This window comes from Punica granatum, chromosome 2 (assembly GCF_007655135.1).
Source record: "Punica granatum isolate Tunisia-2019 chromosome 2, ASM765513v2, whole genome shotgun sequence".
Taxonomy (NCBI): domain Eukaryota; kingdom Viridiplantae; phylum Streptophyta; class Magnoliopsida; order Myrtales; family Lythraceae; genus Punica; species Punica granatum.
In genome coordinates, this window is record NC_045128.1 from 41,790,287 (window position 1) to 41,861,112 (window position 70,826).

Genomic DNA, 70,826 nt, shown 5'->3' on the forward strand with positions numbered 1-70,826 from the left:
TGCATATTTGACACGCTCAATTAAACACACAATATTGCTCTGTAGCTTTTATCTTTAGCCCCTTGAGATCCTTATCATAAGAGTAGCGACAATGTAGATGACCCTCAGCTTGTAGTGGCTAGGGTCTCGCCCTAAACAATTCCAGCCAACGCTTATTCGTGGCGACAAGTTTTGTTTTCAACAACTCAGGCTATCATACACCAATGGTGGCTAAGCTCTTCTTCAACGACATCGGTCCATTCGAGTTCGAATCATCCAGGAGGTTAGAGTTCGATCCCGCGACCATTCATCTCGACGTCTCAATACGGTACCAATTCATTCCTTTCTTGACGGTTCGAGCACCCCCAAGGCAAAAATCCCCGGGCCTAAACTACATCGGCATAGTCATTTCCGTTTGGCGTAGGCAATCCTCAAAGGCTATTCGGTTTGAATTTCATTTCTATTTACATGTACTTGTGATGTATTCCTCTCTCAATGAATCGAATTCTAATTTCGTTCATTCTTTTAAACTCACAAGCTATTCATATATATATTTTATACATCATTTCTCCGCATGAAGCCCTCCATTTAATGGAATGCTGAAACAACCCACAAAGATTTTATGTGGAGGGAAAAAAATTCTATAATTTTTTGAGAAATCAGGAAATTGGAAATTGCCTTTCTTCGTTGATTGAAATCCTAATCATGGGTTTGTGTATAATTAATAAGTGCATATCTATTGTGGTTGTAGAATAATGATTAGCAAAAGGTTACCGTATGTTCCATTACTTCGTAATATATGAGCGACCAACATAACTCTACTTTTCAATTTGACTTTAAATAAAATAAATGAATGTAGTAAATAATTGTGTAAAATGAGATTGTGTGTTTGAATAAGATATGAGACCCACTAGTTTGACTTTTCAAATGTGTGTTTTGTTGTGTAGTGTAGAGTTAAAGTTAAAGTTAAAATCATGGTGATTTTAACTTCGAATCCAAACAGGGCGGTAATGATCACCCCTTTTCTCATATATTACTTATTAAAAAAAAACTCCACATAATAGGAGAAAAAAAGAACAAAAGAAAGGCGCCAAAAAGAGAGAATATGCATGATCAGTGTATGCAGGAAAAGAAGAGAGTCCATCCCACGCGCCGGCAGGTGAGCGGAAGTTAAATAAAGTAGGAAAAGAAGAGAGTCCTTCTCACGCGCCGGCTGAGAGCAGAGTGGTACGACCCACGCTCTCTTTAGGCGCACGTTTAAAAGATGTTAATAATGTCAATTAGGCTGCCTTTTCTAATCTGGCATGGGAAGCGAGAAAGAAATCCTGGCAATTTATATAATTCCCGGCTTAGCCTAATCCTAATGCTTATGCATGGATAGGTTACTCTGGCAAGACCAACCAACTAGACCGTAATACTCGTAGTAAATTTGAATTTATAAACCACACTCAAACTCTGAAATGCAATAGCCACACACCAATATCATCTGAAAAGAATACTATGATAATCATAACTGTCTGGTAGTTCGTCCATAACAGTTGGTTGTACAATAATACTCTATGCAATAGAAAATCGTTTTGCTTTGCTTGATAGTTATTAAATTTTCATTGGGCTTATACGGGCTCATGCCCATATCCACTTAAAAACTCAAGCTGATAAGTGATGATACCCAAGTCTCATATAAACACATAGATATTCTTTTTCTTTTCCGATGTGGGATTTATCCCATTTTTACTTCTCAACAATAGTCAATGAATCACGCACGAAATACTATTCTCTTGAAACTTAGTTGGATCGCATTGAAGATTCTCCACACCCATGAATTGAAGGAGACTCCCTCGTCTCTTAAAAAAAAAAAAGGGAAATCCTTATATGTGTAGGGAAATATACATAATGAGTGAAGGTAATTAAGTGGCATGGGCCATGGAGGGGTGAATGGACGAGTAACAACTAATGAGAATGTTCAACTTGTGGACTTATTATGAATAAATTTTTTTATTTTCAGATATTCTGATAAGTATTACACGGCTAAATGGCTATCAAAATGTTCGCCAAATATTTATGTCATCTCCATTACTTCTGCATGCCGACCCATAATAATTCCTTTTCTCTTTCCTTTTTATTTATCTACCAATAAAATTGATTTATTTTTTTGTTTTTCATTTCGTACGTTTGGCAAGTATGGGAATGCCAGCTTGCAAGTATAAAGGACGGGGGCCCCCTTTAAAGTTTGCGTGTTCAAATTTTGATGCAAAGAATTGTTTGGTTTAGAGGGGGGGGGGGCCTAGATTCGTGTGCCCTCTATTTTCAAAGAATTTCCATTTCCATACAATCATTATACGATGGACCCGGAGATTCATAACCCATTCGTTCGTCGCACTGCAATTATAGACTACAGTCTCAGCTCAGCCTCAATATTTAAGTAAACTCGCGATCACTCTCCCTTAGATGCGACCTCTCATTGAACTTTCAAGTCTGCCTTATTTATGATCAATCTAATTATGAGATAAACAAGTAACATTTTTTCTTATATAATAACTTTTATATCACATACACGCTATGATAAAGAATATACATATGAAAATTAATTGAACTTAAATATTTAAGAATTTGATTTCGAAATAAACTATTAAATATCATATATTTAAATACCGTCGATGAAGTATATTTTGAAAGTAAGTTTTAAGTCTCTATATTTATATAGAATATCCTTTTTCTCAAAATTAATTTTTTTCCTGCATCGCGTTTATCACTTTTTTCTTAAAGATTGTACTTTGATTATTGTATGCATTTTAAGGAAACGTACTATATTTTATAAATTACCTCTCGAGTTATGGAATTAACAATCTTTAAATGATGATATAACTTACTATAAAAAATTAATTACAAAAAATTTATATGCTAAATATAGCATCATCACCTAACATGAAAATAGAAAGATGTTATATCATAAAATAGTTAATGCATAATTAACACAATATGGTAATGCATAAAAGAATGGTATATCGAATACTCTGTTATATGTATCAAGTACTACATAAAATTGAATACAAAAGAAAAAAGTACTTGCTTCTTAATGGATGTATAACGAAAATTATATTGATCTTAATGAATTAGCATGTGACCCATTGTTCCAACGAAGTCCCTCTCCATTCGCTTCCCCTTTTATAACAAACACATGCTGAAATAGAAGCCCTCGTGTTTGGAGGTTTATATATATGGGACTATAAATTCCTAGAGTAAAGGTGGGAATTAAATAAAATGCTTACGTTACAATTTGCCCAATTTCTTTCTAATCTTATGTTGGCCGGATATTTTCAATTATAGTGTCTTTTTTTTTCACTCGACATTAATTAAGAGAACAAAGACCCGATAAAAAAGGAACTGCGAAATGATTGAAAAGATTGACGTGACAAGCTCTCATTTATCGAGCGAAAATCTCTCATTGTTGGAACATTCAAGTGTCAGCATTAATATAATATAATATAATATATATGTTTCAAATAGTTATGCATATGCCCTATAATCTTTAGCTATTTTGCTTGGCAGTGATCGAAATATGTTGTACAAATTTCTCATGCACAGATCATACGATCGCGAAACTGTGCGTTGGATTCGTATTATATATGCGTCAACTCTCTCACTTTTAAACCCAGAATATGAAAGGTAAAGTCATATATAGAGATATATACGAGAAAATTCATTAACAAAATAAGTCCGGTCGTAATCAGTAACAAAATAACTCAACTATTTTGTGCGGTGCATTTATTAGATATTTATTGCAACCAATAAAATATCCAAAAAATATTCGGTAGAACTCGTTCAAAAAGTATATTTTTAAAGTTAAATTGCATCTAAAGAAAGTGTAGTTAAATAGCCCAATGTGCACGTATTCGATTGATAATCAAGATATTTCATATTTAAATTGGATTAGTTATTGCATGATGAATTTTCGTTATCACTATTTACTTCACCAATGATAATCAATGCGTGATAGGTGATAATTTAGTTCAAATCGACCCATTTATCACAACTTGAACAACGACTATTGCAATTTACATAATTTTAAAATAGCTTATTTGTAAGATGTGATAACTTAGTTTAAATTGGCATAATTATCACATGATTAACTCTCATGATCACTATTTACTTTACCAATGGAACTGGTACATATTATTAGGTGATAATTTTGTTCAAATTGACTCATTTATCACAAGTTAAACAATTATTATCACAATTTACATAATCTTGAAATAACTAATTTGTAATATGTGATAACTTGGTTCAAATCGACCTACTTATTACCTTATAAAATCTCATTATCATTATTACTTATATGATAATCGGTGCATACTAGGTGATAATTTAATTTAAATTGATCCATTTCTCACAAGTCGAATAATTATTATCACTACTTACATAATTTTGAAATAATTAATTTATAACATGTGATAACTTAATTTCACCGGCAGAACCCCACAGGTCTCTCAAAGATCAAATGACGCTGCCGCCCATGCTGTAAAGGGCTTACGTACGGCACCACCTCTGCCCTGCTTAGACGTGACCGGGCCCTCATCTCCATCTCCACCTCATCTCATCATCGTCAGATTGTATCCCCATCCCCAGAAGAGAGAGAGAGAGAGAGAGAGCTCGATGGAGCGAGCTTTTCCCTTACCGTACTTTTCCCCCACTACCTGACAGCCCAATCATGCTTTCCCATGTGTCAGTAGATATTTTTCTGGATTTTTTTTTTACTTTTGCATTTCTTGTTCATATATATACTTGAGTAAAATGCGGTTTGCCCCCCGATCTTTGGACTCAGTTGCATTACGCCTCCCAACCTTTGAAAATTTGCAACTTGCATCCTCACCTATTTAAAAAAAAGTATGGTGCACCCTAAATGTACTTTCCGACCACTTTTCCAGACAAGCCAAGTCACATGCATGTCATGTGAGAACTACATTTATTAATTGAAAACACAAAAGAAAAGGAAAAACCATAGACGTCTGTGAGCTAAAGATTCTCCACCCGACCAGAACTCAGCTAGCTTGGCGGTTCAAATCCACTCGACTTAGCTTGGTAGTGTCTGCTCAAACCTGCGAGATCTTTTCCTTCTCTGATATTGTTTTCTTCAACATCCATTAGGCCGAACATCTAATAAGCAGTTCAAATGTAAATTAGCAGTTTAATTTTCCACACTTAACAACATTCACATTACTTGTGCTCGAATCATAGCCATGCTTCAGCCTCTGTATCTAAGCTACAACATCTTATAGATCAACGCAATATTTTGGGTCTATTGCAAGATTCACTTATGAATGGAACAAATAAACTAGGTTTGGAACAGTGTACCTGCATGCTTCAGGCAATTCTTTTTGGTCAGATGGGTCTGCAGCTGTGACATACAAAGTGTCCCTCCAATTAGCTGCGGTGCACTGAACAAGTCGAAGTTGGACATGTAAAGAACTTTCTTGGTTCGATCCTGAGTGTAAAATGCTTTGTTCAGCTTAGTGTCTTGCTCGTGAAATGGGCGAACCCCTTCAAGCACCTCATCCAATAGACTTTCCGGGATTGCCGAGCGGGGTCCATGTAGACGCCCTGCAAGTTTATGACTGGTATGCTGTGAGGAGATTCATTGGTTGTCGGTTTTTTATCCCGATCCATGAAGCCAATCCAAGTTTGGTTGAAGATGAGCGGGACCCTTTCCACACCGGAGTCTATAAGCCCCTTCAAGCCAGTTTTCGACTCTTCAAAGGCTCTCAGCTCTCTTGCCCTGTCGAAGTCACCTCCATTTTCGAAGGAAAGAACCATTTTCTACTCCAACTCTAAACGCAAATCTCAACAAGAAAATGCTGGAAAATGCAATTCACTCGATTCTCAATCTTAAGGGTCAAACTTGTAGGAATAGTAAGGAAAGCTCTTTTTTTTTTCTTTTTTTCTTTTTTTTTCTCTTTTCCCTTTGGGTGAATTAAGGAAAGCTCTTCAATCCCGAGAGCTTCGAACGGTGACCTAACTTGATTCAGACTAATGCCCGGCAGTGGGAAATGCATCCATCACAACAGTTTCTTGTTCATATAATAATTTTATGGAGAAATTTTATCATTTTATTTTAACTTGTAAGTGGCATGTACTTTTTTTTTTGCTGGAATTTTGATCAGAAATTTGTTGAGGGGGCATGTTGGTTATTTTCCGGTAAGGTTGGGAGGTGGTCTGCAAAAATTTGAAAGTCAGGGGGCAAACCCAAAATCTCATCGTAGGTCGGGGGGCAAAGTGCATTTAACTCTATATACTTCTTTCTTCCAGCTAACACAGCTGGATATTTTTCAAAAAACCCATATTTTGCGGCACATTTAATCTAACCTTGCGGAGCAGTGTACCGTTGGATGGACCAGTTGTGTTGTCTATGGTGAGAAGGCGAAGGCAGCTTTAAATTTCAGCCTCAGAAAAAGGACATAATTGAATTTCTCATTAGTGAATTTTTGGACGAAGATGAGTACTAGTTGGAAAAACAACTTAATGCATGGTGCAATTAAAATAAGCAGCATTACTCAATTATTGCCTCATTTAGAGGTGCTTAATTTACTTTTATTATAGGAATAGGAGAATAAATTATCACCGCTTTTTTTTTTTGGGTATGGTTTTATTTTTTTTTATCTATTTAAAATTTTCCTGATCACTGAATTTTTTTAGTAATAAGAGGGGTAATGATAATAATTAATGTGCTTAAATATCGATGATGCTGATATGATTTCCTCTCAGTGGAGCCCAACTAGCCAGCCAGCTAATGTAATAAATAAAATATATGGGGAGCAGGACAGGGGAATGAGTGGGTTGGATGGAGTGCACGCATTTTAATATCAAACATGTCATTTCGAATATGATGCCATTTGAGTAAAAAAAAAAAAAGTTTTACTATTCTTCTTTATAGTTTTGTAATGTAATCATCAATGTCAAAATTCTCAAAGTCCGTGACCCCTTTTTTATGATTTTTAATTATATATATACATATATTTTACAATAAACTGCACTCGAATGTTCGTTCCAATAGTCAGACACAGTTCTCCTCTTATTAATTTGTTAATTAATTAATTAACTAGCTCATTGGATCTAACTCACTAGCTTTGAGAAAAAAATTGAGTGGACTAATGATCATTAGCTCCACCAATAATAATACAAGATGTGATGGTCGACAGTGTTCGTGTGATTATTGAAAGTCAGCAACATTATCGTTCTCAAAGAAAAGGACGTGCCAGGCTGACGATACAAAGGTTAACCGCAAGTTGAATCGCGCCCTACAATAAGCGTGAGATGGTTATTTATGGTGACTGGAGAGGACATTACATGGATTGAGCGTTACAAAATGACTACGATGCTTATAAAATGGCGAACGATTCTATTCACCGGGACAATTAGCACGAGAGTTTATTTGAACGCATCACATAGATGCTCTTACGATCATATAATTATGTAGACCTACATTGCAAATGAGATAGTGTTGTAATTCTATAAAGTTCTTTCTTTGGTTTCTTAGTGTGATTTTAAAATCACACTTTAATTTAACTCTACCCACAATAAAATAAAATAATTCATATAAAATCAAATGATGATTCCATTTATATCACTTTTATTTTCACAATAAAATAAAATAATTCATACAAAGTCAAAAAACGAATATCATATATGATCATTTATACAATTTTTTTTTCAAAATTAAAATCTAATTTTAAAATGTGATTTACAAAACAAACACAAACATCCGATTACTTCTCTCGAGAAATGATCATATCCCATGTCTCGGATGCCCTTCGGATAAGAGACTTGGCGATTGACTGTCTTGGCCTGGGCCGTGTCGGGAGTGGGTGGGAAAGGTGACAGGGCTGTCTGTCAGACAAAACCCAACATATGAAGCCAAAACTGGCAGTTCACACCCACAACTCAATTACTCAAATACACGGGACCTCTCCCCTCAATTCAGCTCACGTGATACGACATATTGATATATAATAATATTAGACACACACACACGCACACACACACATACATATATGTAAGCATTTGCACACTCTGTCATCCTTCTTCTGTTTTGGATGAAAAAAATAATTGCAGGCGAAACAACTTGGCCCCGCTTTCCGGGTCATTTTAAAAATCGTTTATTTGGCTGTTTTCCCAGTACATTTATCTAAATGGAACTTTATTCTCGCTACGGTCGATTGGTTCCACCACATATCATAGCTGTTTCCCTGCATCCAGATATATATTGTACATGGACGCATGCATGTCTTTCCACGAGTATATCATATATATCCAACCTCTCCGTAGCAGGAATTAAAAGAAATTGGTGCCATTGAATGGAAATGAAACAGTCAGCAGATTCGGTCTATTTCCATAACAGTTCAGCAGGTCCCTCGACAAGAAGCATGGGCAATAAAATCTAGTCATCAGCTATATATATCATAATCCATATAGGTTCATCAGCTCCCCTTTGGATAAGATGAACGGCACCAAGTATACGAGAACTTCAAAACGAGTAAATAATGATGTTCTCACACTGCGATGAAGCTGCCAACCGTAAACATGTCCCTGAATCGCGATTTGTATTAGTGTGAGGGGCAATAGGCGTCCAGAAAAGCCAGCATCTCAGCGGCCGAAGAAAATTCTGTTTACAACATCAACCGGCAAAGCATAAGCTGGATCTATCGCCTTCACACCCGGGAATTCAAGAAGTGAAAGTCCTGAAATGATCAGCAACCAGAAAAACCTCAGAGCTGAACTGGAAAGACAGACAAAGTGAACAAATGTTGAATGATGAAACAAAATGAGGTCAAAGAACTAAAATGTCCCACTTTGTGGGCCATAAGTAACAACTATTTGATTTACTTCGGTTAGCAAAGACTAAATGAAAAGTGAAAGAATATTGCTCTCTGTGCATATAATTATAGAGCAATGGAAGGGGTAATATGCAATAGCTATTTACCGGCTACTCCAAAAAAAGTATGATATACATCAACAGCATCATCTGGTCTATCCGAGATTCCTCCATTTTCTGTATCCTGCAAGCAAGCAGCAACCACCAACCACCACCAAAATTGGCTCAACAATAGTAGCCAGATAACTTCCTCAAAGCACGCGCGCGCGCGCACGCACACACACACAAACAAAAGAGAAAGCAGCTCAAGATTAATACCAAGTGAAGGTGGCAAACTAAATCAAATTTACCTGACAATCTAAAATGAAATTTCCAAGCTTCTGTTTGTCAATCCAGTGAACTCTATCAATCATAATCAAGCTAGAGAGCACCCACCAGGAGTAGCAAACCTGAATCAAGGCATAAAGTTCCCTTACAAAACTAGAAGAAAAGCCTTCATATAGAGAATATCAAGTTTTGAGGGGGAAATAACCCACATCGGGAAGTTTCTCAGGGCGCCCATTCAGACCTCCATTTTTTACTTGCCTTTCACATAACCACCATCCAAGAAGGTCCTTGTCAATGTGATGTAGCGCCCCTGTAATAGCTAGAGCACCCACACAACAGAATACTGCAATAAAGGGAAGGAAAACCTGACTTCATCTGCTTCGAGCAGTGGCTAAATTTCAAATAATAAAACTCTGAAGTTAAATAACTGTCGCATACTCTGCCCTGCATGAGATTCTCCACCAGGTGTGCAACCAAATCCACCATCTACATTTTTGCAGCTCACAATGTAGTTAACGGCCTTCTCCACGTTAATTGAATCCAAGCGGCGTAGTATCGAAAGACAGCATATAGCGATATACGAGAACCTATGACAACAAAGGGTGTTTCCACAACTTAGTACTTATACCTTATTTCAGAAGCACCGAGAGAGACGGTGAAATTACCGTGTATCAACTTCACCCCATATGTCCCCAGAAAAAGAACCGTCCTCATTTTGCAGAGCAGAAATATCTGAGTTGACAATCAAGAAAAAAGGTGCAGTGATCTACTTCTTGTTTTTTTAAATTACCTAAGAAAAATTGTATACAATCTACTACCTTCAGCAGCTGAATTAGCAATTCAACTTTGAATTTAATAATGCCATCCCTTAATTTAAGCATGGAGGTTTCCCCATGAGCAGATTGTACCCATGAGTAAATGGACCTTTGATGAAGATTGTTATTCCGGTGAATAGAAATGAAAAATGATGTTTCCAGTTCATCCAAATCAGAAGGTTTTTCTACATTCATGTCATCAACTAAATCAGACCGGTATCTTCCATATAGTGAAACCAGATCTCAGTCTATGGAGTCCCTTATGTATCCAAAAGTACAACATTTTTCAACTCGACAACCAATGGCAGAAGCAAATACAATGGGTAAACTAACCAGACTACGACATTCGGCAATTGCTACTGGTAAATAGAAGCTTAAATAGGGGTGTGATGGGTATGAATCAACACAGCTCATCAAAGATGAATAAACAATAGATTCCAGATACAAAATCCAACAGATTAAAGGATACAGCTTGCAACTTTTTCGATATCAAGAACGTGCAACTTGTTAAAAAGGGCCAAAACCTGCACCGCGCTGATTGTATACAATATATGTGGGTCATGTCCGATGTTGCCGCCAAAACCACCTGCACAAAGAGCTCAATCAATGCAATTGCTTGTGTATTCCCATATGAACATATCAATCTTCCTAGTGGCATAACAAAGGGAAGATCACAACTTGGACAGGTGAAGGGAGAGCTTAAAATTATGATGACGGATAAACTTTTCTAAATGATAACAAATCAGAGAATGTTAGGAAAAAAACAATGCATTGCTAATAGCATGATCAGCAGATCAAAAGAAGGAGCATTTTACGAACCCGACTCGTGTTGGCATTTCATGATCCACGTAACAACTTCATCAGCATCAACAGTATCGAGTTTTCCTAAGAGGTCCAAGGTGGTCAGTCCCCAGTACACTCCATTCAATCTCAAATGCTCCATCACCACGGACTCGAAATCATCTTTCCTCTAAATATAAGATGAACCAAAACTTACAATGACCGAATAAAAACAACAGAAGTTCTATAAACTATGCAGGGCAAGGTCCATTACATACCTTTTCAACCGATAAAATGTACTTAACATGATTGTCAACAGCAAGATTCCCCATCTGCGAATATTATCACCCGATAAATCAAACTATTCTCTATAAGCCTTATATATCCAACACCTGAACTATTTACATTATACAAGTTTGTAAAAGTATCGAAAGCATAGTATTCAACTCTTAACATGATAAACAGTTAGACTAAAACTTCTATGGCATTTCCTTTCGTATTAAGAGGCCAATCCAGGCCCCGACAGATGCCCATTTTTATGCTAAGCTCAATGTGCCATTTCAGATCATGACTAATCATTGCGAAAATATGAACTTTAAATCGATGCATCAGAGTGAAGAAACAATCGGAAACACCCAAATTAGAAAGCGGAAATGTTGATGGCCAGGCGGCAATTTCTGCCATCAATAAACTGAGAAAACTTGAGCTTAAGAATCACGAGAGAGCTTACTCTGCTCTGGCAGTGGTTCACAGTGCAGAGGCTAAGAGTGTGTTTGTTTGGACTTAAAATTAAGTGCTGAAATTTTAAGCACTTATTAATGTAATAAGTACTTAATTGAATAAGTAAAAGTTGTTTGATAGAATGATAAGTTTTAAGTTCTGAAAATTTTAAGTTGTTTGGGTACCTTAAGCATATAATAATAAAGCTTTTGTCTTTCTCAAATTTTGCCCCACATCTTTTTATTTTTCACAACCTGACCAAAGTAAGGAACTACATGAAAATCTTTTCACTTGGGTCTGAGTATTCCAATTTCTACTGGATCTAAATAATCCATTGGAAACAAACCCAGAAGCAGAGATATCACATCTATGATTCTCATGCATTATGCATAAATTATAGCTCATTTATGTTGAATAAAATACAGAAAAAATTGTCGGGAACAAACAGTTATTACCCTTTGGTTACCAGACATTATAGATTCTTTCTGAAAGTTCAGTTGGCCCTGGCGATTGTCTATCTACTGCTCCTCATTGCCGTGACTGGTTTCCTGTGAACTATCGTCTCCAAAGGCCGACAACTGACCAGATCGATCACGCCAATCTCGATTGTCAACCTCAAAATAATCGAACCCTGAGAAATAGGCTGCTGCTAAAGTAAAAGAATGTTAGCTAAAGTGTAGCTCAGAAAATGTAAAAGATAGAGATCAATGGGAAAGTTTTAAATTGAACAGCTCACAGCAGTTGCAGGACTCTACCGAATTGAACCTCTTTGCGGCATAAACAATTCGAGAGCATAGCGCTGAACTTCACAGAGACTCGGATGGATCCAGACAATACAGAAGGAGCATAATTTTTTTATATGAAGACGACATGTCCCGACAACAGTAAGGTAATAACAGAGATATCAAATGCATACGGTCGCATTCAAAGAACAAGCAACGGCGATACAGTGTAAACTCGCAACTCAGCTCCGAACTCGGCCCTACTCGACTTAGCTCCCTATCCGGTTCACTCATACGATGCAGGTAAAAAGAGTCCAAATTCCAGCTCAATCCTAATCGAGATATCAACAAGTACGTCGGGAAACAGAACTTGGCAGCTCAGCTCAAAACCGAGAGAAATTGATCGACAAAATCTCAAATACAAGCCGGTCTGTAGCTCGGTTTTAACTTACATGCGAGATTCAGGCGCCGTATGTCCGGCGTCGAAGAGTCGAGAGCTGACAGTTCTTCGAAGTCGGCGCAGGTCGAAGAGAAGCTGAACTAGAGTGGTCACCAGCGGGGAGATTAACCAGTGAATCGTCGTCGTAGGAGGAGGAAGAACGAGGAATCATTTCCTTTCTGGCGAAGGGAGGAGGATTGCTCATCGGTGGGGAGGGGCGAAGAAGCGGTCTATTGAGGGCCCAGGCCCATTAACAGCCCAGTAATTGAGCCCATACTCTCTCCTTTTTCTCCTTCTTCTTATCGGGCCAATTTTGGGTTTTCTCTTTATTTTCCACAAGTTACTAGAAAGGCTACTCGCATTTCCGCACAGACAATTTTAAATAATAAAAATCTTATAATTGATATATATATATATATATATATATATTACGCTATTCTTATATATAATCAATTTGGAAATATAACTTCTTTTTTTTGCGGTTATTGAATTCAATCATTTATGTCAGAACATTTTCATTACATAATTGCGTTCATGTGACCTTGAAAACGACGGCCATGTCATAACATTTTAAGGAAGGAAATAAATTAGTCATTGGCTATTGGAAAATCTGGCTGGCAACTGCGGAAGAACATCGTTCCTACAGTTCAGATAGAAAATGTTGTGGCAAACAATTTCCTGAGCTATATGTCAGATTTTTGACAAGGCAGATCAACCTGAGCATCTCATCTCAAACAAATCAATGGACATGACTTAGAAGATGTACGGCGTTGGCCGCTCTCGTAATTCAAATCACAAAATTCTGAGCTATAAAAGATTGGAAATTATAATTTATTAATTCAAATTTTTATATCGAAAATGAACCTAATCACTTTGAAACTTTTATCCTTTTTATTGTGGGCAGTCGAAGTGTCTTTCATTAGCACTTTTGTCTTTCAAGTCCTACACATATCAAGTGTCAAACTCACACTAGAAATTTTAAGGCGTGCATTCATGACACATGGAACTTGGAGGGCAAACATCGTACATTTCATTAGGACCACCAAAAGCTTTGTCTTAATCAATGAGGACTTCGAGACAATGCATGGCATGATCCACGCAACCCACCCAATAAATATTGACTGATATGATATTTTCTCTTTCGTCACGTTAGCGGAACGGAAAAAAAACAGGTTTAATAAAACTGCGTCATGTATGTCGACCCATGATTAATAAAGTGATGTCATATGTCAGTCCACAGTTCTCTATTTATCATAATTTCACTAATCTTTTCTACCATCTTTAATGCACTAATGATTAATGCATAAGTGAATAAATTGATTTATATGGATAATATATTTATATCAATTCAATTTACTAAAATTATTTTCATTTTGCAATTCTCGATTTAACAAGTAAAATTATGTTTACTAGAATATCTATGAACTTTTAAAAATTTTCTACATCAATATTAAATACACTTTAAAAAATAAAATAATAATACAAGCGAATTGATCTAAGAATTCATTTAATTTAGTAATAAATATATCTTTTGAAATTCGATTAATTAAAATTAAATTTTTTCACACTAACTTTCAATTCTACAAATGCTTAACTATGTTCTTGAAACTGTAATAAGGTTTTCCAGTTTAAAAAGGATAGAGAAATATTTATCTAAATTTTTCACACAAGTAACCACTTACATAATTGAAATTGTAAGGAGGTTTGGAATATTAAAAAACGATTACAAGTTCTATTTTAAGATTAAATATACTTAGAAATTGAAAATGATGCTAAAAGAATTTATTTATTTAAAAGCTCATTCGATGAATGAAATAAATTTAATTTCTATTTTTTATTAAATTTACTTAAAGTTGAGACATTAAAATTCTATGGGTAACTTATTATTGTATAAAGGACATAAATACAAGTATCTTCCACAATTTGATCTTGAAAATTAAGATTCTTTTTAAAAACTAAAAGGTATTAATTAATTACTTCAATTAAAGTAATTTTATTCAGGTGATTTTAATAATCTTATTTATAAAATATGTAAATTAATGCTTGTTAAGTTTATAATATTTTTTTTATGTAAATAAAGTATTTAATAGAACAAATTTAATACGATGAATTTAATATTCTTCATTCACCATTATTTTGACGATTATCAAAGAGTTAATTCTACAATTATAAAATAATTAATGTTTTTTAAAGACTCTATATAATAAATTATAAAAATTCATGCCACGAATAATATTTTGGTGTAACGCGCGAGTGAAATTGCTAGTTTTATATAAAGATACGGAGACAACAAATGTGAGTGGGAATCTCTTTGTGCAAGTGAAATAGAAACAGAGCTTTCTTATGAGACCCACACAAACATCTCAGTTACGAGACCTGCTGAGATGACTGTTAGAAGAAGAACAGCCAATTATCAGCCGACAGCTTGGAGTCACAGTTTTGTGCAGTCCATTAAGACCGACACTGCGGTGAGCACATACTTTCATCCGTAGCTTATGTTTGCAATTTAGTACAATCTCTGTAGGCTTTTCGATCACAGGTTTCACGAAATACAATTATAGGTACCGCTACAAGAAGAAGGATTTCCAATTCCAAATCCCCAAGATGTTGATCTTCATGACAAAAGTTGAGAAGCTAAAGTTATCTATATAGAAATGTAAATGAAAATATGAGCCATTCTCTGAACTAATTCAGACGGTGAAAGTTACGCGAAATTTTCATGTAAAAACAGCTAGTCATCTACAAACTCCACATTTGTTAGCTGCTTCTTGCAGAAGAACTCGAGATCAACTTGTTGTTCCAAAATTAATAAGCCTGTGGGACATTGAACATATTAGGATGCATTCCAAGCCAAGAGGATAGATGCGCTTGAAGAAGAGATCAGAGCTGCCATGAACGATGATAAAGCGGAGCCTTTTGCGATCTTGTTGCTGATTGATGATGTACAACGCATGGGTTTGGGGTACCGATTCGAGGAAGACATCGAGAGAGCTCTCTATAGATATGTTTGTCGAGGAGAGTGCATCGGAAGTAAAGACCGGACATTATTCACCACCAGTCTCGCCTTCAGGCTTCTCAGACAACATGGCTTCGAGGTCTCCCAAGGTAATTAATCTACTCATCAAACTTGATGTTTTACTAATCATACAAAGGAAGTCTTATTCATGATCAATATCGCGCAGATGTTTTCAAGAGTTTCACGGATGAGAGTGGGAAATTCTTGAACAACCTTGAAGACGACATCAAGGGAATACTGGGCCTGTACGAGGCATCGTATATGGCCTTTGAAGGGGAACTAATCTTGGAAGAGGCCAAGACATTCAGTACCAAACATCTTCGACACTTCATCAATCTTGGCAATATCAAAACAGGTCTCGATGACCAAGTGAAGCACTCACTCGAACTACCTCTGCACTGGAGGATGCAGTGGCAGGAGGGGCGATGGTACATTGACACTTACTCTAAGAGGAAGAACATAATTCATGGGCTCCTCGAGCTTGCTGTTTTAAACTTCAACACGGTGCAACAGATACTCCAGGAAGATCTCCAATATACGTCGAGGTTTAATCGGTAAAAAAATTGGCATTCCTTCCTTATATATGGATAACCTAACAAGTGATTGCTTGTTTTCTGCACACAAACTTCAGGTGGTGGAACGAAATCAGTCTAGCGAACAAGTTGCCATTTGCACGGGACAGATTAATGGAATGCTTCGTCTGGACAGTTGGAATGGCTTATGAGCCCCGTTTCAGTAACTGTCGGAAAGGCCTAACAAAAGTCACCTCTCTGATCACGATCATTGACGATGTGTATGATGTCTATGGAACTCTTGATGAACTCGAGCTCTTCACTGATGCTGTTGAGAGGTAACAAAATTTTCCAATTACTTGCTCAACTTGATCAGCAGTACACGATTTAAGATTATGTTTTCGGTTGTCAAATAAGAAAAACAAGAGAAGAAAATTCTCTTCCTTTTTCCAGGTGGGATGTGAAAGTTGTGGATAACCTTCCACAATATATGAAGGTATGCTACCTGGCTCTGTACAACACAGTACGTGAGATGGCTTATTACGCTCTCAAGGAGCATGGACAAAACATCATCCCTTACCTAACGAAACCGGTAATTCTCTTTGCAATTTTTTGTTATAAGGGAAGGTCCAGGCTAATTAAATCGATTGAGAATGTTCCAGCAGTAAATTGATGTGACAGCCCGTTTGGTTTTACAATTCGTTTTTAACTCTACTTCACTTAACTTTATTAATTTTCAATTCAACAACACAATTATTATTTTTTCATTTTTCTTTAATTTTTTTAACCATTCAATTTAATTTTTAATACTAAATTCTCTCAACTATTCATTACTCTTTTCATAATTTAACAATACAGTCATTACTTTCTCTCAATTATTTATTACATTTTCATTTTTTTTTCATAATTCAACAACACAATCAATACAAACAAATTAAAATCAAAACTCAATTTTACTGAACTCTAAAACCAAATACAACAGAAGAAACCTTCAGCTGTCTGTAAATTAAACATTACCAACACTATCCCAAAAAAAAAGAAAAAAAAAAGAAGAACCCAACAAGAGAAGTTCATGTCGAATGTTGAATTACAGAAATGCTGAAAATAGGAGGGAAAGAAAGAGAAACAAAAGCATTTCCATTTTCCTCAACTTGGAAGGAAAAAGACTTACCTTATATGATTGACCCATCTCCATAAGGGCCCAAAATTTGTCCGGAAATAAGATAGAAGCTTAAATGAAAGCACGCAGTACATCATTCACATATAGCCTACGGACACTGAGTTTGTCATCACATGGACGGTTCAATGCGAGAGACGAAATTCACATGATTTTGGTGCGTCTGGAGCTCACTCTCACCCGGATGTGGTCTTTTACAGTCCATATAATCAAAAGGACTGATATATATTAATATGGGCTATTTCAAATGATTCGAAGCTTATTTCGCTTAAAGAAAGTCTCGAGCTCGAGTCTAGTAAATGTATAAAATCTATAATGGGGAGAGATTTACTTCTTAATAGATCGACCTGGCTCGAATTAGATTGGTGGAGCTTCCAAATATTAGGGTGCAAGCCAAAATAAAAGGACTGATCTCCTCCGTTGGCCTTCAACGGTTTTCCGACTATGCAACGATCTCGCTACATCCTCGGTAGGCATCATAATCTAAAATGCATCCTTAGAATATCTGGGTCCATTTACTTGTCGGCTTATGTGTCAGGCGGAGCTGGAAATGGGAGAGACCGCAAGCTCAATCACTTGCTACATGCTGGAAAAAGGGGCTTCCGAGGAAGTTGCTCGCGAGCACATTAACAAGTTTATAGTCTTGGCCTGGAATAAGATGAACAAGCAACATCAGGTCTGCAACTCGATGTTCGGGAAATCATTCATCCAAATGGCTTTCAACCTTGCCAGGATTTCCCACTGCACATGCCATGATGGAGATTCCCATGGAGCACCGGATATTAGATCGAAGAAACGGGTCCATTCGCTACTAATTGAGCCCATCACTATTACTGGTAAAAGGAATAGTAACAAGGGATCCCACGAGCGGAAAGTCCAGGTCTTTTCAGAAGATCATCGGGTCAAGTGTTTTTCAGAAGCAGGGATATCACATCTATGATTCTCATGCATTATGCATAAATTACAGCTCATTTATGTGAATAAAATACAGAAAAAATTGTCGGGAACAAACAGTTATTACCCTTTGGTTACCAAACATTATGGTGCATTTGAATTCACAGTTAAAGTAACTTTGATTTTGATTTTGATTTTCATTGTGGAAAAGGACAAATGAAATGGGAGTATAAATTTGACTTGAAAAATGTGTATTTTTGTTGTGTAATGTGTTGAGTTAAAGTTAAAGTTTTTTAACTTACAATCCAAACAACGTCTATAGATTCTTTCCGAAAGTTTTGGCCCCGGCGATTATCTATCTACTGCTCCTCATTGCCATGACTAGTTTCCCGTGAACTATCGTCCCCAAAGGCTGACAACTGACCAAATCAACCACGCCAATCTCGATTGTCAACCTCAAAATAATCGAACCCTGAGAAATAGGCTGCTGCCAAAGTAAAAGAATGTTAGCTACAGTGTAGCTCAGAAAATATAAAAAATAGAGATCAACGGGAAAATTTTAAATTGAACAGCTCACAGCAGTTGCAGGACTCTACCGAATTGAACCTCTCTGCGGGCTAAACAATTCGAGAGTATAGCTCTGAACATCACAAAGACTCGGGTGGATCCAGACAATACCGGAGGGGCATAATTTTTTATATGACGACGATATGTCCAGACAACCATAAGGTGATAACAGAGATATCAAATGCATGTGGCATTCAAAGAACAAGCAACGGCGATACACTATAAACTCGCAGCTCAGCTCCGAACTCAGCCGTACTCGACTGAGCTCCCTATCTGGTTCACTCATACAATACATACTGTCGAACCTCATGTATCAGCTTAATCCTAATCGAGATATCAACAAGTATGTCGGGAAACAGAACGAGGCAGCTCAGCTCAACTTCTCTCGATGCCTCGAACACTGCTTTTGTTCTTCCTTCTCGCCTTTCTCTCTCTTCTGCAAGATCCGGCGAGTTCCCGTCCAACGGCCCCCGAGATTCACCCCTTCGATCTGACGGCCTTGTAAAACCTACCCTCTGTCGAGTTCCCGTCCAACGACCTCCGAGATCCGCCCCTTTGATCCGACGGCCTGGCAAACCCTCCCCTCTGTCTTTGATTCTCTGCTGTCTCATAGGGAGGGACGATAGGGGCAATCAAGCCGGCGGTCGCGGATGGGATAATGACCTTCGAGTGGGTGTTCTGCACCTCGACGCTCGGGGCGGCGACGACGGTCATCGCCTCCCTGCTCAGGCTCAACCAGGACGTCCTGCTGTGAGCCTCCCTGGCCATCACCATCGCCCTCGTCTTTGTCATCGTCATCGTCTTCGAGGTCATCGGTGGAGTGGTCGGCGGGGCGAGCTTAACCCCACCGCCACAGCGTCGTTCTACGCTCTCTAGGGGCCATTAGAAGGGAACTTGCCGAGTCAAACAGAGGGGAGCGGGAGGAGGAACAGTGGAGGGAGAGGAGGGCGACGATGAATAGTGGAGGAGAGAGCGGAGTTGGGGCATAATTGAAAAAGTTCAAAAGTTTGGATCGTTTTGCAATTTTAAAAAGTTTGGAGTATAACGGCGACAAGCGTAAGATGACAGAATGTATCATATTGAAACGATTTTGAAACTTAATGTACCATCAAGCTACCAAAAAAATATTTTGAAACAACTTGAAACATTTATGAAACATTTTGGACCACCGGTACAATTAACCCTTAATATGCCATCATAGTTTTCCATTTATACTTGTTGTATATTAGGCATGTAATTATTATACATTTATGCACTTTCTTAAATAAGCACTGTACATGACTTATATAGGAAAGTGCATAAATGTATGTTGATTACATGCCTAATATACAACAAGTATAAATGGAAAACTATGATTGCATATTATCCTCTATTAGTATGTACGTACATATATTTATTCGTAGATCCAATAATCAAGAATCCCGTGTACTGTGAAGAATCAACTAATCTAATTAAGATTGACTATTCAATCAGCAACAGTCAAATGACTCCTCAGCGTAATCACGTGAAAATTAAGATAAAATTGTCGGTGGGGATCAGGAGACGAAGGGGTCTGGTTTGCCCATAGCAGCTCCTATAAATACAGATGGGACACTGTGATACTCTTGCAGTACTTGTAACCAAGATCTAGCGACCACGATACAGTCGATATTATCTTGGGAGCCATGGAACTAGTCCAACTTCTCTCGATGCCTCGAACATGCTTCTTGCCCACCAACAATAATCTAGTTTCCCCGAAAAGAAAAGCACGGTGCAACATCTATCGACCCACTTTATGTTCAGCTAGCTCCCAAGTCCCAATACCGACCGAAGCAGATGGAAGAAGATCAGCGCATTATCAACCAACAGTTTGGAGTTACAGCTTCCTGCAGTCCCTTAAGCCAAACTATACGGTCAACACGCATATCTTCAGTCTACCAGCTCAATTTCTATTTTACCCGATCTCTATGTTGCAAACTTTTCCTCGCATCTTGGAGAAATAACTATATATTATATAGTGGAGATGCTATGGTACAATCACTAAAAATAAGCGTGCCGTACAATAAAATATAAATGGCGTTATATTCTTTCGACTCGTATTGATTCCGTCTTTGATAATTGGATAGGACGAAACACAAGCTCAGAGGGCAATTGCGCTTGAGCGAGAGGTCAGATATGCAATGCATTATGCAGATGCAGAGCCTAGCACCCTGCTGTTGCTGATCGATGATGTCCAACGTCTGGGTTTGCGACACCGATTCGAGGAGGACATCGGGAGAGCTCTGGATAGATATATTTCTCAAGGAGGATGTAAAGCAAATAAAGACAGGACGTTATACACCACAAGTCTCGGCTTCAGGCTCCTCAGACAACATGGCTATGAAGTCTCCCAAGGTAAATAGATTTTCACTCTTTAGGAAAAAGAAGATTACGTTACGTACTCTCCGTGGCTCACATTTGATACTAAGCTCTCTTCTATCACTTATGTGCAGATATTTTCGAGAGTTTTATGGATCGCAGCCAAGGGAAATTCTTCGATAACCTAGGCAATGACATCAAAGGGCTGCTAAGCTTATACGAGGCTTCGCAATTGGCCTTTGAAGGAGAAGAAATCCTGGAAGAGGCAATGGAATTTGCTATTGAACATCTCCGAGGCTTCAAATCCGTTAATATCGGGAAGAACCTCCAAGACCAAGTGGTTCACTCGCTGGACCTACCTCTGCATCGCAGGATGCAGTGGCAGGATGCTTGTTGGCACATCGAATCATACCGTACGAGGAAAGATATGAATTATGGGTTGCTGGAACTTGCTGTCCTAAATTTCAACACAGTGCAGTCGATACTCCAAGAAGATCTCCAACACATGTCCAGGTTTGATCAGTTTCCCACTTTATCCCGATAACCTCCAACATGGTAGCGCTTCATCGTCATAGGGTCTTCTTATCAAAAAATTCATCGGACAGCTTTCTTATAAGTTTAGAAAGATCACTTTAACCAAATCAATCACAACTATTCGAGTGTTAAAGACCCCATGCTTGAAAATCGATACAAAACACATAGCAATCAACAGTTGCTATTGATGGAGCTTCAAAATGGACATCTTTTACACTGGGGCTATGTCAGGAAGATTCGATCCCAAGTAATCTGATGACGTGGAAATGGTTTATATTATGAAGCGTGTGATTCGATATTAGGTGGTGGAACAATAATATCGGTCTCGGGAACAAGCTGGTCTTTGCAAGGGACAGGCTGATGGAATGTTTTTTCTGGACGGTGGGGATGGCTTTCGACCCTCAGTTCAGCAGCTGCCGGAGAGGTTTAACAAGAGTGACCTCTCTGATAACGACTATCGATGATGTCTACGATGTTTATGGCACTCTTGACGAACTTGAGCTTTTTACTGATGCTGTTGAAAGGTAATAATTTTCCCAGATCCAATTTCAAAAGGTGCATGTAATTACTCCAGAATATACAGTGGGTCAATTTAATCATTTTTGTTTTACAGGTGGAATGTTAATGCTATGAGCAACCTTCCGGACTACATGAAGCTATGCTTCTTGGCTCTGTACAACACAGTGCATGAAATGGCTTATGAATTTCTGAAGAAGCAAGGAGAAAACATAATTCCCTACCTGACAAAAGCGGTAACTTACGTGCCGTGAAAACACCTCGTAGTCTTCCTTAACGATCAATGGCATTACTGTCAAATGGCATGGAGCTGCAACTAGTTATATGAACTGCTGGACCCAGAAGTAGTCTTTAACTGCTGAAACCGGTTAATTATATCAAATGGCGATGCTGGAACCAAGAAAAGGTTGGCTTAGGTGATGAGAAAAGTGGACCCTCCCCACTTTCTCGAGATGGAATCTTGTTTAGAAACTGCATGAATTGATTTGGTGCTAGTAGTACTATTTCATTGAAACATTTAATCACACACCATCATGCTACAACGCTAATTCTCTGCTGATCTGGTAATAATTCCAGTGGGCTGATCTGTGCAAGACCTTCCTCCAAGAGGCAAAGTGGAGTCACAACAAGATCACCCCAACGTTCGATGAATACCTCAATAATGGCTGGGTCTCAGTCTCGGGAGTTCTCATCCTAGTTCACGCCTACTTCTTGTGCGGTCCAAGTATCACAAAAGAGGCGCTTTGTTCTTTAGAGAAATTCCATGATCTCGTGCGCTGGCCTTCTACCATTTTCCGACTCTGCAACGATCTCGCCACTTCCTCGGTATGCATTATTTGAGAAAAACTCTGGCCTTCTGTTCTCAAACAGTACTCTTGATGTGTTATATCTGATTTCTACTTTTTAACATATTCTCAGTGTATATTTCATACCACTGATGAAAATAAGTAACCAGAAATTTTCCGAGATATCCTTAAGCATCCATTCACTTCATCAGCATTTTCGCGTGATTCAGGCTGAGTTAGAAAGGGGAGAGACGGCGAACTCTATCCTCTGTTACATGCTTGAAACTGGGGCTTCCGAGGAACTTGCCCGCTGTCACATCAATAAACTGATCGACTTGGCTTGGAAGAAGATGAACAGCTCCCTAGTTGGTGGCTCTGTCTTTGGGAAATCGTTCGTAGACATGGCTTATAACCTTGCTCGAATTTCTCACTACACGTACCAGAATGGAGATTCGCATGGAGCCCCTGACAACAGATCAAAGGAGCAACTCCACTCGTTACTAATCGACCCAATTTCTATCACTTAGATAGATAGAATGATTGATCAACGATTCCCGGCAAGAAAGTTTATGAACATGGATCTGATGTGTACGAGAGAAAATCATCTGGTTAAGTTTCCTGAAGTTGTCGGGCAGATTATTAGTTGTTTTCCCAAAATTGATGGATGAGAGCGGACCTATATAATCCACAATCAGTTCGCGCCAAATGTGGGTCTTTGGTAGTTCCTTCATGAAAAATGTGGACTAATGTCCCAACAGCGTCAACATTATAACATTGTTGTATTATAACGGGACAATTAGTGGACTCTATAATAACTAGGGAATTCATTCATTCCGTCGTCCATTACATTTGATTATTCCTTATGTAATTCTCTTGTCCACCCCGTCAAATATATATCGCAGTAGGCTGATTTATTCAGAGCATTTTTCCAAATAAGCAAACAGAACCCGCACCAAGATAACCCCAACGTTTGATGAGTACCTCGAAAAACGGGTGGGTATTCGTTTCAGGAGCTGTCATCCTCATCCACGCCTACTTCCTGCGTACCCCAAACATTACAAAGCAAGCCCTCGATTTGTTAGAGAAATACCATGATCTCCCGCATATTTCCACTATTAATTTCCCAACTCTGCAACGATCTTTCTACTTCCTCGGCTTTCGACCTTGCTAGGATTTCTTCAATCCTACTGCATGCACCAGGATGGAGATTAATTCCCACGGAGCAACGGACAGCAGATCGAACAAGTGGGTCCACCTTTTACTAGAAAGTGCATGTGAAGTTTGTATGAAAATCATCGAAACTTCATGGCCGGCCATTTAAGTTGTCGTCGTTCCAATCTCGGATTTTATGTTGCTTCTGCGAATGTATGGGCATCCTCCTGGACTTGGTCAATGTCTAGAAACATCCTAGGACTGTAAAAATTTATACATATTAATTTGGGCTCTTAGGAAGAGATTGCCCGATTCGCTCAACGAGAGGAATCAACATAGACTTCTTAGGCAATTTCTCAGTTCGTGGTTTCTGTTCATTCGAGTCCCCTACATTAATAAATTTTCTTTTTTCTAAGCATTTTTTACATTCTAATTTTATTCACACATTAATGTCTGCATAGATTATTGCAAAGGCCTTCTTGCTTAAATTTACATGGTATAAATTATTAACGCGTTATCAAAATCTATTTAATTTAATGACTTGCACATCGGCTAGTTTAAAATTATTTAAAAAAGTTCAGTGGACGCATATAATCCAATAATTGATCATTGATCATCCATGAGAAACATCTACGAGGCTTTGAGAATAAAGAATATAGGCAGAGATCGATCCAAGTGTAACAAGACTAATAAAAATAGTTCTTGCGCATGTTTATATAGACCAACTGATCAATAAAAATGTTCTTGCACATGTTATTGCAGACCAATTTCACTTATTATTTTCAGAAATTGTTTTATTATTGTTAGGATGTTTTAGGAAATGCCTGGTCGGTCACCCCACTGGACAACCTTCATGCGTGCTGACAACAATCGTATGTACATATATTCCTTCATCTATCGATCAAGAATCTTGTGCATCTTGTGGACGAATTAAACAATCTAATTAAGACATACTTTTTCTTATCATCCACAGCCAAATGATTCCTGAGCAGGTTATTAATTATTAATTAACAGGGGAAACAAAAAACTCGTGCGTATGGTGCGCTAATGGCAGCTCTTTGATGTACGGATGGGATAGTATGATATTCTTGCTGCACTTTGACCAAGATCTACAGTACAATCATATATCTTGGGAGCGCCATGGAAATTGTTCGACTCCTCTCGGTGCCTAAGACGTGCTTCTCGTCCGCCATCAATCTAGTTTTCCCAAGAAGAAAAAAGCGGTGCAACATTTATCGACCTACTTCATATTCCATAAGCACCCGGACTTCCATATGGGCTGAAGCACAAGGAAGAAGATCAGTGCGTTATCAGCCACCAGTTTGGGATTACAATCTCCTGCAGTCTCTTAAGCCTAACCATGTGGTGACGACATGATCTCTCCAATCTAATTCAATTTCAGTTTCACCCGAACCCCAACTCTAGTTTCTAAGAACTTTCATAGCAATAATTTGGAGCAGAACGACATATATTAGGAGATGCTATGGTACAATCACTAAAAATGAGGGTGCCATATGCTCACTTTTAACACAATTTATTTGGGATAAGTACTAAGGCGTTATTTTACTGTTTTCCAGACGTCATCTTACTTTCAAGACGTACTATGAAGTTCCCAGTGACCCTGCTAAACAACCTTTGTGCATGATGATAAAAGTCGTATATATGTATGTACATACAGATATTTATTCGTCCATCCAATAATCAAGAATCCCGTGTACTATGAAGAATCAACTAATCTAATTAAGATTGACTATTCAATCAGCAACAGTCAAATGACTCCTCAGCGTAATCACGTGAAAATTAAGATAAAATTGTCAGTGGGAATCAAGAGACTAAGGTGTCTGGTTTGCCCATAGCAGCTCCTATAAATACAGATAGGACACTGTGATACTCTTGCAGTACTTGTAACCAAGATCTAGCGACCACGATACAGTCGATATTATCTTGGGAGCCATGGAACTTGTCTGACTTCTCTCGGTGCCTCGAACATGCTTCTTGCCCACCAACAATAATCTAGTTTCCCCTAAAAGAAAAAGCACGGTGCAACAACTATCGACCCACTTTATGTTCAGCTAGCTCCCAAGTCCCAAGACCGACTGAAGCAGATGGAAGAAGATCAGCGCATTATCAGCCAACAGTTTGGAGTTACAGCTTCCTGCAGTCCCTTAAGCCTAACCATATGGTGAACACGCATATCTTCAGTCACCAGCTCAATTTCTATTTTACCCGATCTCTATGTTGCAAACTTTTCCTCGCATCTTGGAGAAATAACTATATATTATATAGTGGAGATGCTATGGTACAATCACTAATATAAGCGTGCCCTACAATAAAATATAACTGACTTTATGTTCTTTCGACTCGTATTGATTCCGTCTCTGATAATTGGATAGGATGAAACACAAGCTGAGAGGGCAATTGCGCTTGAACGAGAGGTCAGATATGCAATGCATTATACAGATGCAGAGCCTCGCACCCTGCTGTTGCTGATCGATGATGTCCAACGTCTAGGTTTGCGACACCGATTCGAGGAGGACATCGGGAGAGCTCTGGATAGATATATTTCTCAAGGAGGATGTAAAGCAAATAAAGACAGGACGTTATACACCACAAGTCTCGGCTTCAGGCTCCTCAGACAACATGGCTATGATGTCTCCCAAGGTAAATAGATTTTCACTTTTCAGGAAAAAGAAAATTAAGCTACGTATTCTCCGTGGCTCCCATTTGATACTAAGTTCTCTTCTATCACTTATGTACAGATATTTTCAAGAGTTTTATGGATCACAGCAGAGGGAAATTCTTCGATAACCTAGGCAATGACATCAAAGGGCTGCTAAGCTTATACGAGGCTACTCATTTGGCCTTTGAAGGAGAAGTAATCCTGGAAGAGGCAAAGGAATTTGCTATTGAACATCTCCAAGGCTTCAATTCCGTTAATATTGGGAAGAACCTCCAAGACCAAGTGGTTCACTCACTGGACCTACCTCTGCATCGCAGGATGCAGTGGCAGGATGCCTGTTGGCACATCAAATCATACCGTATGAGGAAAGATATGAATTATGGGTTGCTGGAACTTGCTGTACTAAATTTCAACATGGTGCAGTCAATACTCCAAGAAGATCTCCAACACATGTCCAGGTTTGATCAGTTTCCCACTTTATCCCAATAACCCCCAACATGGTAGCATTTCATCGTCACAGGGTCTTCTTATCAGAAAATTCGTAGGATAGCTTTCTTATAAGTTTAGAAAGATCACTTTAACCAAATCAATCACAACTATTCAAGTGTTATAGACCCCATGCATGAAAACCGATCTCAAACACATAGCAATCAACAGTTGCTATTGACAGAGCTTCAAAATGGACATCTTTGACAATAGGGCTAGGTCAGCAAGATTCGATCCCAAGTAATCTGATGACGTGAAAATGGTTTATATTATGAAGCGTGTGGTTAATCAAATATGCACTACTGATGCATAGGTGGTGGAACAATAGTATCAATCTTGGGAACAAGTTGGTCTTTGCAAGGGACTGGCTGATGGAATGTTTTTTCTGGACGGTGGGGATGGCTTGTGACCCTCAGTTCAGCAGCTGCCGGAGAGGTTTAACAAGAGTGACCTCTCTGATAACGACTATCGATGATGTCTATGATATTTATGGCACTCTTGACGAACTTGAGCTTTTTACTGATGCTGTTGAAAGGTAATAATTTTCCCAGATCCAATTTCAAAAGGTGCATGTAATTACTCCAGAATATACAGTGGGTCAATTTAATCATTTTTGTTTTACAGGTGGAATGTTAATGCTATGAGCCACCTTCCGGACTACATGAAGCTATGCTTCTTGGCTCTGTACAACACAGTGCATGAAATGGCTTATGAAGTTCTGAAGGAGCAAGGAGAAAACATAATTCCCTACCTGACAAAAGCGGTAACTTACGTGCCGTGAAAACACCTCATAGTCTTCCTTAACGATCAATGGCATTACTGTCAAACGGCATGGAACTGCAACTAGTTATATGAACTGCTGGACCCAGAAGTAGTCTTTAACTGCTGAAACCTGTTAATTATTATCAAATGGCGATGCTGGAACCAAGAAAAGGTTGGCTTAGGTGATGAGAAAAGTGGACCCTCCCCACTTTCTCGAGATTGAATCTTGTTTAGAAACTGCATGAATTGATTTGGTGCTAGTAGTACTATTTCATTGAAACATTTAATCACACACCATCATGCTACAACGCTAATTCTCTGCTGATCTGGTAATAATTCCAGTGGGCTGATCTGTGCAAGACCTTCCTCCAAGAGGCAAAGTGGAGTCTCAACAAGATCACCCCAACGTTCGATGAATACCTCGATAATGGCTGGGTCTCAGTCTCAGGAGTTCCCATTCTAGTTCACGCCTACTTCTTGTGCAGTCCAAGTATCACAAAAGAGGCGCTCTGTTCTTTAGAGAAATTCCATGATCTCGTGCGCTGGCCTTCTACCATTTTCCGACTCTGCAGCGATCTCGCCACTTCCTCGGTATGCATTATTTGAGAAAAGCTCTGGCCTTCTGCTCTCAAACAGCACTCTTGAGGTGTTATATCCGATTTCTGCTTTTTAACATATTCTCAGCGTATATTTCATACCACTGATGAAAATAAGTAGCCAGAAATTTTCCGAGATATCCTTAAGCATCCATTCACTTCATCAGCATTTTCGCGTGATTCAGGCTGAGTTAGAAAGGGGAGAGACGGCGAACTCTATCCTTTGTTACATGCTTGAAACTGGGGCTTCCGAGGAACTTGCCGCTGTCACATCAATAAACTGATCGACTTGGCTTGGAAGAAGATGAACAGCTCCCTAGTTGGTGGCTCTGTATTTGGGAAACCATTCGTAGAAACGGCTTATAACCTTGTTCGAATTTCTCACTACACGTACCAGAATGGAGATTTGCATGGAGCCCCTGACAGCAGATCAAAGGACCAAGTCCACTCGTTGCTAATCGACCCAATTTCTATCACTTAGATAAATAGAATGATTGATCACCGATTCCCGGCATGGAATCTTATGAACATGGATCTGATGTGTACGAGAGAAAATCATCTGGTTAAGTTTCCTGAAGTTGTAGGACAGATTATTACTTGTTTTCCCAAAATTGATGGATGAGAGCGGACCTATATAATCCCCATTCAGTTCGCGCCGAATTTGGGTCTTTGGTAGTTCCATCATGAAAAATGTGGACTAATGTCCCAACAGCGTCAACATTATAACATTGGTGTATTATAACGAGGGAATTAGTGGACTCTCGATTCCCAAACAATAATAACGAGGGAATTGATTCATTCCGTCGTCCATTAAATTTGATTATTCCTTATGGAATTCTCTTGTCCACCCCGTCAAATATATATTGCAGTAGGCTGATTTATTCAGAGCATTTTTCCAAATAAGCATACAGAATCCGCACCAAGATCGCCCCAGCATTTGATGAGTAACTCGAAATACCATGATCTCCCGCATATTTCCACTATTAATTTCCCAACTCTGCAACGATCTTACTACTTCCTCGGCGTTCGACCTTGCTAGGATTTCTTCAATCCTACTGCATGCACCAGGATGGAGATTAATTCCCACGGAGCAACGGACAGTAGATCGAAGAAGTGGGTCCACCCTTTACTAGAGAGTGCATGTGAAGTTTGCATGAAAATCATCGAAACTTCAGGGCCGACCATTTAAGTTATCATTGTTCCAATCTCGGATTTTAGGTTGCTTCTAGGAATGTGTGGACATCCTCCTGGACTTGGTCAATGTCTAGAAACATCCTAGGACTGTAAAAATTTATATATATTAATTTGGGCTCTTAGGAAGAGATTGCCTCCCTTGTAATGGGAAGAAAAAAGTTTGTATAGTTTAGTAGGGGAGCTTATGCAGTCATGGGAGGGACCAGTCCAAGGTTTTCAAATGCACGTAGTCGACAGCAAAATTCAACGCAATAGGTTGTACTTTGGCTCCAGTCGACTATATTCATTTTGCAGTCTACTATGTTCATTTTGGACCATATTGGATCGGACAGGATAAATTTCCATTTAGTAGATGTATAGACTTATTCTTTTTTTGATGGATTTGAACTTTTTTGGTGGATAGATGTATAAACATACTTTACTCCAACCGTATTTGACTTGCTCAAAATTTTCATAGTTTAGTTGTTGTGTGACTAATTATTTACTAGCCCATCAACAAAGGAGCTTGTCAAGCCTAAATGATATTCTAGGATCTTCCCCCTAACATAACAAAGACATTCTCGGCACTCGTTTCAGTTCTGGGTTCCTCATTATTGCTATCAATGTCGGATAGGATGACAAACAAGCCGTGAGGGCAAATGTGCTTGAACGTGAGGTCAGAGATGCTGTTGCTGATCGATGATGTCCAACGTTTAGGTTTGCAACACCGATTCGAGAAGGACATCAGGACAGCTCTCGATAGATATGTTTCTCTAGGAGGATGTATAGCAAATAAAGACGGGATTTTATTCACCACCAGCCTCGGCTTCAGGCTTATCAGGCAACATGGATTTGATGTCTCCCAAGGTAATTGAATTCATTTCCCCCAAGGTAAAAGATATTGGCGGACTCTTCCTGGTTTATTTAATACGAACCTTTATTTTGTCATGAATGTACAGATGTTTTCAACAATTTTATGGATCGCAGTAGAGGAAAATTCTTGGATAACCTGTTCAACTACATCAAAGGGATGCTAAGCTTGTACGAGGCTTCACATTTGGCATTTGAAGGAGAATAAGTCTTGGAAGAAGCAGGGGCATTTGCTACTGAACATCTGCAAGGCTCCAAATCCAATGATATCGGGAACAGCCTCTGAGACCAAGTGATTCGTTTGGTGGAAATACCTCTGCATCGCAGGATCCTCTGGCAGGAGGCTCGGTGGTGCATTGAAGCCTACAGTACGAGGAAAGATAAGAATCATGGGTTGCCGGAACTCGCTGTCCTAAATTTCAATGAAGTGCAATCGATACTCCAAAAGGATCTTCAACTCATGTCCAGGTTTAACCTGTTTCTCAGTCGTTTCTCCCAATCTACAAATCTCTCCGACCTCCAAAATTTTGAAATTTGAATCTTATCTCCTCTCAGTCTTATATTCCATCCTACTCGGTTTACCAACATGGCATAACCTAGTACAGCCCCCTTGACAGGACTGCCTTGAGGAGATTCCAGCTGGTACCAGGTTTAATAAAGACCAGTAGAACCAAATCCATCATATGTATTCAGTGTTATAGAATCCCTAAATGAAAACCTCAAACACGTACCAATCGGCAATTGCTTTTGATGGAGATTCATATGATGAAGCGTGTGACTAAATAAATTTTCACATGCATTACTGTGTATAGGTGGTGGAATGATAGTATCAGTCTAGCGAACAAGTAGGACTTTGCCAGGGACAGGCTAACGGAACGCTTCTTCTGGACGGTGGGGATGGCTTGCGACCCTCAGTACAGCGGCTGCCGGAGAGGTTTGACAAGGGTGACCTCTAATAACAACCATCAATGACGTCTACGATGTTTTTTAAAGTACTCTTGAAGAACTCGAGTTTTTTACTGATGCTGTTGAGAGGTAACAATTTTCCGATGATTCTAAGTTTAAAATGGAGGAAGCAATACAGGATATACAGTGTGTCGACGTATTAATCTTCATTGTTTCTTACAGGTGGGATGTTAATGCTGTGAGTAACCTTCCGCATTACATGAAGCTGTGCTTCCTCGCTCTGATCAACACAGTGCATGAGATGGCTTATGAAGCTCTGAAGGAGCATGGAGAAAACATAATCCCCTACCTAAAAAAAGCGGTAACTTAATGTGTCACAGAAACTCCCTAATAGTTTTCCTTAATGACCGAGAGTGTTACTGTCAAGTTAGTATCCAACATTTGGCAATGGCTCGTTAACATGTGCATTTTCCAACCTCAAATACAACTGCTTATATGAACTGTTTGTGTTATCAAAAAATGTCACTGCTGGAACCAAGAAAAGGTCGGCTGACATAATGAGAGAGGCTTATCATCCCAAATGTCGCAAGATCAAATCTTGTTTAGAGGCCTGGAATTGATTTGGCACAAGTAACATTGTTTCACTGGAACATTTAATCATGCGATCACCATGCTATAATGCAGTAAGCTCTGTGCTGACCTGATAATATTATGTACAGTGGGCTGATCTGTGCAAGACCTTCCTCCAAGAAGCAAAGTGGACTCACAACAAGATCACCCCAATGTTCGCTGAATACCTTGATAACGGATGGGTATCAGAGTCGGGAGTTCTCATCCTCATTCACGCCTACTTCTTGTGCAGCCCGAATATCACATACGAGGCGCTTGGTTCTTTAGAGAAATTCCATGATCTCTTGGTATGCATATTCGAGCAGAATCTGGCATTCTGTTTCAAAACAGTACCACTCCATGGGTTATATATCTGATTTCTGCTTTTCATTAGGTATTATATTAACAAGTATATTTATGAAAGTCGGAAGCTAGAAAAATCTTCCGAGATATCCTTAAACACAAATTCACTGCATCAGCAATTCTTGTGATTCAGGCTGAGTTAGAAAGGCGAGAGACAGCTAACTCTATCCTTTGTTATATGTCAGAAACAGGGGCTTCCAGGAACTTGCTCGCAATCACATTAATGAACTGATTGACTCGGCTTGGAAGAAGATGAACAGCTCCCTAGTTCATGGCTCAATATTTGGGAAACCCTTTGTAGAAACAGCTCCTAACTGCTCGAATTCCCCACTACACGTACCAGAATGGAGATTAGATTGATCACCCATTACCGACAAGGAAGTTTTTGAACACAGACAGATATTAACTCACATGAGCCTATATGCAAGAATTATAAGGAAGTCTTCTGGCCTAATAAACGTTGCGGCGTGGCACTTACTTCATCCAATCTACCAAACTTCTACAGTATATTTATATCCAAAACTAGGCTGTGCATCGTCGATTTGTGTAATAATATGAGTCAAATCTGTATATTCAATAATTTATAATGGCAATCGAGATTTTATCATGAATAAAATTTCTGCACGCTGCCGAAAATGTTCAGCTGAAATATCAGAAAGCATTTTCCCCCATAGTTTAGTTTCCAGGAAGCAAATGAAGCCTAATTAATAGCATAGGCACTTTGTACATAATTATGTTTACGGGCCAAACTCTCCAATTTTCCTAATACACGTACTGAATTATTCTCTATGCCAAAATTTAACATATACTAATTGTGAAGTAAAGCATATTATCTCGACAAAACCATGAAACGTAGCATCCAGGAATAAACGACGACTTTTCTTCCTCGAACATCTCAGGCTGGGATCCGATTTCTCACTGCATTCACTATATATCTTGATGAACTTTTCCTGGAAAACTCATCTCCTGCAAAGTGGTCAAAGTTTTTTCGCTTCAGCTTAAAGCTTCCCATACAAAAGGGCAGTTTGACACTAGCACAACGTAAACAACTTCGGAAATGTTGCCCCTCTATCATCGTACATATATGTGATATATAAATAATCTCGAGATGTTTCCTGTCAAAGTAGTATATAAATATTAATCGTGTTTCCTGATAATGTATACATGTCTGTAGACGAATCGTGCAAGTGAAGGGATGAGTGGCGTTTAAGGGAAGATTCTTTGTAGCGTACGTTTTTCTCTCCTCATAAAATAAATCTCAGTTCTCTCTTGGTTTCAGCAAAATCAGTCGTCGCTTCTTTAACCTTTCCTTCACTCTCAAACTTCCTCCATGCATTAATTATTGTTTACCGTTTTGTTTTGCTGCACACAGCTGAAGAATTCTCGATGGCGTGCCCAAGAAACGAAAACTCGATCGGGGTTGTACAAAAGACTCCCAGAGAAGCACAATGCTATTATTTGTTAAGTCTCCATCGACCATGATCCTCTTGAAACTGTATATTCAGCGGGAGCCGGTCTGTATGGATAATCAAATGGAGACTAATCTCCGTGCATTGAGGCAGATCTAATAGTTTGTAAGCTCGAATAATTGGGAGGCTCAGTTTCTAATTAAGCATGAAGTCGTGTGTAGTTGAGAGCAGTTCCACTTTGAAGCAGGGAAGGGGACGGACACGGAGCAGTTGGCACGGATATTCGTTATTAGTGATCAGTCATGTGATTGTGATGTGAGGCCATTTAATTAATTATTTCATTAAAAAAATGATAGTTAAGGCGGGAATGAATAGTTAGCTATAATTCCCACGAGGAATCCGAGGTTTCATTTGGCATTTGGAACACTAATTAGCAGATACAAGAACAAATTTCCCATGTTGAGATAATTAATTATTTTCATAGGTATAAATTACATCAACTTGCTGCATCTATTCGTGATTATAATTAACCGACCACTTCACCCGGCGTTGCACGGGATTATTATCCGACTATATATTTTATATTTAGATCATTAGATAATAATTTCTATTATTTTGTACATGAAATAAATTAATATTATGAATTAATTAATTTGGTGATTTAATTAATGTGATATGTTAGTAAATGTCAACCATGTAATAAATGAAAATGCTTTAATCAATGTCATGGGTATGTGAAAAGTCGGGCCATAAAGAGCTGAGGGTTCGAAGATTGAAGCAACGACGTTAATTCTCTTTCTCCGTTTTGCACTTATACATTACATAGATAGATTAGATTGAAATTTATGTAAATTCTAAGACTGGATCTTTTTTTCTCTTTTTGCCGGAATATTTGATATAGATAATTTGTAAATCGCAGAGTACATAATCAGTGTAAAGTTCATTATCTTTTGTAGATATTTTTTTCTTTTCGGTTGAATATCCACATAATTATATATATACAAGTTCGATTTAATTAAGCTGTCATTTATTCAAGACAAATAATCTTGTCTAGAAGAGCGAGCCAAGACGCAGACTATGCCTCCAGTTTCTACCCACTACATGATATATATATATATATATATTATTTTTTTGGTTATCATTTTCTCAACGGGCAGTTGGTTTATAAAATTTAGCGCATATCTATATATATATATATATATGAAAACGAAACACAAGTTGAATTCTCACGCCGTTATATCATCAAAAATAAGAAATAAAACTCTCTCTCTTTGTTACTCCATCACTTATGTATTAAGGAAAATTTTGTATTCTTCTATCAACGAAATACTCTCATATAAATTATCCTGAATGACTATATTCATGATATTTTCTTATTTAATTATATAGTAGATTATATGAGGCATATCCACGTATAGTTCAACGGAATATATATATATATATATATGCAGTAAAACATAAAGATTATATCCATACATAACCTAACATAAAATATACATGGCCAAATATATACTATATATAATGGAATATACCTAATAAATGGTTATAATATAGAAAAATATACATGTCGTTTATAATATAGATGTAGATAATGTTTACATGTATATAGATTATAATAAATATATTGTAATTTGCAGATACCATTTACAATATATATATATATACACACACATATATAGTGAGTGGATCTTTTAAAGAAGAATGACAATTTGGAGCGTGATCAAGTAAAGGTAACTCTGATCTCTTCTATTGAGTAAGGAGGTTTATACGCCGTCAACAAAGCCTTGGAGTATCACCCGATAAATGAAGAGGTAAATTAACACTTCTGCGGGTATTTTTACTGTTTGAATTCGCTTTGTTTTTATCATATCTTATATATGTAATTTTCCTACATATATGATTAGAAATTTTCCGCTACGATAAAAAAGTTAAAACTGCAACTGGCCTTACCCATAAAATACATATTGAGCTAGTACTCTTTGAGTATTATTTTTACTTAATTTTTTAAAATTAATTAGTGATTTATATTGATGATACAATTTTTAAAAGTTCATGTTAAAAATTGATATTTCGGGGATGTAAAGATATGTTCAGCCTTGAAGTATCATCCAATAAATGCTGAGGTAAATCAACACTTTAGCGGGTATTTTTACAGTTTGAATTTGCTTTATTTTCATTATATCTTATATAAATATTTTTCCTACATATATGATTAATAAACTTTGCACTAATGGAGACGATGAAAAAGTTAAAACTGCAGTTGGTCTTACCCACAAAATAGATATTGAGCTATTACTCTTTGAGTATTATTTTTACTTAATTTTTTAAAATTAATCAGTGATTTATATTCATGTTAAATTTTTTAAATTTCATGTTAAAAATTTATTTCAGGGATGTAAAAATATGTCCAACAAACTAATTTAGATAAATTATTATGTCCTTCGTAATTTTTATTTGAAGTTACCTCTTCATTAAAAAGCTATAAGTCAATACACTCTTTCAACTTCCACGGGCACCAAAGTGTACACCAATCTACAAATTCCGAAAACTGAACAACTATTGGAATGGTAATGTATTATATAGGAAACAAATAATTTTTATCATTGAGGATTTGTTCTCCAATTATTCTTTGATTTATTTTCGTTAATTATTTCCTTTCAATTGGATGGTGTAATTAGTAATATTATCAAAATATTAGTGTGCCCTATATATGATACCTCTCCCGTAATACGTCCATTAGACACACACACACACACACACACATATATATATATATATTGGCTAAATAACGAATTAGGGGGATGGATTTATAATAGGACTATATCATATTGCATCTTATAATATCACTTCCTGTATATTCAATTATTTCTTTTCCTTAATTATGTAATTTCATATAATATATTCATAATATATATTAGAAGATTTTCTAATATATAATATTCTAAATAAGTTGCCTAATAATATAACCATATCTATATATAACAACTATATATTTATTAAAAGGGATATATCTTTTACTTAATACATATTCCTTATTAGTTTCTCACACATTCCATATTATGACATTTTGTTTGGATATATAAATTCTTATATGTCTTTGATTTCTTAAACTCTTAAATATTGTTCTTAAGTTTTGTTTGCATGCTATCATTTATATTATTAGAATTTTTATTTATAGCCAATTTTTAATTTTTCTTCTTCAATATCAGTTATTACTCATATTATTCATTAGAAAAACATTAACAGAGTCTAAAGAAATTAGATAGGTAAGAAAGTAACTAATCTCATATATGATATGTGACATTTATAAATCTTTAAATTTAACAAAATCACTTTTTTTAGGAGAAAAGACTGAGAACCAAAGCAACGATAATTGATATTGAAGAAGAACAAATAATAAAAATCCATATATAAACTTAATTAGTTCAATATTCACGAAATAATATTTCAAAATAAAAATAATATATAATATATAATTAATCAACAAGAGCACTCTCGCAATGCACATGTTTTTATCTAGATTCTTTTAAATAAGGATTCTAGTATGAGTTTTGTGATACCTATTTGATATCCATGGTGCATATCGAAAAATTAAATTTCATTTTGACAAATAATAAAAAAGATAAAAACGATGAAGATATTTCCCGCGAGTGTGAACTTGCGAGATCTTCATTGCAAGTTTTGCTGGGTCAAAGTCAAAAAAGGGAAGTCCCCCTTCTTGTACTCAAATATTTACGGTGATTATAAGACTTTTTTTTTTTGGGTAAGGGATTATAAGGCATTATTAATCAGGCATGTCAACCACTAACTTGGCGTTAGTCCCTAATATTTTGCTAAACTATTTTAGATAAGATGCTGCTTTGTGCTCTCTGTAAGTACACCTTCTTCCTGTTTGACACTCGATATGATCCTCTGTCTAACCATTACTATAAACACCTTAATCACAAAAGCTAACGGTGCTTAATACATGTAACCCTCGTTCGTACTAACCAAATTCGGTTTCATTTGGGTGATAATAAAAGCGGGTCGTAATTGAACAAAGCAATCATAAGAAGAGAAGTCCGACAGCGAACATGTCAAATTGTAGGAGTTGCCTTGCTCCAACGTGAGAGTGAGAGTGACATGGAAAAGGACTAAACCTTAGAAAGCATTAACATTAACAAATGAAATGAATCCCTCAACACTTACTAATATATATATATATATATATATTACTTTTCCATAAGGAAAAAAAAAAAGTAAAGGTAAAACAACAAAAACAGACAATTCTCTCTTCCTCCCTGTGACTGTACAACCAAAGATCCCAAAGCTCAGCTAACCAAACAACTGAGCCCTCACCTCTACATGACTAATCCATGGAAAACAGATTAAATGAAAAAAAAAATGACACATTAATTCCTGTTTTACTTACAATATACCTCATTCATGAAGAAAGCATCCATAGAGATCGAAGCTCCCGAGAATTGCACAATCATTTCCGGTCATGAGCAGAGCTTTGGCAAGGATCTGGCACTACTGTGGCTCGGGGTTTTCGCCTTGAGAATCTTTGTCATCTGAGTCTGCATTTTCCAGCAGACTTTCTCCAACTCCATAACTCTCCACTGCATCCCCTGCAAGTGTGCTCTCAGCCGCTCGTTGTCAGCCATCGGATCCAGCTCCCCTGCATAGATCACAATCTGATCACCCTCCTCGTCTTTTACCTTGCCCTTGCTTAACGCACAAGGGGATTCACCGTTCGGGAGTTTAGGGTCCTTGGAGGCTTGTAGCAAGCTCTTGAGCTTGCATTGCTTCGTTCTCAAAGCCTGGATGGCAGTTTTAGATGGGAACTTCGTGTTCTGAGACAGGTGCTTGTGGGATTCGGGTGAGAGTTTGTCATAGTTCAAGGCGCTGCATAACCTCATCTTCTCCTCTTCTGACAATCCCGAATGCACCTGAGAAGTGACAAGTGTCAGCCGAATTAGTTAACCTAATATATAGAACTCCAAATGGTTGTTCCTTAGGCCAAGTGCCAACCATGAAAAAGTTCCATGTGTTATGGATATTTTGAAGATGTTAGATGGATTGTATTACCTCAAGATACATGTCCATGGCGCGGTAGATTTCGTCATACGAGTCCCTGGCAGAATCTGGAAGGGCTGAGACAAGAGCAATAAATTTCGACAGCTTCAAGCAAGGATCAGGTGCTACTTCCGCTATATACAGATCCAACAAGCCACCGACCTTCTTGAGTTGCTTAGACACCCGAAAACAAAGAAACGCCTTAATGAATCTCAAAACGAGATTGACATCATATAAGTAGTTTGTCCCGTAGGGAGATGGGACCAGCAAATTGTCCAAAGTTGCTTGATCCATCTGAGAACCTATCATGCTCTCCAACTTATTCCTGCTGCCCCTGCTCATGTTCAAACCCAATGCAACCCTCAGAATCCCAAACAAGCTCTTGCACGAAACAGAGCTTCGCTCAAGCATACAAAGCGCGTCAATCACAGCCTCGATGATTTTGCCTTTCTCCAGGGATGAAGACGCTACAGGGAGCTTAGACTTTTGGTAATAGAATAGGAATTTGCTAATGATCACATGATCGAGCTTATGCGAGATCATTGATCTGATCATCATTTCAAGCAAGCTCGGACTCACAAAGAGTAGATCCTCAAACCACCAGGTTGACCGGGAGAATAATCCATTCCTTAGGCTCTCAGTGCTTTTCGTATCGCACGAGAGGCGACATGCTGAACTGTTAGATGAAGAAATTGATGGGCTGGGGCTGGTCTCAGAGGCCAAGACAAGCCGTCTGATGAGCGAGTCCAAGCATTTCTCAATAACAGTTGAGACATTCGATTCTGGAAGCAGCTCTTGGCACTGCTTCAGGGCCACCAGAAGCTCGGGCCACATCCAGTACCTGATCTCATCCAGCAATTTCTGGGTTAGCTCCATTAAGTTCGTATCTGTTCCTGAGACAGAACTGGTCATCTCCATAAAATGTGCTGCAGCATGTAGGAGGGAAATGTTGTATGGAGTTATCTCCATCTGACGACTGCTGTAGCAGAACCTCGAAACAAGCTCGAAGCTCTCCGAACCCCCTGGAAAGTCGTGGAATATCACTTTGAGGTTATCAACAGCGCCAGCCGATTTCCCGAACAATTTTCTGAGTCTTCCGGAATACAAAGAAATGATTTTCTGCATCAACGAACAAAGAAACCAAGTCTGATCATTGAAAAATAAATTGTATAGAGATCAATGCACGCGATACACATTGCACGTAGGAGTATATTGGAACAAGAGGAGATACATTCCACTGCTTAAGCACTAACTAACAGAACACCGAGTGAAAAGATTTGAGATGAAAGAATTTTATCGAACTTTGTGAAGGAGAGGCCACAAAAGATGAAATTAAAGCGAGGATTCTTCACCGGTACCCTGCAAAAGGGTGGTGAGAGGTCGTTATTGACAATGAATGCCGTTGTCTGAGACACTCAAGAACCTTGTCAACAGCACCTCCCATTAAACAAGGGTGATAACAGTGGCAAAAACTCTTAGGCACGCATTTTCTCCCCACAGAGCACCCCAGTAGGCGTAAAACACCGATCACTCATTATTAACAAGCAGATAAGGATGTAACTGGAGCTTTCTCTCGGTAAGTGCGGTTAACCATCCTCATTACGTTGGAATGGGAACGAAATACAGTTCCATGACATTATAGCCTATTAAGTCCTATTCCCTTGTTATTCCCTAATAAATTTCCCCGTGAAAGCAATACAGGCTACACATTGCAGTACCCATCTGATGAAGGACTGAATGAAGCAAACAGAGGCTATGAAGCATTAAATACACATAACTACGGCAATGAATGAGATAGGGGAAAGAGACATAAAGGCCAGAGGGTGAGCTCCACAGAACGTGCATCTCGTGATGGAGAGCGACCAAATTAGAGAAAGGAGTAAGGAAGGTTAATGGGGCCTCTGCCCACAGGCCCTCCAAATATAGGTGCAAGCTTTAATGGCGGGCGGTTGTGGCCCATCCCGGAAATTTTCTCACCAAAAAACAAGATTTAGCCCAGAAAAAATTATAAGAAAAATGAAGCGATAAACGATGTGACGCTCGAAAGTTTTCACCTTTGGGAGGAGAAAAAAGCACAAAAATTGAAACTTTGAACGGGGAATGCAAGAGCAAAGCACCTTGTCGACCAAGAAAGTCTCTTCGCCGTTGACGTCCACTTGAAGGTCACAGCAAGCTTCCATTTTCTTTTTTTTGCAGAAGGGCCACAAATTTAAGGTGGAGTGGAGGGGGTGAGACTAGAAATTTGTGAAATTAGAAGACCAACTTGAGACAGAGACGTGAGGAGGAGACCAAATGGGAGGAAGTGGGGAGCAGCATGGATGGAAAGACAGAAGAGCTAGCAGAGCCCAGCCCCGAGCCGTGTTCTGAGAAGGAGGAAGAAGACAAATGCAAAAGTCGTGACTTTGGGTTTCTGCAGCAAAAAGGGGTGGTTGTATTATTGTAATTTGTAATTACATGCCACAGCCGCTGCAACAACAAAGAAGGCCCTCAGCTCAGCTCCACTGAGTTTGCAGAGAAAGAGAGGCAGGGACAGACGCAGAGAGAGAGAGAGAGAGAGAGAGAGAGAGAGGGAGGGAGGGATCGAGTGAGAGAGACAAGTCTCAAAAAGAGGCAGGGAGAAGAAGCAACAAGATGAGTAAAGACAGAATTGGAATATAATAAGCAGGGACTATACACTGTATTATCGCAGTACACAGCAGCACCAGAGAAGAACAGAGGGTGGGAAGGAGGGAGAGGAAGGAAGGTCGTGAGCGACCTGCCTAGTTTCCTGTGTCTGACATGCCCTGCAATTTGGAGAAAAAAAACTATATATATGTATATATTTTATACGTATATCAGCATCTTTGTTTTTCTTTTTCTTTTTCTTTTTTTTAAATATCTCAGCTTTTAAGGAGGGGAAAATGGTGTTGAAAGGAAGAGAGGTGTAATAGAAAAAGAACGGGGGATCGGGATTGGTATATATCTTGCTGGGAAGGGAAAAATCTCCATATCTTTTCTAACAAGCATGGCTCTCAAAACATAAAACACGTATTTTTCCATAATTCATTGAATGTCCCTCCGAAGTTGAACTATATGTTACAATAGGGAAGACAGGTCAAATCGCTATTTTCAGCTATCGTGACCTTGCTAATTAATCCTTTTGTTAGAATAAATTTAATCTGACAAATTTATAACAGCAAAGTTTATTTTTTCCCTAAACAAGGATTATATTTTTCCTTTTTCTGATTTAAAAAAAAAAATCTCTCCTTCGGGAGTCATTATGTAGATAAGTTTTCAGGGAAACAAATTTATCTTTCTAAGGCTCTTCCGGCTCAAGACCCGCAAGGCGTGAAATGACAAGTCTACCCCTGACGGATTGTCTTATTTACGAGGTGGTTAATCCTGAGACAATGAGTACTCTGCTTTCTTCTGGGGATCCCCGAGAGAGAGGAGGGGAAAGTACGAAACGGAGTGTCCAATCAAAGCTTTTAAGGCGAGAGGGGCAAGTTGGTAATACTGCCCAATGATTGTGGGCCTTTTGAGCTTTCGACTGGACCCTTCCATCATTATGCTTTCTTTTTCCAAGCCCATGATGATTCCCCTAATTGAAACCTAAACGCTTTGACAAATCATTAGCCAATCATCTCTTTCCTTCCCTTAAACTGCGTCGTTTCTCCGTCCATTTATCAACGGCGATAGGTTAAATGATATTGTGTGTGTGTATATATATATATATATATATAATCATCCAATTGGTTGCCCATCTGTTTATTGCACTCCCTATGTAATCGAACAATACCGAAAATGCAGAATTAATTCGGACGAGTTAGGTGTTATGGGCATCTATACATAACACTGTCGTGGGTGGGCCACGGCAGGTTGATCATCCTGGATTCATGATGATTAATCGGCACGATATATCATTTCTGGTAATAAATTAATTGATATAATATATATTGATGAGTACAAGTCGTCGAATAATTGGGGTCCAACGTCCAATCTAAGAGTTTTCTTAACTTTTGTTCTATATACATGAGATCTTGGGAGCAGATACTATCGGCCACGTACCAAACAGGTTCTTACTTAAATAATCCAAAAAATTTCAAATTTAATTATAAGATTTGTACGTGGGGATCAATGTGTCACCCTTTTGCTGATGCAAATCCAACAATAAACAAATCCTCAATGAATGCTATTACAGACAGAAGAGGCTCCGCACGTAAGGTTGAGGAAGTAATTTTTGGCCCCCTTTCACATTCAAATTGATGCTCCCTTTTTCCAAAAAAAATAATTTTTTTTTGGTAATACAATAAGTGAAAGATTTCAACGTCATTTTCTATGGTCACATGGATGTAATAATAGGGAGATATTCCATATACTTATCAAAAAAAAAAAGGGAGATATTCCATATGAACTAAACGTCGAAGTTAATGACTCAATGGAGACCGTAATGTAAAATGGATGTGAATTGATCGAGAAATTTCATGAGTGATATCACGGTAGCCTATTCAATCTACATAAATAGAATTAATTGATTCGCCATGCTATTGAGATGCTCCACTTTGTCTATTAAGAGATGCTGAAATCAATTAGAGAGAAGTAAGTTCTTTACGTAATGGGAAATTAAGATTCCTAGGAAAAGCAAGAGACGGGTCTTCTTGGGAAGCACCATAATAAATAATGGAATCAAAGATAGTGAATTAAAGCAGAGATCAAGCAAGTTGATTAGGATTGGGTTCACACTTAGGTAAGACCCATGAAATTTTTCCCCCCGTAAGATTAATATCGGCAGCTATAGAAGTGCATTAACACGCGAGGCACGTAATTATGGAAGAACCTACAACATGTATAACTTGACAAAAGAAAATTGAGAGAGTTTTCACCGGAAATTTTTTTTCAAACGGATAAGGTTTATATATGTCGTGAGCCTACGAGGCTCCATGGTCGAGGATTCTGGTTATGCATGCATGAAATGCCACAATCAGGTGGCAGGGAAATCATGTGGTGGCCATGATAGAGAAGGATATATTGCAGTTATTCCATCACCCAAAGGAGAAAGAGTCGATTAATTTAAAATTAAAATGGAGTATGATTCAGAATATTCACGTGAAAAAGGGATTTCAAATTTATATTGGCTTTAAAATATACTGTCAACAGCCATATTTAATAGGGCATTGCAACATTTGTGAACCTTTGGTAGAGAAAAGCTTTCTCAGAAAGGTAGAAAAAGACATCTTGGATGAGTAAACAAACTTCATAGATTAATTGTTTCTTCTTTCCCTCCAACTCGTCCAAAATTTTGAAGTAAATGTTTCGTATAAATGTCCTCGTCTGCAATAACTTTGTTCATTTTGTCCATTTAGTGAAATTACGAGATATTCTCAATTTATTGACCGATATTAATTATTATTCACTGTCCAAACATAAAACTCTCGGCACTAGTTTTTTTTTTGGGTAATTTTTGCTTTATATTTATATAAACTAGATGAAAGGCCCGCACATTTGTGCAGGGTAAAGTTTCTTATAGAATAAAATAATCGGAAATCTATATTTGAAACGATAATTAGTATCATAATATTTTTTTAACTCCAAATCACAAAGTAGGAGTCCAACTAATTTTTTCTATTGATTAGAGAGTTTTTTCTCGTAAGGTTTGAGGACATATATTTTTGTTAGTGTATATATTTCACTCTTGATACTGTAGAGCAGGAAAAATGATTGAACTGGTTTTTTTTTTCCTTTTGAGATTCCAAATTAAACTTTTCGAATTTTACAATTGAGCGTGGAAGAGTATTTTATAAAACAGTTGATCCAAGTCATCCGACAAATATAAAGTTTCTAATATCTTTTATAATATGAAGTGCTAACATCGCCCCAATTTAAGGTATGAGATTCTTTTCATAATCATGAAGAACATCTTACTATATCAAAGTAGAATTCTAGTACTATTGTTTTGCTTCCGATGTAAAGTAAACTCTGGAAACTAGTATGAGAGTGGTCTCTTCCTCAAAATCTCATTTTGAAAAATTATCGGGCTTGTTTGGTTTGTGGATGAAATTTTAGAATCACAATTCTAACTTAATTCTACCCACAACAAAACAAAATAACTTATACAAATTCAAAGAGTGGGCCCCATTTATACTACTTTTTTCCACAACAAAACAAAATAATTCATACAAAGTCAAAGGGTAAGTCCCATTTATACCACTCTTTTTCAAAATCAAAATCTGATTTAAAATCCTATTATGAAACCAAACGCAGCACTAATATTGTTGTCTGAATTCTACCTCGTAATCGATTTAGTCAACTTGAAAAATTGTAAGATTTGTCCTAAAGCGCATGTTCAATATTTTTCAATGAATACATTCTGTGAGAATCACACACATAGTATCTTTTCCATATAAAAAAATAATTACATTTAACATTATAAATGTAAATATTTAACCCCTTAGTAAGTACTAGTTCTTTCAACTTTCATAAGCAATGTGGCAGCATGAGGTCGTGACATATGCCACGCCCCCACTAGTGATCAAACGAAAATTCGTGCAACGAAAAACATTACTTCGTCCTACATGAAGCATCCAAGATCATTATCTGAGCTTTTATAATTGCATATAGATTGGAAACCCAAAAAAAATTAAAATGAAGCCCAAGTCTTGGGTTCTAATTGTAGGTAAGCCTGCTTTCACCCAGCGTTAATGAGGTTGGTGGGCTTGTCACTTGGGCCTTATCGGGTAAACTCTGAGCTTATAATCGGCTGGTCCGGTCTCAATAAATCCCAAGCTTTAGCTTGAAGATCCATATGTACCCTGAAAATACAAAGTCCATGTTATAATGGAATCTATGTATTGAAAACTGAAGATAAGATACAATCTTACATTATAAGAATACATATGCTTTATATTTTTATTATTTATTATTTATTAAATTAATTTTGATACATGTTAGATGGGAACCTATGGCCCGGGAGCCGTAGGTTCAGAAAGCGGATAGTCGAATTGTCAATTAAGGATGAATTTTGGATTCCTAAATGAAGAATATGTGCCAGTAGTATGTTTGTTATGACTGATGATTGATGTACCCTTTTAATCTTTTTTGTTTGTATGATATAAAGAGAGAAAATTTTCAAAAAAAAATTCTTACAATAACGTAATTAAGCAGAAATATTCTATAAAATTATCCTATCATACAAATTTAACTAAACGTTCAATACTAATACAGTAATGAGAATATTCCTTCATTTATTTGCTAGAATTTGATGGTGTTTCATCATGTTATGAGGTGAGGATTTTATCTTATTATATATACTAGTTGTTAGAAACTTGCGTTGCACGAACTTTGTTCAAAAACTTTTACAATAAAAAAATACGACTATGAAAATAATAATTAATTTGAATTAGTTTATGTTACGTTATAATTTTTTTTTTTATCTTAAGAACTTGAATATGATAACTTTTATATACAATGATAAATAATTTATTCAATAATTATACGCACAGATTCATGTACATATTCTATTATCAATTAAATCTCTAATTAAATATTATAAAAAAAATTGTTAAGTCAAAATCTCTAATAATGCCAACTTTAAAATTATTATTCTTTGAGCTAATTTTTTTTGCGTTGAAGTTTATGCCCAGTTGTGTCCTGTAAACGTGCCAATTAGCGTCATTCCGTTTTATGTTGGCAGACATTGGCGGAAGAGGACAAGAAGGTAAATTCATGTAGCTCTGAGCTGACTTGGAAAACTTTTAGGGGGAGAAATAGGAATACCGGACACGTCGGTAAAGTCATTCGTTTTATTTATTTATATTATTTTTTATTTTTTTTATCGGCAATAGATCGGGATAAAATTAAACTTGAACATTGATTTGACCTGTATCAAGTGATGTTTTCAATGGATTTCAAACATCTAATGTGTTTATCATACAAACATATGAGAAAAAATATGACCGGTCTACGGTCCAATGCAAAGCATATCCTCATTTCAATTGTATTTGGGGATCGGCATTAGCCAAATGTTTTTGCATTACGTCGTTGTGACATTGATCGTCAATTCACGCACGCACAAGAATTATGTTGAAACTGATGTTAGTAATTGCTAATTTCTTAAGCGCGCATTACAATTCTCCAATAGTTCAATACAGAGATAATTTAGTTTTGTCAAATATCTATACATTAAGCTAAATGAGAGTTTCAAGGGAGGGCTCTCCAATTAGCTAGCCATGTATTAACCCTAAAAGTTTTACAATAAAATATTCTAAAATCCATTTCTCTTTCTTTGTTCTATATTTTAAAAAAAAACTTTTTCATATGATTAAATAGTATGGTGCGTCTGTATATATATAATAAAGAATCCATCTATCTATATCTATATCTATCTATTTTTTTCTTTATCTATCTATCTATCTAAACTATATACTAAAAGAGAGTTCTGAGGAGCTCTTCTAAATAGCCACATCATCTATGAGAATGCAAAAAAACACTATATTTTATTGAAAATTTTAATATTAATTTTCTAAATAAAAAGTATAAAGTAGATATGAATTTGAATGTAGAGGGAAACTTTTGTCAATCTCAAACCAAAAAACTTAAAATAAATAAGAAAATTGGTTAAAACTATCTCACTAATCTTTCTACATGATCAGTAAATCTATATCTATATCCATATCTATCCATACTATATGCTAAAAGAAAGTTCTAAGAAACTATGTTGGCCACATCATCTATAAGAATACTGTTATATTTTAGGTAAGTGGTGGGAAGAGAACTCTCAATAATTTATTTTTAATTTTAATAAATCTTCTCAATACAAAGAACAAACTTAGTATGAATTATAATTTAGAAGAAAATTTTTTGTCACTCTTACACCCAAAAAATTTGAAATGAATACGAAAAGATTCTAATAAATATCCCTCTAATCTTTCTAAGCTACCAATAAATTTATAGTTTTCCTTTTTACCTCTTAGCACAAACACAGTCCCAAAAAATTTCTTGCCTACTCCTTTTCATTTTCATCATATATTATTTTTTGTTTTCTCATCCTTTCTTGAGTTCCAAGTTTTGAAGGAGAAAAAAAGTATTTTCTATCTATATATAGGATATCTATTTAGACATTATAAGATACTAAAATAACTATTTTATGAATAATGTTAATCAAAGAAGTTACTATAGAGAAGATATATTTTAAGAAAATTAAATTAATATATATTATATATAATACAATTTATCTCAAATGAACATCTTTAATTTTCACATAATATAATTATTTCAATAAGTTATAGGCTCTAATGTTATACTTGCATTAGTAAACCGCACTAAGTAATATATGGACTGGCATTATAATGATGTTGTCATTTTATTGTAATATTCAATTGAGTTGAAATAATGAACATACTATTTTTTTAAAAATATATTTGTATGCCATATATCAAGTAAAATTTTCAGTTGAAATTCACCAAAAAAAAACAAAACAAAAAAGAGAGTCGGGAAAAGATAGTAACGGCCGCAGCGAAGCGCGGGGTTATCACTAGTAGTTTTACTTACAAAGTGGTCGCATAAACGACATCCGGTTTCTTTTTTAATTTATTATTATTATTATTTATTTTTTTTATGAATGACGAAATTCAGTTTCATTCTCTGGCCTTCATGGTGGGAGCTAACTAATTTCCCGAGAAGAGATAATAATTTGTTTTCCCGTTCCTTCTGCGATACTGGACATGCAGGTGAGTTTCCTTTTCCGATTCCATCTTTTATTCATTCTGAACTGAAGAAGCTACGCTTGTGTTTAGTGCTTGTGCTCTGCTAAGCTCCTACTTCTTCGATAGGAGGTTGAATTTAGCTTAGGTTTTTTACCATCTTCTGGTCCATGTGTTAGGTACGGAGGTGATTAAGCTTCCTCTGTTTTTAGCGTTCCGTCCTACCTCACTTCCTCGGAAGTCCTTACTATGCGAAAAACTACTACAATTCTCGACATTTTCCTTTTCCGGTTCCATCTTTATTAATACCTGACTGAAGCAGCTACACTTGGTGTTTACCGCTCCATTTTCCATCCACTGCAATGTAGGTTCAGAGACATGCAAAGATTTGAACCGAATGGGATACTCACTCAGATTGACAAAAATCGGACGCCCCTCTGGGACTCTGCACAAACCAGATTTGATATGGGCCCTAGAATCGGGACCATAAACCACAGCCCATACTGCCATTTATACTCTCCAAATATTTTCAAGAATTCAAACATATGAAAAATAAATTAAAACTCAGTAATTAATTTTTTTTTTTAAAAAAAATCAAGGCAAGAACATGTACACCATTCGCCTCACGTTAACATCTTTCGGGAAGCCAACTTGGCTAAACAAGGAAGTGCTTCAGCAAACTCGCTATCGATCCTTCATATTGCTCCTCCGTGTTTAGATCTTTTACTTCTTTAAGATGATTCTATGGGGATTTCTGTTCCTCTTACTGTACTGAACCTTATTACTACTTAATCTATGATGAACTTCGTCTGCTACCAAAAAAATGACATTTTCCAAAAGAGAGACGAAGCCTTGCAGCATAGACCGGCGCCCCTATTATTTATATATATAACTTTGCTTAGAAAAGATGATATAATAACTTTAGGTGCTGAGCAAGCTCTGCCTTTGATACATACAGCTAGTTGAACTGTGGACCCTTGATGACATTAATTACATGGAGAAGCCATACTATGAACATGGGATTTAGTACCATGATTCGGTTTCAAAGGGTAAAATAATATATTTTAAAAATATTTTGGACTGAAAAATTAACATTAGGACTAAAACGAACAAATTATGTAACTTTTACGTTAAAATTGAACGAAAAATACGTTTGAGATGAAAACGAAAAAAAGAGTAAAGATCGAGGACCAAAAATGTTTTCTTTTTCATTATTTGTTACCAAATTTCTTGTGATATACGAATGAGAAACAGAGAAGTGAGAGGTCTTGTCTCGTTCTGAGACAATGCGAGCACCCATCCATCCATCCATGTACAATAATTCTGTCACGATTTTTTTTTTTCCAAAAATGTTCTGAAACAGATCTCTTGCCGTTTTCCATATATCTTTTCATATATAAAACATGCAAAAGCAATAGTTAGGATCTATGCGCAAGTCTGAGAGCCCGCCTCTAGGCTCTGTATCCGCGTGCAAATAAAAGGTTAGTAACTGGATCTATTTGAGGAAGGACTAAGCTGCCTTGAACGTCAAAGACCCTCATTACGTATAAAAGAAATTTAAAATTGTAAGGATCTGTTACAATGGCCTTCGCAGTCTTATTGAAAACGATATTCGTTGAATTCTCTAATATCAGATAAGCCCTTTTAATAGTTTCCAGACATCCAAAATTAGCTGTAAAAATCTGGGACATGAATATGACTGTTCCTAACTAAAGGTTTGTGGTCCCTGGTATTCTTCTCCCGGCTGCAACTTATTCATAGCATCTCAACGAATCTCTGATCTGCAAGTGCATTCTTTTTTGACAAATTAGTTCAAGGGCATTATATAACTTCGAGCTTGAATTTCATAAATGAATTATATTGGTGGTTTAACCCAAAAGAGAATACGGATTAATGTATCTCATGTAGTTGATCACAGTAGCTATCCGTGTAGGGGAGCTATAGGTCTGTGAATTAAAAGCTGCGTCAGCCAGCGACGGTGGATATCGATCAGTTTCTGGAACTTTATGATACCATAGCAGATATAAGCTCGAAGAATAGCTGATGTGCTTGTAAGTTCATATTCAATTTTCATTTACTTGATACCCCCAAGTTCATTTCTCTTGCCATGAGGTATATATATCTCTCAAAAACTGTCATTAAGGGTGTATTTCTCTTGCGACGGCATGGCATTCTCGGGTATAGATGACATACTATTTAATGATGTCACTCATTCTTCTTAGATCCCTAATTAACTAGGATATTCTTATAAACTTTCAGTACGTTGAGATATTTACTCTTACCATTCGTTCCTATGTATGTGAAGAAAACGAGATCTCAATATATATATATATGTATATGTATATATGTATATGTATATGTATATGTATATATTTTTAAATTTTTGCCGAGCTCGTTGCGTGTATGAATAAAACAGAGAAGTGAGAGGTCTTGTCTCGTCCTGGGACAATGTGAACAACCATCCAACCATATACAATAATTCTCTCTCGTGCAACTTTTCTGCCTCAAAATATTCTGAAACAGGTCTCTTGGTCTCGTTCGGTTTTTGCAGCCTTTTCATATATAAAACAGGTAATCCTATTTTGTCTCAACTACATATCTTTTGTGCCCGATACAAGAAAACCATCTCACATGGAGCAATTTATTCCTCCTCCAATTTAATTTGACACATACCTGCATATATATATATATATGAGGATGCTTACACACCTAATGAAAAAGCATCACTCCGCATGTATTTTAAGGGACACAGATATTACCATCTAACGTGCATATCAGAAACAGTAATGGGCTACATCTAAGTAAGAGCCATTACGAACATCTTAATCAAAAGGCTACCTTCATGTCTTTAAACTATCCATCGAAACTGGCAGGGACCCAAGCCGTGGCAAAGACGGAGTTGTGGCCCTTCCATGTTAGAATCAGCATGTCCTCTTCTCTCTTCATTCCCCAGCCACTGGCATGTTCATCCAACAATGACTTCACTTCACCGACTGTCTCTTCACAGAATGGTGCGCTGAGAAATCCCATATTCTTCATCCTATGCGTCAGCTGAGCTCCCGACTCTAGCCTCTCTATCCTCTGGCACCCTTCGAATTCCAGGATGTTCTCGATTTTATGGCCGATATCAGATTCGTAATCTATGCGCTGGCTACTGTCCTTGGGCAAGAAAGTCTCCAAGGCATCGAAAGGTATCCACAAGTAATTAAAGCAAGAGGTGATTCTTGATGTTAGACTCGGCCCACTCAAGTCGGAGTCTTCATCTACCACAGTTACTATACAGGGGTCGAGCTCCTTGATAATGTCAAGGAAGGCATCTCGACGACTGGATTCTTCGCCTAGTCGACCACTCTGCCGATCATTTGGCTCATCACATAAATAGCGAAGCCAGTTTTGACAATTGATTACCAGAGCCTCCCCATTGCTATGATCGAAAGAGAGAGAACTTAGTTGATCTAGTAACGATTGAAAAGGAAACCTAGGGGATTCGTTAAAATGGTTTTCACTAGAGAGGGAGCAGGGTGAGTCATCAATCACATCGAACTCGAAACGGACATCCCTAAACTTGGCGAAATTTCCCAAACGGAAGCCGACTTCTTCAATAGACACGTTAAGCAAGGGAGGAACTGGTGGCCTGAAGTTTGGGACCGTGATTTTTAAGGAAGGAGGCCCCTCAGGCCGCTTAGCCAGAGCATCTATAAGAGTCGGCCACTGCATGCAGTGAGTGATGCTAAAATCTAAGATATGAACCTTTGAGTACCCTTCAATTGCTTTATATATAGCACCATTCGAAGCGCAAAACCCAAATCTATGCCAAGGGATGAGGTCAACGTACACAGCTAGGTCCGTCACACTCATCAGCCTTCTTGGGATCGTGCTGGTGCCATTAAATCCCACAGCAGTGGGGCAAAGCCGAGACGCCCTAGAGATCAGTGCCCGTAAGAACCATGAGGTGAGCCTCTGGTTCGGGTCGCCCGAGGAAGAGGCCACGTTGTTCAGCACCCACATGACCTGCTGGGCAAGAGTGACGTCGTTGCTCTCCAGGGCGCTCGCGCAGTGGAGAAGCAGCTTCTCTATGCATGCTCCGTCGAGGCTACCTAGACATCCTCGGAGGGCACCGGAGAGGGGAGCCTGAGGGTTGTTGAGGAGATTGAGGTTTCGAAGGTATAAGGATGGAGTGCTTTTTGTCAGTTCAGCCCTCATAGCGATGGCTCGAGTAGAAGTTAGGGTTTCGTTGCTCTTTCTCTCTCGCTCTCTCTTTCTCTCACGTCTGCATGGAAGGGAAACAAATGTTCATCGAAAGGGTCTTCTTTTTAATGGTGGGAAATGGGGTTCGCACTCTTCTGATGGAGATTGGTGGGTAGAATAATTAATGGAACTGAAGAGTGAAGACAAGCGCGAGCTAGCTAGGGTTTTTATAAGCGATTGTAGCCATACAGGAACTGAATTTGTGACGAGCTAGGTTCGTGATTATGCAAGTTAAGCCAACACATATATTGAAGCTTCACAATTGAAAGAGAGAGGTCCTTGTCATGGAATTATCCGTATTGTCCAAACCCTTATCTTATGAATATCAAGAGAGATGCATGCCCATAACGCCAGACTTCGTGGTTTTTTTTTTTTTGGGGGGTTGTCGGGGTTTGATTTAGTAAAGGTTTTGTGTTTATATACACCAAAAAAGAAAATAAGTGAAGGGATCATTCACTCTTTTTTCCCCAAAAAAAAAAAAACAAGAGAGAGATTATTCCACCTATATCTCAAGTGCGCGATAGCTCATAGGATCCCCACTTCAATTGATTTGGCATGAGTTTCTAAGACAAAGATAATTAGATACTACGGTATCCGAAGAAGCGAGTCATTGTGCGTGAGATAAAAAGAGAAAATTCATTACGTTCAGAAGAGGTTAACACGGATTTTATGGATCGCCAATCCTTACGCGTAAAATGCCGTCGGAATTGTTGTTAAGATATATTTGTATTCCACTCCTTGTTTTTTCTGTAGACATTACCCTCGTATCGATCATAAGGTGATTATTGTGTAAGTTATTCTTTCTGATCAGAGTGGACTAATATGAGAGAATCGCAAGCATTGCACTCAATGCAATAATTAAACTTGCCAAGCGAACTAGTAACAATTATTTGCGTGCATGAAGTAGACATCACTACATAGTCAAATCCACAGAATAAATCAAATTGCGTTTCAAAGGATTAAGTTGGAGGTAAGCGAAATCATCATATGATGCCTTAAAGCTTGCTCACAATTGTGATGCTTTGCTAAGCTATTTTGGTATATAAATCTCGTTTATTCCCCACTCACTTTCATAGACAATATATACTGATTTTCTTTCTATATATGTGTGAAATATGGTGCGTAGAGTAAGTTAAGGAAGCTGTCTTAGCCGGCCACTGTTTTGTCGAATTTGAGTTCACGAATTGCCCATCAAGACAAGGAATGCAATTATATTATTATCTTAAATTTAATAATCAAAGTAATATGTCCAAAATTTGATGATAATAAACATTTATACTTGGGATTTTGATGCCTAGAAATTCTGTTCCATGCATCCCACATGTGGAGTTAAAAACTTGGTTTTTGGTCCCTGACATGTGGGTACAACACAAAGGACAAACTCGATCGATCGAACCATCTTCTTCCCAAAAGATATTCCACTGGAAATTGTATTTTCTGTTCACTAAGTTGTCACTCTCTTTGCACGTATTTGATATAAAATATGATGGAACACCTTCATCAAAGGATCTGCAAACTCCAAGCATTAATTTTGTTTGCCCTCTCACCCAATTATTGATATGTGTAGTCTATTCTTAATTCGACCATGCAACTAAAAAGTCAATATGAGATATAAATAGATCCACTTAATTTGGATTTTCATCCGAAACTGATAGAATATATAGTCATTCGGCCCATCATTTTACCTCTAAAATCGACTTAAGAGATTATGCATTCAATTCTCATTGAGACTTTTTGTACCCTTTTGTTCCCATTCCCTGCCCTATCTCTACTAAAAACATGCATTAACCACGATATTAACTGTTCGGCCACATCGGCAGATAATTATCGGGTACCTGATTGTCCTGAACCAATAATACTTGAAAATCCTACCCGTGCAAGAGGCATGCAGTACACGGGCACATAATTGAAATGGAGTACGTACTAGCTTGTAATCTATTTTTCAATGAGTTCCTTGATTTATTTTTCATATATTCAGATGTACCATGCAACAGCAAACATACAATATTTATGTATCTGTATCTGTTTAGTTGAAGTGAACCTTCATCTGTCACGGCAACTTTTGCTTTCTGATTCGTGTATGTAGCTGTGCTGCGTGCATGAAGACATGTCTCTATCACTTTTACCGTCTTACGTACTAAGACACATCCTCTAGTTAGATCTTTTTAGAGATGTTAATTGATAGAAAAATTCAGTCTATATTTATTATTGCAGTATTTAAATATCTTATTGTTTTTATTAAATTTAGATATCTCTCTTTAATTGACTATAAATATGAGTTTTATACTACTTGAGTTCTTCGACAAGTAACAAACAGTAATTTCTCGAATGAAATTCGTTTCTTCTCTCTTTTTTCTTTTTCTCTCCGCGCTTTTTGTTTTTTTTTTTTGAGCTTTTTGTTTTAGTGAATTGTCACTTGCAGATTTTCTCCTCTTTAATGAAAAGAGGTAAGGATTCAATGGATCCTATAAATTTAATGAAAAGTGGGTTCATGAATAAATATTGTTTCTCCATTTTATAATGAATTTTTACATGTGGATTTTTTCCACTGTGCTTGACAAGAGTAAATGGTAAGTTCTCGAATGAATGTCATTTTTTCTTTTTTATTTTTAATGAATTTTCAAATGCGAATTTTCTCCACTGTGTTCGAACCTCCCCAAGTCGCACTCCAAATTCAAGTGATAAGGAATTCGATGGACCCTATAGAGGCTATCTTACAATGAGATAACATCTTACCTACATAAAAATAATTTTTTATACAAAAGATTATTCAATTTTTTTAGATATATTTCTTAGGAGTTTTGGTCAACAACTTTAATTTTCATTAGGATTTTGTTACGATATTGATTACTATATCACATGGAGAAAATATATTATGAACAATTGCATATTAATTATTTATTATCATTTTTCCCAAAAAAAAATGTTTTTATAGAATTGTTGCATTTTTATTTATTAAGAATCAAAAAATTCCATATTTTAATATTTAACTATTTCGCAATTAATTTTCTGACAATTATTAGATACTACATAAATATACTGAAATATTGATGTTTGATATTTTGAATTGATGATTATTTTATCTGGTTGGATATCGTATAGTTTCGGAAAATTTTATTTTGTGTTGGACATCATATCTAAGAAATTGAGATTTGATACGTATGGAGTTAAAAATAAATACAATTCCGAATATACACTATCCATTAAATATTGAATACAAAAATATATTATTTCTTATGATTTTATTTTTATAATCTATATTAATCATATATATATATATATATATCAAACTGCAAGTTATAAGATATTATGAAGAGGTCTTATTTTCCTAAGCTAATTTTTTAAATTATGTTTCTTTTTTTTTCCAATTCAAATATATACTTTCCAGTTGTTTTGCTTTTCTAAAATAATATTTTAGATTATGTGATTCTAACTTGAGCCATACAAGGTGGTGGAGGGGTAATTTGCCTATATTAAACTTATTTGTTGTCACTTTAGAGGAATAAAAGCAATACTCCCCAATACAAACTAAATTATGACAATGTAATATGATTACTATCAATATAATATTATAACATAATTATTTTAATTGAAAAAATTAGAAACATTTTCAGCGCAACGCGCGGGTTTTCATCTAGTTTGTCTTGAATAAAGACTGGCCAGAACAATGCGTATGTGTTGGAACTTACACCACGCCAGGCCCGAATATGGAACTTGTGACTAGTGAAGTCCTAATAAGTGGTATCTGAGTCCAGAAGTGGAAACCTGACTTGAAGCAGTCGTGTCCCACCTCACCCGAGCATGGGGGAATTGAGGGAAAATTAGCTCGAGCTTTTGGATTGAAAATGGGCCAAATCGTTTATAGGCTTAAAAGGTATTTTTATATTTGTACAATTGGGGGAAAACCTGACTTGGTACCTTAGTTCTTTCTTTATCCTTAACATCTTGTTTAGATAGAGGGTTATGGAGGGAAGTTTTATGAAGGGATTAAAACAATCTATGTTTGACAATTAAAACATAAAAAGTTATGAAAGGTTATGGTGGTATTACTTAACCCTCTATAAACTATCAAAAATTCATTTTTTTCATTCCACCAGCTTGTAGTGTTATGAAGGGATAAGTTGTCAAAATTCATTTTTAATCCTTTTCTTTTTACAAAACGATAATGCCTTTTTTAACCTTATTACCTTTGTTTGTTCATATATACACCCATATGTATATACATTATAGCGATTATATATACCTTTCTTTTTCTATACACCTCTGTTATATATACACCACTATTATTTATTTATTTTGTCAAAACCTCTTTTATATATGTATATCAGTATCAATTGTTCGTTCCTTTCTGTCTCCTAGTCCGTATATATATACATATCATATGACTGTATATATCCATTTAAATGATAAACTCTACAGGATACATATATACATATGTCTACCTATATGTATATATTGCAAATATTGTACAATATATTGTTTATGTTTATTCGTGCATTATATAAAATGTGTATAATGGTCAAATAACATGGTTATTCCACTCCAACCCTTCTTGCAACTATGGAGGGTTAAGAAAATCCCCTCATAAACCACCCCACCCTATCCCTCCATAATTCATCCCACTCCATCCCTCCATAACCCATTCCATTCCATCCCTCCATAACTCATCTCATCCCATTATCCGAACAAGGCGTAAATGTTTTGTCTTAAATAGAGGTTTAAGGACGATTCAAAAATTAAGAAGACAGTGACAGCAGCCCCACGGTTTTTGGAGCCACGCAAAGTCTTTTTGCGGAAGAATACGTCATCATCATTGCTAATTATTATTAAACGTAGTAATCTTCACCCAAATTTTGGATTCGACCAATGATTGATATCTGATTATATTGACCAGACATGAATCTAAATTGTTAATGAGATTGGTCTGTTGGCAGCATCAGATGGAAATTACAGTAAAACATAGTTGTACTTGTTAGATCTCTCGCTCTTCAGGCGATTTTGTTCGTGATGGGGTGTCCGCGATTGATAGATAGATATATACATACATACATACAGGGGCACAGCCAATGAAGGAGCAGAGGGGGCAATTGTCCCCCTGAACTTTGAAATTTTTAAATTTTGCCCAAAAAGTATGTGTTTTTTTTATATGTAAAATTAGTACTTTGCCCCCCCCTGAACTTTGAAATTTTTAAATTTTACCTCAAAAATATAAGTTTGCCCCCTGATAAAAATCTTGGCTCCGCCCCCGCATACATACATACATACATTATGCATGAAACTTCGATGTGTCCAATGGGCAAAAAGAATTGTTGAGATGTTCACGTATGGTGCAAAGCTACAAACACTAACGGACATCTGAATTGGGCAGCCTTTTGTAGCTATAATGTGTTCAATCATATGGTTTTATCTGTTGACCCCTTTGATGCAGCAGGAATCGAATGCGCATTGTCACAGTAGTATTTCTTTACATGCAGTAACATGCATGCTACATAAGTAAAACTCGGTTTACAAGATTTGTCCGGCCGTCGCAAGACCTTCAAGAGTCACACGCACTCATGAGATTCAATATAAGGGATCGGTAAGATTGTCGATAATAGGAAAAATAAGGGTTTACTTTAGAATAGCAAGCCCAATTCGGCTTTTGGGCTGGTCTTACCAATCAATATGGAGAAGTGAGCATGTCGGCCAGCAAACCGGAATTTTGTTTTGCTGAGGGCCTTGGCCACTCCGCTGGAGGAGCCCAGTGCCTCTAATAGTAATGCTCCTCCAATGTCAATGAGCTCGGCATTGCAAGGAGCAGATTCGATGAGAAAAGAAGGTATTCTATGGAGCAATGATATCATATGATTATAATTGTCAAATGACAAAGGTGACCTGACAGATCGTGTTCTGGGAGCGTGATAATTCATGCAGGTCCCACAGCAAATTCAATAAGATTCGGTGATGGCATGAATCGATAAACCAATCCGATTGAGCTCGAACAAGAAGTATACGTTCTTCGCGTTATTCTGATATATCAGTGTTACACAGTACTGCAACGGCCATCATTTTCTTACTTCAATTATGCATTTTACAATCACGCCTTCATCATTATTACACACGAAAATTATAATATATGAAGATATTTATCTGCTAAAGTTTATGATAATTTAGAATTTATGTGTTTATATATAAATTAGTCAGTGATCAATAAGTGACATGGTTCAACCAACTTCGATTGGGTGGGGATTCGATTTACCCTTCCAGCTGAAGCAACTCTTGGAAATGATGAAAACCACCATCCGCTCTCTCTAATTGGATAAGATTTAACGAAGGATATTTAACCATATATGATATGCGCTGCGTTCGGTAGACCGGATTAGACAGGATATAGATTTAGAATGGGATGAGAATCAAATATCTCATGATTTTTCGTAATATCCCAATTAGTTATGAAAAAGATTACCTTAAAAACAAACGTTTGTTTATAATTATTTTAAAAGTAATATTAATTTTAATGATTAAATAAATCAAAAGAGAAAAAGAAAAAGAACATGGAGAAAGGAAGAGGGCCTGTGCAGGGCCTCACCGGGGGTATGGTGGCTGCCGTAGGGACTGCACTGTCCCATAATCGTCTCTTTTACTTCACTCGAAGAGAGAATAGAGGAAGGAGATTAGAGCCGTGGTGGCTCGTCTCTTTTATTGAGAAGAGAGATAGACTCCTGTGCGCCATTGAGGCCAGACGCTGGCAATCGCCATAGACGAGGTCATCGGCAAGCACTATATCTACAAGCGATCTTGTTGAGACGGTGGTGGTTGAGGCGGTGGTGGCCGGCATCATGCCACCACCATCCCTCTCGATTCTTCAATTCTTTTAATGCCATATTTTGTAAATCTAAAACAGGAGTAGGGGTATTCCAGTCCCATTATATAAAATCTATCCTAAAACGCCGTAAATCCACCTCCTAATTAGGATTATAGTTCCTCAATAATAATGTCGTGGCAGATTCCTAATTTAGTTCCTACCTAATTACACCAAACACGGGTTTAGGATTTCGAAAATCCTAGCCTACTATTTATGCAGGCAGATCAAATGTGGCCATAATGTAATAGGTAACGTGTAAACAATTAGGATCAAATTAGTAAATCAATATAAATCATTAAGTACTCAATAATTTTACTATATAAGCACAGTCTTGATTTGAAAAGAAGAGTAAAATGCAGTTTACCCCCAACCTTTGGCCTTATTGGCAAAGTGCCCCTGACCTTTGAAAATTTACACTATACTATGCGATCTATTTATTAAGAAGCAAAATACATCCTAGGCCAACTTTCCGATCACTTTTCTGACCAAAAATTAATTTATTAATTTAAAATTTTAGAAAATCATTTAAAAATTAAAAATTATAATCGAAAATTAAAATGCCACGAACCCAGCATAATCAAAGAGACGAAGGAGAGAATGGCCCCGGTTGTAGAAATTGATTTTATTTGCGGCATCGTATATGACCCAAAGGAGGTTGTGTCTTCTTCCTCGAGGTGTGTTCTTTTTCTCGTCTTCCTATTGTGTCTCATTTCAAGATCTGGGTCATGACATAAACAATGTCTCTCAGAGAAGGCTATTTTCGAGCAAGCGATGAATGCATTTCAATGCAAGAGCTGCCACCTCGGCGAGGCTAGTCGAGATCCCCTTTTTTCCTCACTCTCTAACTATAGTTCGGATCTTTTTTTTTTTTTGAATTTTATTTTCAATTTTAAAATCATATTCTAATCATTTAAATTAATAAACTAATTTTTGGACGGAAAAAGTGATCGGAAGGTTGGCCTAGGGTGCACTTTGCTTCTTTAAAATAGGTCGGTGGTATGATGTAAATTTTTAAGGTCGGGGGGCACTTTGCCACTAGGTCCAAATCTTAGGGAGCAAGCAGCATTTTATTCTAAAAAGAATGTACTCTCAAAATTTATTTTTGATATATATAGCCACAAAGGTAAATGTCTAAATAAAGAATTATAAATGTATATACAATTAGAATTAAATTATTAAATGCATATAAATCATTAAATACTTAAAATTTTTATTATTTCTAAACAAACAATTATTAATGCACATACAATTAGGATTAAATCAGTTAATGCATATAAATCATTTAATACTTAATAGTTTTATTATTTCTAAACAAACAATTATAAATATATATACAATTAGAATTAAATCAGTACATGCATATAAATCATTAAATATTTAATAATTTAATTATACAAGCACATTCTTTATTTAAAAAAAATGTAATTTCAAAACTTATTTAGAAAAAATACAAATTTTTTTTAAAAAAAAATTATAAAAAATTCAACATAATTAATAACTAAAAGAAAAATCTATTAATTTGCAATACGTATTTATGACTATTGAATACTTCCGAAATAGTAAAAGATAAATCTATCTAAAATTATTAAAAGTAGATAATTTGCACTTTCTTTTCTAATAAAATACATTAAAGTCATCTATTACAGTTTTTTAGAATTTGATATATAAGTAAATGTAATATGTTTCTAAATAATATTATTTTCTTCATTTATATTTCTTATTCATTTCTAATTATCGTTAATTTGTTATCGTATGCACTAATATTTGAATGGTTTCAATTTATAAATACATAACTTAATGAAAATTTCAATTGTAGTGTTAAATTTGAAAAAAAAATCAATCTAAAAGCAACTACTATAATTACCATGCGTTTGTTTTCGGAGTTAAAGTTAAGAATTTGTGATTGTGATTGTGATTGTAGAAGAAGACAAAAAAAAATTTGACCGTTTGTGGGGTCCACCACTCTGAAGCTCGTGGCCTTGCCCCCACCACACCCCAAGCCGTGCAACGACCATTTCATTTCTTTGACTGAACAGGAGAGGCCCCTACCCACCGTTCTTCTGCTCTTCAGACACCTCGCTGCCTCCCCAACTTTCTTCCTTCTGTGATCTGCATCCGTGAAGCTTTAATCCTTGAATCTGTCGGTTCTACCGCACGCTCCCTATCCTCTACGAACGCGTGAAGCCTTAGTCCCCCTGCAGAATTCGGTCGTCTGTGAAGATCAGTGGACAGGCGTCGAATTTTGTCGAGCCCCTACCAATGGGTGTTACGGTATAAGAGCGTCTTCGTCCGAAGCCAATTCCATATCGAAGGGAAAGGTACTTTCTTCCACCAATTTCAAATTACATTCTGTGATTTTCCCAATTTTTATGCCGGGTTGAGGATAGGTCTACGGCCGAGTTGTTGGACGAAATTGCTGATGATTTTTGGTCGATTTCGGTTTCATTGCTTTCTGTGGACATCTGTGCGGTTGATTTTGTTATTGCTGTTGGTCAATTTGTCTATTCCGGCTGCATTGGATTGGAGTATTGATCTGTTATGCATTGATTTGTTTTGCTGAAACCTACGTCGTTGCATTTGTTTGTTTCCCCTGGTCACAGGCAGCACACATGCTCGATGAAATGTCTGTGAAGGGCTTAATAGAAATAGCATGAATTCCGAAATCTGCTTCTGCTTTCGTCCTGTGCTGTTCATCCAAAGTAAATGAACGCTTTATCAAAGCTTGAATTTTCTATGTCTTTTATGCTTGAATGAATGGCAATTAAATGGCATTAATTTCATAAACCGTCCTTGTTCTTCTTGAATTTGCTCTGTGCTTGTTATGTTTGTTTATATTACATATGTGACTGTCAGAATTAGTTTACAGAACCTTAGGTTGCACACAAGGGGTACAATGGATTCTGTTGGAGAGAAGTAGCTATTCGTGACTGAGCTTTACTTTTCTGATTTGTTCCTTCCAGAGGTGCGGTTTTGGTTTCTCGATAACAAATATTTGGCATCGCAATAATGTCCATGTAGCAGATTTATATGCATGAAGGACAATGAATTATTGTAATATCGATTACATAGTATGTATCTTGTCAGATGAACTTTCTGTAGTTTTGCATACTGATCTATAGCATGGCTTGATGAACTTTCTGTCAGATGAACTTTCTGTCAGAGGAACTTTCTGGAGTTTTATTGATTGTGTTGTTGCTCTTGCTGATGATTCGTTCTTGCGACGAAGAATGGAGCTATTTCTGTCAATTTTTCAGGGAAAATAGCTCGGTTTGATTGCTCTGGTTGGTGGCTTGACTGAAATAATATGATGTGTATGTTCACAAGCTATTATGTATTTGATTATTAGTTGATCATGTGATGTGCTTCTCGTCTCAAGGGCATGATGGATTGTATATCTCATGCAAATGTCTCGGATGCGATATAGAGTCCTTTCGTTTGCTTTACGCATTCCGAAATTTTCCAGCGAGGGACTTTGGGATTTAGCATTTCTTTATGATAAGCCATGAACTTTTGTTTATGTGCTAAATTTAGGTTGGGAAAAAACTTGGTTCTATACGTCAAATTTGGACATATTCTCTGCTTTTCGCACTGAAGATGTTGCCTTGCTTGCATATTTATATGTCTGTTTTTGTGCTGAATTTTCAACAAGTGCACACAAACATTGTTGTTTCTCATATTTTATTGTATCACCGCAGTATAAGTTGTTGTTTTAGTTGTTTCAAAGACATGGCCCCCAAGGGTGAAGGCGTACTTGAGTGGACTGAAGCGCTGGAGAACACTTTCATTACCATCTTGCTCGAGAAGTTTACAAGGACGCATACAACATATTGGAAAGCCAGGAACTGGGAACAAATGAATAAGGAGCTGGAAGAGCAATTCCCAGGCACCATTCTCGACGCCAACAAGTTGCGGCAGAAACTACGCAGACTGAGGATCCAATACACGCAGTTCACCGAGCTGATTGGGCACACTGGAGTCGGCTGGGATGAGACAACCAATACCGTAAAAGCGAATGCTGATGTCTAGGACAAGTTTATTAAGGTATAGTAACACTAACCTTTACTTCTGATACTTTTTCCAGTTTGTAATTTTCCACATACAGTAGTTCATACTTTTATATTTGTTGCTTTTTTTAAAACATGCAGAAGAACAGTAGCTTCAAGACTTTTCAGAACAAAGGTTGCAAGCATTACACATCATTGAAAGAGTTGTTCAGGTCTAAGACAGCAACAGGTGCATTACGAATTTCATCGACCGACCCACCAAAGAGCCCAGAAACATATGCACGCATGGAAGAGGAGTTCCTAGCAGCAGCGTCAAGCCGTGGGAAAGAACCGATCAATCTTGACGAGGGATCCGGCGATAGTGATGACCCCGTTCATGAGGTTATCGAACCAGTTGTTACTGGGTCCCGTCGTCATGTGCGCAAAAGGAGTTCGACCACCGGGTCGCGGTTGCAGGAGTGCCTGGACATGTTGAAGTGCAATCTCAGCAATAGGGACAAGGACATAAATTGTACCCCTCCTGAAACGAAGAAAAGTAAATCCGTGACGAGCCCCGACAAACCAGCAAAGGGCAGCATCGAGGAGGCGATGGATGTGCTGAATAAAATGCGTCCATCCATGTCCATAAAAGAGTATCTCGTGGCTAGTGATCGACTTTCAAGGGAGGAGCACACATGGCGTATGTTCATGTGCCTTCTCGATGATACAAGGTTGCCATGGGTTTGTAGCCTGCTTGATCCTTGAACGGCCACGGTCCATCGTCTACTACGATATATCTTTATAACTAAGAGTTTATTTGTTATGTCATTTACTAAACCTTTGTTTTATATTTGTTGCGTGTGCTATGTTGTTGATTGAACTATGTGTTTGTTTTATGTGACTCTTGTGACATGCAATTACGATGTTTGTGCATTGCACTTGCATTTGTTTTACATTTCAAGCCTGATTCCTTTGACCATATCATTTCAATTCTATGCTTTTGGTAATCTGCCATCTTGTTTGTCGATATAGTTCGCTAAGCTAAAGGGAACACACAATGTCAAGACACGGGAATTCACGACGAAATGATAACCAATCAAGAGATGCCCAACTTATGAGAATTTATTTGGCGCTGGAGATTGCGGCGGCTGAAGAAGATGTCCCGCGCAACATTCCTTGTCGAACCTCACGTCTACAAGGCAGATATTACATAGAGGAAGTTCTTGGCAATGACACAAGGTGTTACGAGAATTTCAGGATGAACCCTCACGTATTTCATAACCTGTGCGATACGCTAAGAGCAAATTGTGGAATCAGAAATAGCAGGAATGGTATGACCGTCGAGGAGATGGTCGGCATGTTCTTAATGGTAGTTGCACATAGTACGCGCTTGGCCGTGGTTGCCGAACGATTTCAGCATTCTAAGGAGACGGTGTCACGAGTCATCAAGGTAATAGCTCATGGAATTCATTCGTTGTCATCAATGTATATAAGACGGAGGAACGCTGATGTACAGCCGGAAATTCAGAGTTGCCGAAAATGGTACCCATTCTTTCAGGTATGTGTCGTACATGTGATAAATTAAAATACCACTAATTTTTTTTTGCTGTATAATGTAATTCGTATTCTTTTCATTATTATTGTAGAATTGCATTGGAGCAATCGATGGGACCCATGTGTGTGCTTGTGTTCCATCATCGGTGAGAGGCGCGTATCGCGATCGGAATAATGAGATTACGCAAAATGTACTCGCCGCTTGTTCGCATGACATGATGTTCACTTATGTCGTCACTGGATGGGAGGGTTCTGCTCATGACTCTCGAATTTTGTCCGATGCCGCTACATTGGAATTATTTCCCGCACCATATGGCGGTAAGTTCTTCATGCCCATATCGTATGTTCCCTTCTCAATCGCGTATATATTTTCATAAATACATTCCACTACTGTTATATATTAGATCTACATTTCTGCTTGCAGAATAATATTATGTAATCGATGCGGGATTCCCTAATATTCCGGGTTATCTGGCTCCTTATAAAGGCCAAAGGTATCACCGCAGTGATTATAATGACGATACCCCACCAACGACGGAGAAAGAGTTATTCAATCAACGTCACGCATCCGTTCGTAATGTTATCGAACGGTGTTTTGGGGTGCTGAAGAACAGATTTGCAATACTGCGGACAATGTCAAATTACGGCCCGCTTCGCCAAGGACAAATTACTCTTGCATGCTTCGTGTTGCACAATTTCATTCGGCTAAATAATTATCACGATAGATTATTCGAAGAGTATGGAAATGCATGGGAATATTACGATGAATTCCGAAATCCTCCTCATCTAACTGGGGATCGGGTTGATGTAGACACAAGAAGCAGGGAAATGGATGCATTACGTAATCGTATTGCAAATGCAATATGGAATGCGGAAACAAGAGGAAACCGGTAATATTGGAATGAATAGAAGGTATAGATAATTAATTGTAATAGGATTGTATATTGAATAATATATGGGGCCCACCAGTTTTGACTTTTGAAATGCTTGTTTTGTTGTGTAGTGTATTGAGTTAAAGTTAAAGTTAAAATTTTAAACCACGACTCTGAAAACAAACGGAGCGATAATAATCTGCGCATCGCACAGCAATTAAAAAAATAAAAAAAGGCTAGAGTTAATGTCGTGATGCGTCAAATGCAATCGTAAAAATGAAATTGGCTAATTTTCCAAGTTTGGGGATCTGTTTCTTCATGCGCACTGGTTTCATTCTTGTCGTGGCCAATAGAGGAAAGACTCGTCACACCCAGAAAGCAATTGGACTGAAAGATAATTTCTAAATCAAACCAAAACTATGGTCACGGAATCTCCCGTGGTCACTTTCTTTGAAGAAAAAATCAGTCGGGACCACCGACGGGGTCCCCAAGCGATTGGACCTTCGCAAAACACAAGACAATGTCTCGATTTTCGCACTACCTATCGATGCCGGGAAAGAATTCTCTCGACATACAATGCAGCCCACAAAAACAACAATGTTGGGTTCATGCACGAGACATTTGCAACATTGCATAGGGTCGAAGGCAACGTTCTGTGGCGGAGATGCGTTGGTATTTCCCTCGTCAGTGCGTCATCCACTGTTTGTGAGAGCACTTTTTTAATACTGTGTTTAATTTTAAAGTATGATTTTAAAATTAAGTTTTAATTTTGAAAAATAATGATATAAATGATTATATATGAGGTTCACCATTTGATTTTATATGAGTTATTTTGTTTTGTTGTGAAAAAAAGAGTGATATAAATAGGATCCACCCTTTAACTTTGTATGAATTATTTTATTTTATTGCGAGTAGAATTAAGTTAAAGTGTAATTTTAAAATTTAACTTTGAAACTAAACGAGCCAAAATCTTTCTTTTGTTCTTCTGCTGATGGCTGGCTCCACCGGGTTCCATCACTCGCTTGAGCCCACACGCAATAATCGGAATAAGTACTGGCTCATCTTCGGGCGTATAGACTAGACCGAAAAAATTATCGTAAACAATAACATCCACGATAAGATTGTTTACTGTTGGTTTCGCATTGCGCTAAATCTTGGGTTTATGATTTCATCAATGGAGGACGTTCATTGGAGCCGCTATACCTTTCGTTTTCCTTTTGTACCTTGAAATGAATGAATTACCTGTCCAATCAAAGGATATTAAGAGCATAATTGAACCGACATATTTGTCTTTCCTTATCATCAACTGGCTCATTGGTGGCAGACAAATATATATCAATCTGATCTGACGCTTTACGCTCGCTTTAGACCTGTCACGGTTATGACGAACGATGGATGTATCATTGGCTTACCGTCTCAGCTGTAAGTTCGCGAGATGATGAATTTGATTAGCTAAAAAAAGACACGACATAAGCGCAAGCAACATTAATAGTGGATAATCATAAAATAAAGGGATAATAGCGTCATATAACCTAACGTTTGAAGGAATTCTTAATTCTAACTCAAACTTGATTTTTTACCTGAGATATCTCAACGTTGACGTGTTGGTTTCAAATCTATCCCGACGCTAACTTTCCGTCCAAAATTGACGGAATTGCACATGTGGCACGTTAATTTTGTAACAAGTGTCGGGATAAATGTGAAATTAACGTATCACGTGTGCAGTTCCGTCAATTTTGGATAGAAAGTTAGCGTCAGGATAGATTTGAAACCAACATGTCAATGTTGGGATATCTCAAGTAAAAAATTAAGTTTGAACTAGAACTAAGAATTTCTTTAAACGTTAGGTTATATGGCGCTATTAATCCTAAAATAAAATGCAAAGGTCGGGAAGGTGCACCCACAGTCCATTGGAATCTGCGGGAAGAAAATTCTAGGGGGACTCTTCTTGAGAAAAAATGAAAAAGAGAAAATCCTTTCCAGTTGGCCAAGTTGGCCTTTCTTGCTACAAACTGCCAAGAAGAAATTCACTTCTACTGGAAGAAACAAAGACATGTCCGCTGTATCCTGTCTATGGGGATTGAGATCTTACTCTCTAATTGGCTCCAGCCTACTGCCTATGGATTCACAAGTTGATGGACTAATTTAATTTAAGCATATGCATTGAGATGAGCGATAAAGTTCAAACACCGTACAAGTTCACGGAATAGATCCGTCCGATTACAGGGCGTGCAAGTAATTCAATGAGGAGAGATCACTTGAATTTTGAACTTTTTTCGGAAAAGTTAAACTTTGTAATCACAAAAACGTTCCTATTCGGTTTTGATATTTTGCTTTGCTCTTATTGATAGAGGGAAGTTTGTTTACCTTATTATTATTTTTCAGTAGGTTCCCCTTTGTTAGGAACTACTAACTCGTTGCCAACTTTTCAATCTTTAAATTTGGTACATTCATGAATAAATGAACAACCATTAATGTGTATTGATTCATATTGCTATATACAATGTATAAAAATCCTATACGATATGTATATTGCATAAATCTATTAGCTATTTTGCAATCCTGGATGGATAGCCCTCGCTCCTTCCCAGATGATGTTGATATACATAATTCAACCGATTAAGATAATCGATTTGTTATTTATGTGAATTTCCACACGAGATTCAGAATAAGAACTTCACAAAGAACCATTTGATTTTTTAACCATCCTCTCACATTATTTCATTCTATTATAATTAATAAAAAAGTAAATGTATGATCAAATAATGAAAGTGAAAAAAAATTTCACTAGAATTGGTTTGGTGGTTCAAAAGTGTGATTTTTTTTGGGAAATATTCAAGTCACCTCGAAAAGAATGCAATAGAACACTTCTTATTAGACCACCTATCTGAACTGCCTTAAGTCGGACTTACTTGAGCTTATACGATGTTCACGTGTAATGTAAGATTAGTCTGCGAAGTTCGGACACAATTATTTTAAAAAAAACCCAAAAAAAATAATTCTTACTGCCATGTCGTCCCTCCTCCGGATAAGGACAAACCTCTTTCACTATGGCTACACGGAATCCCGTCCACCTCAGCATATCAAATAACTACCGTAATAATTGAAATCTATATATATAAGATAGCCCAACTCCGAGACCTCCCCGCCCCGCCTCGCACGTGTTTGTCTCTCCTCCCTCGACCGCGAATATTCCCCCGGCTTCAATTTAGCAATCCTACCTCTTCCCTGAATGAAGTGCTTCTCCAACTTGGGCTCCTTCTGCCGGCGCGCCAGGGCCCCGTCGACGCCGCCGATGGAAGCCGGCGATCCCCTCACGCCGCCCTCCGCGACCGGATCCCGGCGCAGGCGCCGGTTGTCAGGCTGCAAGTCGAAGTCGGGCACCAGCACGCATTGGCGTCCTGGGCTGACGGCCATTTCTGAAGATGTCGTCTCTCCGGCTGACGAGAAAAGGACCAATTGGTTGAGGAAGAAACCGGCAAGCAAGAAGCAGTCGTTCGATAAGTCTCACAGTTTCAGCCACCCAGATGAGTACTACAGCAGGTATTAATATTCATCATCTGTTTTTCTTACCCTTCCTCACATATAAATTCAAGTCCGGATATTTTCTATTGTGACTTTTTATTGATAAAAGATATTTCCAGTGGGGCTTAATTCTGAATATTTGGTTCCTGTTGGTTTCTATTTGTTCAGGTCGAACTCGATGTCGATGGTCATGCCAACATTCTCACCGACGCCGTTCATGTTTTGAGATGGCCGGTTCACTCGCTGATATGGTTCGAAAGATCGGTCGGTCTACCTCTGCAGTCTGCATCGCTCTATTCATCCATGAATTGTATAGCGGCTCTAGAGCGGTGGATGAATAGAATCGGATGCCTGAATTTGTAAATTCCTATAGCAATCTTAAGTTTGGAAGAGCTTGTCCGTAAGGATTTGTCGGTGCTTGTAATATATTACTATCGGAAATCTACTAAAATTGAAATATTGCTTGCATTTTGGTTGAAGCTGCAGTGCAATCTACGGAATACAGAACTGATCCCATCTTTATCGCTTTTTACAATTACCAACCCTTTTACATCGTGTCCCGACACCATCAATGATTTATAACTTCTGAAAGTCGTAGTTGTGAAACTCGAAACCCAAAATCACTGCCACAATTACATCATTCACTGCTGGTACTTGTTGTAACGTCTATGTTCGCAAGTTGCAAACCTGTGAATCTCGGGACATCGCGGAAATTTAAAACGCCGATTTTGTAATAGAAATCAGTAAGCATGAATGAATGCTTGGACTAGGAGTGCTGTTATGCTGAAAATATAATTACCAAAAAAATAAGTGCTTATTTTAAAATAAATTAAAATATTTGAGAAAAATAAATTGAAACAGCTGAAATTAAAATTAATACTTAAAATAAAGAATAAGCAAAAGCAATATCATTAAGAACATGCTTTAAAAACAGGTGAAGAAAGCATTTATGTGACCGCTATGGCACTGCTGAACGAATTTTATCAATTGGAAATGGGCCGTAAAATGAAGTCAAGCCCAGGTTACAAATGGGCCGAAAATGCAGTAAGCCCAGCTTTTAGTGGGCTGTGAAA

The 70,826-nt window shown here is 37.3% G+C and overlaps 8 protein-coding genes and 1 pseudogene across 13 annotated transcripts; 6 read left to right on the plus strand and 3 right to left on the minus strand.

The window, feature by feature from the left end:
- Positions 1–8,295: 8,295 nt before the first annotated feature.
- Positions 8,296–12,849, minus strand: LOC116197079 (geranylgeranyl transferase type-2 subunit beta 1). Of its 2 annotated transcripts, none has more exons than XM_031527100.1 (11): positions 12,662–12,849; positions 11,943–12,133; positions 11,046–11,099; positions 10,807–10,957; positions 10,457–10,573; positions 9,838–9,904; positions 9,611–9,759; positions 9,382–9,491; positions 9,196–9,294; positions 8,954–9,029; positions 8,296–8,711 (listed from the first exon to the last, which is right to left on the minus strand). In XM_031527100.1, the coding sequence occupies exons 2-11, from the start codon at positions 11,958–11,960 to the stop codon at positions 8,617–8,619; spliced, it is 936 nt and encodes a 311-aa protein (XP_031382960.1). In that variant the 5' UTR covers positions 11,961–12,133; positions 12,662–12,849; the 3' UTR covers positions 8,296–8,616. The 2 variants fall into 2 exon arrangements, with proteins under 2 accessions (XP_031382960.1, XP_031382959.1); XM_031527099.1 differs by having other exon boundaries at positions 9,382–9,515; positions 12,662–12,848.
- Positions 12,850–14,963: 2,114 nt separating this feature from the next.
- LOC116194674 (probable terpene synthase 12) lies at positions 14,964–18,858 on the plus strand. Of its 3 annotated transcripts, none has more exons than XM_031523542.1 (6): positions 14,964–15,116; positions 15,486–15,753; positions 15,831–16,209; positions 16,296–16,514; positions 16,630–16,768; positions 17,892–18,858. In XM_031523542.1, exons 1-6 carry the CDS (start codon positions 15,033–15,035, stop codon positions 18,291–18,293), a joined length of 1,491 nt encoding a protein of 496 aa, XP_031379402.1. In that variant the 5' UTR covers positions 14,964–15,032; the 3' UTR covers positions 18,294–18,858. The 3 variants fall into 3 exon arrangements, with proteins under 3 accessions (XP_031379402.1, XP_031379403.1, XP_031379401.1); XM_031523543.1 differs by having other exon boundaries at positions 15,831–16,092; positions 17,892–18,857; XM_031523541.1 differs by having other exon boundaries at positions 15,831–16,218; positions 17,892–18,856.
- A 1,581-nt stretch (positions 18,859–20,439) lies between these two features.
- On the plus strand, positions 20,440–23,817 carry LOC116194665 (probable terpene synthase 12). The gene is made up of 7 exons (XM_031523531.1): positions 20,440–20,706; positions 20,920–21,187; positions 21,286–21,664; positions 21,988–22,209; positions 22,299–22,437; positions 22,778–23,026; positions 23,217–23,817. Exons 1-7 carry the CDS (start codon positions 20,479–20,481, stop codon positions 23,511–23,513), a joined length of 1,782 nt encoding a protein of 593 aa, XP_031379391.1. The 5' UTR covers positions 20,440–20,478; the 3' UTR covers positions 23,514–23,817.
- Positions 23,818–25,278: 1,461 nt separating this feature from the next.
- LOC116194023 (probable terpene synthase 12) lies at positions 25,279–29,212 on the plus strand. The gene is given in 9 exon segments (XM_031522750.1): positions 25,279–25,503; positions 26,156–26,320; positions 26,532–26,799; positions 26,898–27,276; positions 27,618–27,839; positions 27,929–28,067; positions 28,409–28,657; positions 28,848–28,917; positions 28,920–29,212. Coding segments are annotated over 9 exon segments (1,941 nt in total). The 3' UTR covers positions 29,144–29,212.
- Positions 29,213–30,518: 1,306 nt separating this feature from the next.
- On the plus strand, positions 30,519–32,943 carry LOC116194024 (annotated as a pseudogene).
- Positions 32,944–38,110: 5,167 nt separating this feature from the next.
- On the minus strand, positions 38,111–41,928 carry LOC116196971 (BTB/POZ domain-containing protein At3g22104). Of its 3 annotated transcripts, none has more exons than XM_031526945.1 (3): positions 41,168–41,230; positions 39,063–40,169; positions 38,111–38,923 (listed from the first exon to the last, which is right to left on the minus strand). In XM_031526945.1, exons 1-3 carry the CDS (start codon positions 41,228–41,230, stop codon positions 38,474–38,476), a joined length of 1,620 nt encoding a protein of 539 aa, XP_031382805.1. In that variant the 3' UTR covers positions 38,111–38,473. The 3 variants fall into 3 exon arrangements, with proteins under 3 accessions (XP_031382805.1, XP_031382807.1, XP_031382806.1); XM_031526947.1 differs by lacking the exon at positions 41,168–41,230 and adding an exon at positions 41,725–41,928 and having other exon boundaries at positions 38,474–38,923; XM_031526946.1 differs by lacking the exon at positions 41,168–41,230 and adding an exon at positions 40,409–41,110 and having other exon boundaries at positions 38,474–38,923.
- Positions 41,929–51,255: 9,327 nt separating this feature from the next.
- Positions 51,256–53,198, minus strand: LOC116194169 (scarecrow-like protein 32). The gene has a single exon (XM_031522921.1). It carries the CDS (start codon positions 52,928–52,930, stop codon positions 51,581–51,583), a length of 1,350 nt encoding a protein of 449 aa, XP_031378781.1. The 5' UTR covers positions 52,931–53,198; the 3' UTR covers positions 51,256–51,580.
- Positions 53,199–64,859: 11,661 nt separating this feature from the next.
- Positions 64,860–65,785, plus strand: LOC116194026 (protein ANTAGONIST OF LIKE HETEROCHROMATIN PROTEIN 1-like). Its single transcript, XM_031522751.1, has 3 exons — positions 64,860–65,360; positions 65,449–65,674; positions 65,781–65,785. Exons 1-3 carry the CDS (start codon positions 64,860–64,862, stop codon positions 65,783–65,785), a joined length of 732 nt encoding a protein of 243 aa, XP_031378611.1.
- A 3,591-nt stretch (positions 65,786–69,376) lies between these two features.
- Positions 69,377–70,232, plus strand: LOC116196211. Its single transcript, XM_031525829.1, has 2 exons — positions 69,377–69,771; positions 69,922–70,232. Exons 1-2 carry the CDS (start codon positions 69,461–69,463, stop codon positions 69,977–69,979), a joined length of 369 nt encoding a protein of 122 aa, XP_031381689.1. The 5' UTR covers positions 69,377–69,460; the 3' UTR covers positions 69,980–70,232.
- The last annotated feature ends 594 nt before the right edge of the window (positions 70,233–70,826 follow it).

Bases quoted from the DNA above. Each gene is read 5' to 3' on its own strand.
- LOC116197079 (XM_031527099.1), bottom strand. The intron at 9,905-10,456 runs GTATCCTTTAAT...TTGTCAACTCAG, and splicing joins TATCGAAAAAGTTGCAAGCT to ATATTTCTGCTCTGCAAAAT. The intron at 8,712-8,953 runs GTAAATAGCTAT...TGATCATTTCAG, and splicing joins TACTTTTTTTGGAGTAGCCG to GACTTTCACTTCTTGAATTC.
- LOC116194674 (XM_031523541.1), top strand. From the start codon at position 15,033: ATGACTGTTAGAAGAAGAACAGCCAATTATCAGCCGACAGCTTGGAGT. The intron at 15,117-15,485 runs GTGAGCACATAC...TGAACATATTAG, and splicing joins CCATTAAGACCGACACTGCG to GATGCATTCCAAGCCAAGAG. The intron at 15,754-15,830 runs GTAATTAATCTA...AATATCGCGCAG, and splicing joins TGGCTTCGAGGTCTCCCAAG to ATGTTTTCAAGAGTTTCACG.
- LOC116194665 (XM_031523531.1), top strand. From the start codon at position 20,479: ATGGAACTAGTCCAACTTCTCTCGATGCCTCGAACATGCTTCTTGCCC. The intron at 21,665-21,987 runs GTTTGATCAGTT...ATTCGATATTAG, and splicing joins GATCTCCAACACATGTCCAG to GTGGTGGAACAATAATATCG. The intron at 23,027-23,216 runs GTATGCATTATT...CGCGTGATTCAG, and splicing joins ACGATCTCGCCACTTCCTCG to GCTGAGTTAGAAAGGGGAGA.
- LOC116196971 (XM_031526945.1), bottom strand. From the start codon at position 41,230: ATGGAAGCTTGCTGTGACCTTCAAGTGGACGTCAACGGCGAAGAGACT. The intron at 40,170-41,167 runs GTGCTTTGCTCT...TCGTTGATGCAG, and splicing joins AGACTTTCTTGGTCGACAAG to AAAATCATTTCTTTGTATTC. The intron at 38,924-39,062 runs GTAATACAATCC...GTCACTTCTCAG, and splicing joins CCATGGACATGTATCTTGAG to GTGCATTCGGGATTGTCAGA.
- LOC116194169 (XM_031522921.1), bottom strand. From the start codon at position 52,930: ATGAGGGCTGAACTGACAAAAAGCACTCCATCCTTATACCTTCGAAAC.
- LOC116194026 (XM_031522751.1), top strand. From the start codon at position 64,860: ATGTCAAGACACGGGAATTCACGACGAAATGATAACCAATCAAGAGAT. The intron at 65,361-65,448 runs GTATGTGTCGTA...TTATTATTGTAG, and splicing joins AATGGTACCCATTCTTTCAG to AATTGCATTGGAGCAATCGA.
- LOC116196211 (XM_031525829.1), top strand. From the start codon at position 69,461: ATGAAGTGCTTCTCCAACTTGGGCTCCTTCTGCCGGCGCGCCAGGGCC. The intron at 69,772-69,921 runs GTATTAATATTC...CTATTTGTTCAG, and splicing joins CCAGATGAGTACTACAGCAG to GTCGAACTCGATGTCGATGG.